The sequence below is a fragment of the Triticum aestivum genome, chromosome 1D (assembly GCF_018294505.1).
Source record: "Triticum aestivum cultivar Chinese Spring chromosome 1D, IWGSC CS RefSeq v2.1, whole genome shotgun sequence".
In the NCBI taxonomy this organism is placed as follows: domain Eukaryota; kingdom Viridiplantae; phylum Streptophyta; class Magnoliopsida; order Poales; family Poaceae; genus Triticum; species Triticum aestivum.
The window spans coordinates 341,504,356-341,576,444 of NC_057796.1; the positions used below are offsets into that span (position 1 = coordinate 341,504,356).

At 46.3% G+C, this 72,089-nt stretch overlaps 1 pseudogene; it reads left to right on the plus strand.

Moving 5' to 3' along the window:
* Window positions 1-23,595: 23,595 nt before the first annotated feature.
* Window positions 23,596-32,658, plus strand: LOC123181916 (protein ALTERED PHOSPHATE STARVATION RESPONSE 1-like; annotated as a pseudogene).
* The last annotated feature ends 39,431 nt before the right edge of the window (window positions 32,659-72,089 follow it).

Below are 72,089 nucleotides of genomic sequence, written 5' to 3' on the forward strand. Positions count from 1 at the left end.
ATGCTATAATTGTGTTATCCGGAAATCGTAATACACGTGTGAATATATAGACCACAACGTGTCCCTAGTAAGCCTCTAGTTGACTAGCTCGTTGATCAACAGATAGTCATGGTTTCCTGACTATGGACATTGGATGTCATTGATAACGGGATCACATCATTAGGAGAATGATGTGATGGACAAGACCCAATCCTAAGCATAGCATAAAAGATCGTGTAGTTCGTTTGCTAGAGCTTTTCCAATGTCAAGTATCTTTTCCTTAGACCATGAGATCGTGTAACTCCCGGATACCGTAGGAGTGCTTTGGGTGTGCCAAACGTCACAACGTAACTGGGTGACTATAAAGGTACACTACGGGTATCTCTGAAAGTGTCTGTTGGGTTGACACGGATCGAGACTGGGATTTGTCACTCCGTATGACGGAGAGGTATCTCTGGGCCCACTCGGTAATGCATCATCATAATGAGCTCAATGTGACTAAGGAGTTAGCCACGGGATCATGCATTACGGTACGAGTAAAGAGACTTGCCGGTAACGAGATTGAACAAGGTATTGGGATACCGACGATCGAATCTCGGGCAAGTAACATACCGATTGACAAAGGGAATTGTATACGGGATTGATTGAATCCTCGACATCGTGGTTCATCCGATGAGATCATCGTGGAACATGTGGGAGCCAACATGGGTATCCAGATCCCGCTGTTGGTTATTGACCGGAGAGGCGTCTCGGTCATGTCTGCATGTCTCCCGAACCCGTAGGGTCTACACACTTAAGGTTCGGTGACGCTAGGGTTGTAGAGATATTAGTATGCGGAAACCCGAAAGTTGTTTGGAGTCCCAGATGAGATCCCGGACGTCACGAGGAGTTCCGGAATGGTCCGGAGGTGAAGAATTATATATAGGAAGTCCAGTTTCGGCCACCGGGAAAGTTTCGGGGGTTATCGGTATTGCATCGGGGCCACCGGAAGGGTCCCGGGGGTCCACCGGGTGGGGCCACCTATCCCGGAGGGCCCCATGGGCTGAAGTGGGAAGGGAACCAGCCCTTAGTAGGCTGGGGCGCCCCCCTTGGGCCTCCCCCTGCGCCTAGGGTTGGAAACCCTAGGGGTGGGGGCGCCCCACTTGGCTTGGGGGGGAAGCCACCCCCCCTTCCCCCGTGGCCGCCGCCCTCCCTTGGAGATCTGATCTCCCAGGGCCGTCGCCCCCCCAGGGGGCCTGTATATAGTGGGGGGAGGGAGGGCAGCAGCACCACAGCCCCTGGCGCCTCCCTCTCCCCCTGCAACACCTCTCCCTCTCGCAGAAGCTTGGCGAAGCCCTGCCGAGATCCCCGCTACTTCCACCACCACGCCGTCGTGCTGCTGGATCTCCATCAACCTCTCCTTCCCCCTTGCTGGATCAAGAAGGATGAGATGTCGCTGCTCCGTACGTGTGTTGAACGTGGAGGTGTCGTCCGTTCGGCACTCGGTCATCGGTGATTTGGATCACGGCGAGTACGACTCCATCAACCCCGTTCATTGGAACGCTTCCGCTCGCGATCTACAAGGTTATGTAGATGCACTCCTTTCCCCTCGTTGCTAGTATACTCCATAGATGGATCTTGGTGATGCGTAGGAAATTTTAAAATTCTGCTACGATCCCCAACAGTGGCATCATGAGCCAGGCCTATGCGTAGTTACTATGCACGAGTAGAACACAAAGCAGTTGTGGGCGTAGATGTTGCCAATTCTTCTTGCCGCTACTAGTCTTATCTTGTTTCGGAGGTATTGTGGGATGAAGCGGCCCGGACCGACCTTACACGTACGCTTACGTGAGACAGGTTCCACCGACTGACATGCACTAGTTGCATAAGGTGGCTAGCGGGTGTCTGTCTCTCCCACTTTAGTCGGAACGGATTCGATGAAAAGGGTCCTTATGAAGGGTAAATAGAAATTGGCATATCACGTTGTGGTTTTACGTAGGTAAGAAACGTTCTTGCTAGAAACCTATACAAGCCACGTAAAACTTGCAACAACAATTAGAGGACGTCTAACTTGTTTTTGCAGCATGTGCCTTGTGATGTGATATGGCCAGAGGATGTGATGAATGATATATGTGATGTATGAGATTGATCATATTCTTGTAATAGGAATCACGACTTGCATGTCGATGAGTATGACAACCGGCAGGAGCCATAGGAGTTGTCTTTATTTTTTGTATGACCTGCGTGTCATTGAATAACGCGATGTAAATTACTTTACTTTATTGCTAAACGCATTAGCCATGGAAGTAGAAGTAATCGTTGGCGTGACAACTTCATGAAGACACAATGATGGAGATCATGATGATGGAGATCATGGTGTCATGCCGGTGACGAAGATGATCATGGTGCCCCGAAGATGGAGATCAAAGGAGCAAAATGATATTGGCCATATCATGTCACTATTTGATTGCATGTGATGTTTATCATGTTTTGCATCTTGTTTGCTTAGAACGACGGTAGTAAGTAAGATGATCCCTTATAATAATTTCAAGAAAGTGTTCCCCCTAACTGTGCACCGTTGCGAAGGTTCGTTGTTTCGAAGCACCACGTGATGATCGGGTGTGATAGATTCTAACGTTCGCATACAACGGGTGTTGACGAGCCTAGCATGTACAGACATGGCCTCGGAACACACGCAATGCACTTAGGTTGACTTGACGAGCCTAGCATGCACAGACATGGCCTCGGAACATGGAGGACCGAAAGGTCGAGCATGAGTCGTATAGAAGATACGATCAACATGGAGATGTTCACCGATCTTGACTAGTCCGTCTCACGTGATGATCGAACACGGCCTAGTTAACTCGGATCATGTTTCACTTAGATGACTAGAGGGATGTCTATCTGAGTGGGAGTTCATTGAATAATTTGATTAGATGAACTTAATTATCATGAACTTAGTCTAAAATCTTTACAATATGTCTTGTAGATCAAATGGCCCACGTTGTCCTCAACTTCAACGCGTTCCTAGAGAAAACCAAGCTGAAAGATGATGGCAGCAACTATACGGACTGGGTCCGGAACCTGAGGATCATCCTCATAGCTGCCAAGAAAGATTATGTCCTAGAAGCACCGCTAGGTGAAGCACCAATCCCAGAGAACCAAGACATTATGAACGCTTGGCAATCACGTGCTGATGATTACTCCCTCGTTCAGTGCGGCATGCTTTACAGCTTAGAACCGGGGCTCCAAAAGCGTTTTGAGAAGCATGGAGCATATGAGATGTTCGAAGAGCTGAAAATGGTTTTCCAAGCTCATGCCCAGGTCGAGAGATATGAAGTCTCCGACAAGTTCTTCAGCTGTAAAATGGAGGAAAATAGTTCTGTTAGTGAGCACATACTCAGAATGTCTGGGTTACACAACCGCTTGTCTCAACTGGGAGTTAATCTCCCGGATGACGCGGTCATTGACAGAATCCTTCAGTCGCTTCCACCGAGCTACAAGAGCTTTGTGATGAACTTCAATATGCAGGGGATGGAAAAGACCATTCCTGAGGTATATTCAATGCTGAAATCAGCGGAGGTGGAGATCAGAAAGGAACATCAAGTGTTGATGGTGAATAAAACCACTAAGTTCAAGAAAGGCAAGGGTAAGAAGAACTTCAAAAAGGACGGCAAGGGAGTTGCCGCGCCCGGTAAGCCAGTTGCCGGGAAGAAGTCGAAGAATGGACCCAAGCCTGAAACTGAGTGCTTTTATTGCAAGGGAAGTGGTCACTGGAAGCGGAACTGCCCCAAATACTTAGCGGACAAGAAGGCCGGCAACACCAAAGGTATATGTGATATACATGTAATTGATGTGTACCTTACCAGTACTCGTAGTAGCTCCTGGGTATTTGATACCGGTGCGGTTGCTCATATTTGTAACTCAAAACAGGAGCTGCGGAATAAGCGGAGACTGGCGAAGGACGAGGTGACGATGCGCGTCGGGAATGGTTCCAAGGTCGATGTGATCGCCGTCGGCACGCTACCTCTGCATTTACCTACGGGATTAGTTTTGAACCTCAATAATTGTTATTTAGTGCCAGCTTTGAGCATGAACATTGTATCTGGATCTCGTTTAATTCGAGATGGCTACTCATTTAAATCCGAGAATAATGGTTGTTCTATTTATATGAGAGATATGTTTTATGGTCATGCCCCGCTGGTCAATGGTTTATTCTTGATGAATCTCGAACGTGATGTTACACATATTCATAGTGTGAATACCAAAAGATGTAAAGTTGATAACGATAGTCCCACATACTTGTGGCACTACCGCCTTGGTCACATTGGTGTCAAGCGCATGAAGAAGCTCCATGCAGATGGACTTTTGGAATCTCTTGATTACGAATCATTTGACACGTGCGAACCATGCCTCATGGGTAAGATGACCAAGACTCCGTTCTCCGGAACAATGGAGCGAGCAACCAACTTATTGGAAATCATACATACCGATGTGTGCGGTCCAATGAGTGTTGAGGCTCGCGGAGGATATCGTTATGTTCTCACTCTCACTGATGACTTAAGTAGATATGGGTATGTCTACCTAATGAAACACAAGTCTGAAACCTTTGAAAAGTTCAAGGAATTTCAGAGTGAGGTTGAGAATCAACGTGACAGGAAAATAAAGTTCTTACGATCAGATCGTGGTGGAGAATATTTAAGTCATGAATTTGGTACGCACTTAAGGAAATGTGGAATCGTTTCACAACTCACGCCGCCTGGAACACCTCAGCGAAACGGTGTGTCCGAACGTCGTAATCGCACTCTATTGGATATGGTGCGATCTATGATGTCTCTTACCGATCTACCACTCTCATTTTGGGGCTATGCTTTAGAGACTGCCGCATTCACTTTAAATAGGGCTCCGTCGAAATCCGTTGAGACGACACCGTATGAATTATGGTTTGGGAAGAAACCTAAGATGTCGTTTCTAAAAGTTTGGGGATGCGATGCTTATGTCAAGAAACTTCAACCTGAAAAGCTCGAACCCAAGTCGGAAAAATGCGTCTTCATAGGATACCCTAAGGAAACCATTGGGTATACCTTCTACCTCAGATCCGAAGGCAAGATCTTTGTTGCCAAGAATGGGTCCTTTCTGGAGAAAGAGTTTCTCTCGAAAGAATTGAGTGGGAGGAAAGTGGAACTTGATGAGGTGATAGTCACCCCTTCCGAACCGGAAAGTAGCGCAGCGCGGGAAGATGTTCCTGTGGTGCCTACACCGACTGGGGAGGAAGTTAATGATAATGATCATGAAGCTACGGATCAAGTTACTACTAAACTTCGTAGGTCCACAAGGACACGTTCCGCACCAGAGTGGTACGGCAACCCTGTCCTGGAAATCATGTTGTTAGACAACGGTGAACCTTCGAACTATGAAGAAGCGATGGCGGGCCCGGATTCCGACAAATGGCTAGAAGCCATGAAATCCGAGATAGGATCCATGTATGAAAAGAAGTATGGACTTTTACTGACTTGCCCGATGATCGGCGAGCCATAGAAAACAAATGGATCTTTAAGAAGAAGACAGGCGCGGATGGTAATGTGACCATCTATAAGGCTCGACTTGTCGCTAAGGGTTATCGACAAGTTCAAGGGGTTGACTACGATGAGACTTTCTCACCCGTAGCGAAGCTGAAGTCCGTCCGAATCATGTTAGCAATTGCCGCATTCTATGATTATGGGATATGGCAAATGGACGTCAAAACGGCATTCCTTAACGGTTTTCTTAAGGAAGAATTGTATATGATGCAGCCGGAAGGTTTTGTCGATCCTAAGAATGCTAACAAGGTATGCAAGCTCGAGCGCTCCATCTATGGACTGGTGCAAGCATCTCGGAGTTGGAACATTCGTTTTGATGAGATGATCAAAGCGTTTGGGTTTACACAGACTTATGGAGAAGCCTGTGTTTACAAGAAAGTGAGTGGGAGCTCTGTAGCATTTCTCTTATTATATGTGGATGACATACTATTGATGGGAAATGATGTAGAATTCTTGGAAAGTATAAAGGCCTATTTGAATAAGTGTTTTTCAATGAAGGACCTTGGAGAAGCTGCTTATATATTAGGCATCAAGATCTATAGAGATAGATCAAGGCGCCTCGTTGGTCTTTCATAGAGTACGTACCTTGACAAGATATTGAAGAAGTTCAATATGGATCAGTCCAAGAAGGGGTTCTTGCCTGTATTGCAAGGTGTGCAATTGAGCACGGCTCAATGCCCGACCACGACAGAAGATAGAGAAAAGATGAGGGTCATCCCCTATGCCTCGGCCATAGGGTCTATTATGTATGCCATGCTGTGTACCAGACCTGATGTAAACCTTGCCGTAAGTTTGGTAGGGAGGTACCAAAGTAATCCCGGCATGGAACACTGGACAGCGGTCAAGAATATCCTGAAGTACCTGAAGAGGACTAAGGATATGTTTCTCGTTTATGGAGGTGACGAAGAGCTCGTCGTAAAGGGTTACGTCGACGCTAGCTTCGACACAGATCTGGATGACTCGAAGTCACAAACCGGATACGTGTATATTTTGAATGGAGGAGCAGTAAGCTGGTGCAGTTGCAAGCAAAGCGTCGTGGCGGGATCTACATGTGAAGCAGAGTACATGGCAGCCTCAGAGGCAGCGCAAGAAGCAATCTGGATGAAGGAGTTCATTACCGACCTAGGGGTGATTCCCAATGCGTCGGCCCCGATGACTCTCTTCTATGACAACACTGGAGCTATTGCCCTTGCCAAGGAGCCCAGGTTTCACAGGAAGACCAGGCATATCAAGCGTCGCTTCAACTCCATTCGTGAAAGTGTTCAAAATGGAGACATAGATATTTGTAAAGTACATACGGACCTGAATGTAGCAGATCCGTTGACTAAACCTCTCCCTAGAGCAAAACATGATCAACACCAGAACGCTATGGGTGTTCGATTCATCACAATGTAACTAGATTATTGACTCTAGTGCAAGTGGGAGACTGTTGGAAATATGCCCTAGAGGCAATAATAAATGGTTATTATTATATTTCTTTGTTCATGATAATTGTCTATTGTTCATGCTATAATTGTGTTATCCGGAAATCGTAATACACGTGTGAATATATAGACCACAACGTGTCCCTAGTAAGCGTCTAGTTGACTAGCTCGTTGATCAACAGATAGTCATGGTTTCCTGACTATGGACATTGGATGTCATTGATAACGGGATCACATCATTAGGAGAATGATGTGATGGACAAGACCCAATCCTAAGCATAGCATAAAAGAACGTGTAGTTCGTTTGCTAGAGCTTTTCCAATGTCAAGTATCTTTTCCTTAGACCATGAGATCGTGTAACTCCCGGATACCGTAGGAGTGCTTTGGGTGTGCCAAACGTCACAACGTAACTGGGTGACTATAAAGGTACACTACGGGTATCTCTGAAAGTGTCTGTTGGGTTGACACGGATCGAGACTGGGATTTGTCACTCCGTATGACGGAGAGGTATCTCTGGGCCCACTCGGTAATGCATCATCATAATGAGCTCAATGTGACTAAGGAGTTAGCCACGGGATCATGCATTACGGTACGAGTAAAGAGACTTGCCGGTAACGAGATTGAACAAGGTATTGGGATACCGACGATCGAATCTCGGGCAACTAACATACCGATTGACAAAGGGAATTGTATACGGGATTGATTGAATCCTCGACATCGTGGTTCATCCGATGAGATCATCGTGGAACATGTGGGAGCCAACATGGGTATCCAGATCCCGCTGTTGGTTATTGACCGGAGAGGCGTCTCGGTCATGTCTGCATGTCTCCCGAACCCGTAGGGTCTACACACTTAAGGTTCGGTGACGCTAGGGTTGTAGAGATATTAGTATGCGGAAACCCGAAAGTTGTTCGGAGTCCCGGATGAGATCCCAGACGTCACGAGGAGTTCCGGAATGGTCCGGAGGTGAAGAATTATATATAGGAAGTCCAGTTTCGGCCACCGGGAAAGTTTCGGGGGTTATCGGTATTGTACCGGGACCACCGGAAGGGTCCCGGGGGTCCACCGGGTGGGGCCACCTATCCCGGAGGGCCCCATGGGCTGAAGTGGGAAGGGAACCAGCCCTTAGTGGGCTGGGGCGCCCCCCTTGGGCCTCCCCCTGCGCCTAGGGTTGGAAACCCTAGGGGTGGGGGCGCCCCACTTGGCTTGGGGGGGAAGCCACCCCCCTTCCCCCTTGGCCGCCGCCCCCCTTGGAGATCTGATCTCCCAGGGCCGGCGCCCCCCCCAGGGGGCCTATATATAGTGGGGGGAGGGAGGGTAGCAGCACCACAGCCCCTGGTGCCTCCCTCTCCCCCTGCAACACCTCTCCCTCTCGCAGAAGCTTGGCGAAGCCCTGCCGAGATCCCCGCTACTTCCACCACCACGCCGTCGTGCTGCTGGATCTCCATCAACCTCTCCTTCCCCCTTGCTGGATCAAGAAGGAGGAGACGTCGCTGCTCCGTACGTGTGTTGAACGCGGAGGTGTCGTCCGTTCGGCACTTGGTCATCGGTTATTTGGATCACGGCGAGTACGACTCCATCAACCCCGTTCATTGGAACGCTTCCGCCCGCGATCTACAAGGGTATGTAGATGCACTCCTTTCCCCTCGTTGCTAGTATACTCCATAGATGGATCTTGGTGATGCGTAGGAAATTTTAAAATTCTGCTACGATCCCCAACACCGAGTCACCGAAACACTTAACCCGGCTTAAATTCATCTCCTTAGCCATTCGAAGACCATGGAGTAGAGCTTCATACTCAGCTGCATTGTTAGTACAAGGGAACATTAAACGGAGAACATAACAAAACTTATCACCTCGTGGGGAAGTTAATACGACTCCAGCCCCCGAGCCCTCCAATTGCCTGGACCCATCAAAATGAATAGTCCAATAAGTATGATCCGGCTTCTCTTCTGGCGCTTGTAACTCTGTCCAGTCATTGATGAAATCCACCAACGCTTGGGACTTGATTACCGTCCGAGGCATATATTTTAACCCATGAGGTCCAAGCTCAATGGCCCACTTGGCAACCCGGCCAGTTGCTTCCCTGTTTTGGATTATATCCCCCAAAGGAGCAGAACTGATCACAGTGATGGGATGACCCAGAAAATATTCCTTAAGCTTCCGGCTCGCCATAAAAACTCCATACACCAGCTTCTGCCAATGTGGGTACCTCTGCTTGGACTCAATAAGCACCTCACTGATATAATAAACCGGACGTTGAACCGGATACTCATTTCCGGCCTCCTTGCGCTCCACCACAATAGCCACGCTAACAGCCCGGGCGTTAGCAGCCACATATAACAACAAGGGCTCCTTGTCAACCGGAGCAGCAAGGACATGCGGCTCAGCTAGTTGTCGCTTTAGATCTTCAAATGCTTCATTGGCGGCATCACTCCAAATGAAGTCATCCGTCTTTTTCAGCATCTGATATAAAGGGATGGCCTTCTCTCCAAGGCGACTGATGAACCGGCTTAAGGCTGCAATCCGGCCTGCCAGGCGTTGAACATCATTGATACACCTTGGTTTAGCTAAAGAAGTTATAGCCTTGATTTTCTCCGGATTAGTTTCAATGCCCCTGTTAGACACCAAAAAGCCCAAGAGCTTGCCTGCCGACACCCCAAAGACACATTTGGCCGAATTAAGCATCATTTTATAAACCCGGAGGTTATCAAAGGTCTCCTTCAAGTCATCTATCAATGTCTCCTCCTTCCTGAATTTCACCACAATATCATCCACATAGGCATGAACATTGCGGCCGATCTGATTATGAAGACAATTCTGCACACACGCTGATAAGTCGCCTGGGCACTCTTGAGCCCAAAAGGCATAGACACATCACAGAAGGCTCCAAAGGGAGTTATGAAAGCTGTCTTCTCCTGGTCCTTAACTGCCATTTTGATCTGATGGTAACCAGAATAAGCATCCAGAAAACTCAAATGCTCGCAACCCTCCGTAGCATCAATGATTTGATCAATATGAGGGAGGGCAAAAGGATCCGCTGGACAAGCCTCGTTTAAATCTGTGTAGTCCACACACATACGCCAAGTGCCGTTCTTCTTAAGTACCAGCACCGGATTAGCCAACCACTCAGGATGAAATACTTCAATGATAAACCCAGCTGCCAAGAACCTGGCTACCTCCTCACCAATAGCCTTGCGTCTTTCTTCATTGAACCGGCGGAGAAACTGTTTGACCGGTTTAAATTAACTTGGGATCAACATTAAGAGTGTGCTCAGCGAGTTCCCTCGGTACACCTGGCATGTCAGAAGGCTTCCACGCAAAGATGTCCCGGTTCTCACGGATGAACTTGATGAGCGCGCTTTCCTATTTCGGATCCAAGTTAGCGCTGATGCTAAACTGCTAGGATGAATCGCCAGGAACAAAATCAACCAGCTTAGTCTCATCAGCCGATTTAAACTTCAAGGCCGGATCATGCTCTGTAGTTGGCTTCTTCAAGGAAGTCATATCTGCCGGATCAACATTGTCTTTATAGAACTTCAACTCCTCTGTTGCACAAACCGACTCAGCATAAGCTGCATCACCATCTTCACATTCCAAAGTGATCTTATGACTCCCATGTACCGTGATGGTCCCCTTATGACCTGGCATCTTGAGCTGCATATAGACATAACAGGGCCTAGCCATGAACTTAGCATAAGCCGGCCGACCAAATAGGGCATGATACGGGCTCTTGATTTTCACCACTTCAAAAGTCAATATCTCTGATCTTGAATCATGCTCATCTCCAAAAGCAACCTCCAGAGCTATCTTACCAACTGGATACGCCGATTTACCAGGCACCACACCATGAAGACCGTGTTGGACGGTTTAAGATTTTTATCTATTAACCCCATGCGACGGAAGGTTTCATAATAAAGGATATTGATACTACTCCCTCCATCCATGAGTAATTTGGTGAACTTATAGCCTCCAACCTGTGGTGCCACCACCAATGCCAGATGACCCGGATTATCAACCCGGGGCGGATGATCCTCTCGACTCCACACGATGGGTTGTTCAGACCAGCGCAAGTAACGGGGCACCGCCGGTTCAACGGAGTTCACTACCCTTTTGTGTAGCTTCTGATCACGTTTGCATAGGCTCGTGGTGAAGACATGGTACTGCCCGCTATTCAGTTGCTTCGGGTTGCTCTGGTAACCCGACTGCTGCTGCTGTTGCTGATTTCCCTGATGATTATAACCACCTTGGTTGCCCTGACTGCCTTGATTGCCATGTCCGCCTTGACTACCTTGAAATCCTGAACCGGAACTACCTCCACCATAACCCGGCCCATGATATCCGGGGCCTGAACCGCCGGCCGGTCCATGATCATACCAAAAAAATCTGAATTTTTGAACTCCCGCATAATATAACAATCCTTCCACAGGTGCGTGGCCGGTTTGTCCCGACCCGTGCTTTGGGCAAGGTTGGTTTAACAGGTAAGACAGTCGCTCGGGATTGGGACTCGATGCTCCACCACGCGGGGGCGGTTTACCCTTACGACGCTGACCGTTATCCTGCGTGTTGGTATTAGCCACAAAATCTAAACTATTAGCCGCTTTACGCTTACCGCTGTTTCCATGACCTGCCGGGTTATGCTGCTGCCCTTTCGTGTTGCCGCTCTTCTTTCCCTTCCCTGTCTTGTCATCATCAAACTCGGGGTCCTTGGAACTATGCTTGCTAATTATACTTTTAAGGATGGAGTATGATACGTCTCCAATGTATCTATAAATTTTGATTGTTCCATGTTGTTATATTATCAATCTGGGATGTTTTATAATCATTTTATAGTCATTTTTTGGTACTAACCTATTGACATAGTGCCAAGTGCAAGTTGATGTTTTCTGCATGTTTTTTACATCGCAGGAAACCAATACCAAATGGAGTCCAAACACAGCAAAACTTTTTGGAGATTTTTTTGGACCAGAAGACATCCAGTGGGCCGAAGAAGCACCTGGGGGTGCTCCGAGGGGAGCACAACCCACCAGAGCGCGCCTGGGGGCCCAGGCGCGCCCAGGTGGGTTGTGCCCACCTCGGGTGCCCCCCGAACCGCCTCTTTGCTCTATAAATACCCCAATATTCCACAAACCCTAGGGGAGTCGACGAAAATCAATTCCAGCCGCCGCAGAGTCCAGAACCACCAGATCCAATCTAGACACCAACACGGAGGGGTTCGGCACTTCCATTGATGCCTCTCCGATGATGCGTGAGTAGTTCTTTGTAGACCTACGGATCCATAGTTAGTAGCTAGATGGCTTCCTCTCTCTCTTTTGATTATCAATACAATAGTCTCTTGGAGATCCATATGATGTAACTCTTTTTGCGGTGTGTTTGTTCGGATCAGATGAACTTTGAGTTTATGATCAGATCTATCTTTTTATCCATGAAAGTTATTTGAGTCTTCTTTGATCTATTATATGCATGATTTCTTATAGCCTCGTATTTCTTCTCCGATATTTGGGTTTTGTTTGGCCAACTAGATCTATTTATCTTGCAATGGGAAGAGGTGCTTTGTAGTGGGTTCGATCTTATGGTGCTTGATCGCAGTGACAGAAGGGGATCCGACACGTATGTATCATTGCTACTAAGGATAAAACGATGGGGTATATTTCTACATAAATAGATCTTGTCTACATCATGTCATCGTTCTTATTGCATTACTCCATTTCTCCATGAACTTAATACACTAGATGCATGCTGGATAGCGGTCGATGTGTGGAGTAATAGTAGTAGATGCAGGCAGGAGTTGGTCTACTAATCTTGGACGTGATGCCTATATAATGATCATTGCCTGTATATCGTCATGATTATTTAAAGTTCTATCAATTGCCCAACAGTAATTTGTTCACCCACCGTTGTTATTTTTCTCGAGAGAAGCCACCAGTGAAACCTACGGCCCCCGGGTCTCTTCTTTAATATATTTGCCTTTGCGATCTATTTTCCTTTGCTTTTATTTTTATATCTATTAAACCAAAAATACAAAAATACCTTGCTGCACTTTATTTTATTTGGCGTTCGATCTATCAATATTTATTACTCTCTCACGTCCGTTTGCCTATCTCTAGGCGCCGTTACCCGAAAGGGATTGACAACCCCTTTTACACGTCGGGTTGCGAGTATTTGTTATTTGTGTGCAGGTGTTGTTTACATTGTGTTGCTTGGTTTTCCTACTGGTTCGATAACCTTGGTCTCATCACTAAGTGTCGTGGTTTTGTCATGGCAGATGTCCTAGTGAGAGGACTTAGTCATGGATCCATCGCGACGGGTTAGCTTAAAGGGGTTAAAGCGGACAAAGGACGCAGAGAGTTTTATACTGGTTCGGCCCCTTGCGGTGAAGGTAAAGGCCTAATCCAGTTGTTGTGGAATTGCTAGGGTTTTGACGACCAAGGAGCGAACCCGCTATGCCTGGCTCTCAAGTTGTTGTTTCTTGTCCCTAAATCGCCGCCGGGTCGTCCCTTTATATACACAGGTTGACGCCCGGCGGTTTACAGAATCCCGAGCCGGCTCATAAACGTGTCCGGCTCGGTTTCTACCTTTCTTATCTTACAACACAAGTTACATATGATATGGCGGTTTATGTCTACAGGCCATAACCCGCCTCTGGGCCCTGGGCCTTTGTAAAGCGCCACACTCCTTGTCTTCATGGGCTTCAAATATAAATAACTCATTATGGGGATAACCCGGCCTCTCCTGGCCAGTTTATACCCAGTAGTAATATCCCCAACACTAAGGGAAATGCCTACCGCTGTTGTGATGCATCATCCCTTCCTCTTTGGGGAAATACCGACGTAGCTTCAAGCCGCATCAGAGTACCTAAAAAACTTGGAGATCCGGGAATACCAACTATACCTTGCTCCATCACAAAGAACTGTGTGAAACTGCTTTATGTGATTTAGGAGTTGATGCTAGTGTTATGCCTTTCTCTTTATATAAAAGACTTGATTTGAATAAAATCACACCTACTGAAATATCTTTGCAAATGGTTGACAAATCAACTGACATACCTATCGGTATTTGTGAGGATGTGCCCGTTGTTGTTGCTAATGTTACTATTTTGACTGACTTTGTTATACTTGAGATGCCCGAGGACGACAACATGTCGATTATCCTTAGTAGACCCTTCTTGAACACTGCAGGGGCTATTATTGATTGCAATAAAAGCAAGGTCACTTTTCATATCAATGGTAATGAGCATACGGTGCACTTTCCGAAGAAACAATTCAAAGTGAATGGTATTATTGTTATTGAAAAATCTTCGACAATCACTATTGCAAGTTTTCACCTACCTCTACCTACTGTCAAAAAGAAATATGAAATGCTTATTGTCGGGGACATTCATATCCCCGTTGAGGTAACTTAGTGATTTACGAAAGTTCTTCGGTTTCATGCTAATCAAAAGTGGTTGTTAATAAGACTTGATCAACCTTATTAATGGATCATTTTTGAGAGGTATGAAGTTGATGAATTTAGTAAGCACTACCTTCTGTTCCTACCTTTTGTTTACTGTTTTTATTAGTTAAATAAAATAAAATGCCATGTTTTGTCTGTTTCCTGAATTTCCCGTGCAATAAAAATGACCAAAAAATAAAAGTTCTCAGAATGCTCTGAAAATTTAATACAATTTTTTCTGAATATTTAAGAATTTCTAGTGCAAATAATATCAGAGGGAGGTGCACCAGGTGGGCACAACCCACCTGGGCGCGCCAGGACCCCCAGGCGCGCCCTGGTGGGTTGTGGTCCCCACGTGGCCCCCCTCACTTATCCCTTTACACCACATCATCAGCTACCTCCAGAAAAAATTCACCTTTGCTCTCTCTCTCTCTCTCTCTCTCTCTCGTGTTCTTGCTCTCAAACCCGCGGATTTTGATCTCTTTGCTCGAAGCCCCGTTTCAGAAACTGTTTTGGGGGATTGTTGCTTGGTATGTGACCCCACCGTTTGTCCAATTATTTTTGTTTTAGTGGTTTATATTTTGAATAATTAGCTACTCTTGGTGCTGTCGTAGATGAGCTTGCATGTTGAATTCTTAGAGTCCTAAGTAGTTTGAATGCTTGCTATGGCCTCTATGCATCCCTATGAGTAGTTGCTATCAATCTTGTGAAGTTTTGTTAAGAAAAAATTGTGGACTAAAAAATTTCAGAATCTTTGTTCATAGGAAAGGATGAATATCTTTAGGAAATTTTCTTCCAAGAAGAACTCCAAGGGAGTTATTGGGGAGTCATCTGATAGTGATCTCCACCCCCGGAGATTGGCGGAGGTACGGCCATGCGAATGGCCGCATACCCCGTTCATGGAAGAGGCTGGAATCCTTCAAGAGTTTGCACAATATGCTACTAATGCCGGCCTCACCGACTTCATCGCAGCTGAAGTGAACAGTATCATCTCCTCACAAACATCTTTGTTCAAAGTTTTAATTACCTTCCTGGGAATAATCCCCCTGAAGTGCAGTTTAATTTATATGCTGAACCCCATCAGATGCCACTTACTGAATTTTGTGAAATATGCTTGCTTCCTTCTGATGGTAGTTTAGCAGAGCCAAGACCCGCAGAGTTTGAAAGCTTTTATTGTACTCGGACAGTGGGTGATGAGAGAGGGGTGTTGAGTATAACTGCCGCTGGCTTGCATTTCCCCGCCGTTCATTATTTTGCTCTTTTCATTTCACAATGCTTGCTCGCTAGAGAGAAGGTGGGTGCACTGAGTTCACCAGACCTTACTGTTTTACGTCATGCACTAGAGGGCGACAACACTTATAGCTTGGGAGCTATTGTGGCACGTCGCCTCCACATTAATAAGTCCAAGGGTAAAATACATGGTGGTATTTTCGCTACTCGCTTGGCGGCTCGCTTTAATGTTGAGATACGCCTTCGTGATTATCCTTTGACCAAGGTCTACCTTGATCGCGCAGCTATGGAACACCACCATTTTATTGCACGAGATTTCCCTAACATTCCTATTCCGTATAACTTGGTTTTTAGTGTGAGAGCACTCGTGATATTATCCCATTGCCTGCACCTGCTTTGTTTGATCCTGTTGCCAGGGGCGGATATAGGATTATGCCTGCAGATACCATCGCCTACCGGAACGACCAGGCTGCAGCAGAGGAGGAGCCTCAGCAGTGGGATCCATGGATGCCCGCTCCTCAGCACCCCGACTACTATCCAGGCTACTGATCGATTACCAAGTTAGGCCAAAAGCCTAAGCTTGGGGGGGGGGGTACGTGTTTCTCACCGACATTACATTCATGTCCACAAATTCCATTCCAGTTGTCGGTGTCCATACTTTTTCATTATATTATCTATGCTTTTATTTTCTCGCTTTCTTCTTGTGTCTTTGAAAAACCTTAGAAAAACTAAAAAATTTAGTTGTAGTTAGTTTACTTTCGATGCATGCTTAGTTGTAATATTAAGAAGAAAACCCAAAAAGATCTCCTTGTTCTTCTTTTGCTTGTTGGGAGCTTTCCTGTGTAAATAGTTTTTCTCGTTTTTGCTTTCCCTTTATTTGCTTGTTCTAGAAAACCAAAAACTCCAAAAATATTTCGGTGTGTTTCTCTTAGTGTCTTTTTTTATTCGAGTCGTACCAAGGAGAAGACCACAATGAAAATGTTGAGTGGCTCTCATTTGCATAATTGTTGATCTAACAAAGAGCCCATTTTACCTTGTCTTCTCCTGTTCAATAAATTGTTTACAGATTCCAGCTTAGTCCACGAGACTCTTGCATTATTATTATTTTCATATCGTTCGGTCATGCAAGTGAAAGGCAATAATGACGATATTCGATGAACTGGCCGTGGCAGAGAGAAACGAGTAGGAACTCGACTTGTTCTGTTTTTGTAAATATGTTTAACCTAGTATCCATGATTCAGCCCATTATGATTAAACATGTTTGCAGTGACAATTAGAGATTATAGTCTCTCATGCCATGCATAAGTAGCTAGGAGTGGATAATGATTTATCTTGGATATCAACATTGCGTTAAAATGATTGTGATGTAGTATGATGATATGGTATCCTCCTCTGAATGTTCGAGTGGCTTGACTTGCACATGTTCATGCATGTAGTTGAATCAAAACCAACATAGCCTCTATGATATTTATGTTCATGGTGTTCATATCCTACTCATGCTAGTGTCCAATGTTACTTATGCATAATGCATGTTCATGACCGTTGTTGCTCTCTAGCTGGCCGCTTCTCAACCTATTTGCTACCCTTCGCCTGTACTAAGTGGGAATTCTGCTTGTACATCCCAAACCTTGAACCAAGTTATTCCAGATGAGTCCACCATACCTACCTACATGCAGTATTACCCTGCCGTCCTAAGTAAATTTGCATGTGCCACCTATAAAAAATTCAAATAAATATCCTTTTTGTGTGCCTGGATCGTTCATGGAACGACAGGAGGTGGTCGGTATCTTCCATGCTAAGCGGGTTATTCTCAGGTCGAGTGTTTATTCACTTGCCATCGCACGAGAAAAGGGAGGTATATGGATTCCCAGTCCCAAACTCAAAAATGCAAATAATTAAACAAAACTCCCCGGGACTGTTGTTGGTATATATGGACGGCACCCGTTGTTTTGGACAAGCCGTGGAGTGTGATTGATGGTGGAGGGGGAGTAAACCTTTACTTTTATTGCTTGGGAACCGCCACTAGCGTTCTTAGCATGGGAGATATTGATAACTGATAGTCGTGAAGTAAATGAGAAGGGTGCATGTCTCAAAATATTATTTACCACTGTTTTAAAAACTTGAGCTCTTGCACCTCTGCAAATCACTGCTTCCCTCTGTGAAGGGACTATCTATTTACTTTTATGTTGTGTCATCACCCTTTAAAATAGGCGCCAGAACCTGAGAGCACTGCTGTCATGCTGATGCATTGTGTGTAGCTAATGTTGGGTGCATCATGACTGGATCTTTTCTACCATGAATTACAATGTTTAGTCGCTGCTTGAACTTTGGAGGTGCTCTGCATTTATGTTTTGCGGTCTAAGAAAGGGCTAGCGAGATACTACTATTGTCATACTATATCATGGTTGTTTTGATAATGTGTTGCCGTTTGAGATATCTTATTATTGCTCGCCAGCTGATTACGTCATTGATATGAGTTAATATAATCTTTAAGAGTTATTGTCGGTATGGTTAGTTATAATGTTGGCTGAAAATCTGGGTGTCGTTTAAGCTTATTTATGCAAACAAGAGCAAACGAGTTCATAAAAGTTTTTCTTTTTCACTTTCAGTTTATCAACTAAATTGCTTGAGGACAAGCAAAGGTTTAAGCTTGGGGGAGTTGATACGTCTCCAACGTATCTACTTTTCCTAACGCTTTTCCTCTTGTTTTGGACTCTAATTTGCATGATTTGAATGAAACTAACCCCGTACTGGCGCTGTTTTCAGCAGAACTACCATGGTGTTGTTTTTGTGCAGAAATAAAAGTTCTCGGAATGGAACGAAACTTTGCGAGGATTTTTTATACAATAAAAGAGAATTTCTGGAGCCAAGAGCCACCGGAGGGGGGCACCTAGGTGGGCACAACCCACCAGGGCGCGCCAGCCCTCCCAGGCGCGCCCAGGTGGGTTGTCCCCACCTGGTGGCCCCACAGACCCTCAAACCGACGCTAAATATCCTATTTTTCTAGAAAAAAATCAGGGAGAAAGAATTATCGCGATCCATGAGACGGAGCCGCCATCACCTCATGTTCTTCATCAGGAGGCCAGATCTGGAGTCTGTTTGGGGCTCCGGAGAGGGGGGTCTTCGTTCTTCGTCATCACCAACCCTTCTCCATCGCCAATTCCATGATGCTCCCCACTGAGAGTGAGTAATTCCTTCGTAGGCTCGCTGGTCGGTGTGGAGTTGGATGAGATTCATCATGTAATCGAGTTAGTTTTGTTAGGGCTTGATCCCTAGTATCCACTATGTTCTGAGATTGATGTTGCTATGACTTTGCCATGCTTAATGCTTGTCACTTTGAGCCCGGGTGCCATGATTTCATATCTGAACCGTTTATGTTATCACCATTATATCCATGTTCTAGATCCGATCTTGCAGGTTATAGTCACCTACTACGTGATCCTGCAACCCCGGAGTGACAATAGTCGGGACCACTCCCGGTGATGAACGTAGTTTGAGGAGTTCATGTATTCACCGTGTGTCAATGATTTGTTCCGGTTCTCTATTAAAAGGAGGCCTTAATATCCCTTAGTTTCCAATATGGACCCCGCTGCCACGGAAGGGCAGGACAAAAGATGTCATGCAAGTTCTTTCCATAAGCATGTATGACTATTTACGAAATACATGCCTATATTGTATTTATGAACTGGGGCTAGTGTCGTATCGCCCTAGGTTATGACTATCACATGATGAATATCATCGAACAAATTACTGATCCAATGCCTACGAATTTATCTTATATTGTTTTTGCTAAGTTACTACTGCTGCTGTCACTGTTGCACTTGCTACAAAATTACTGCTATCACTGTTACCGTTACCATTACTGTTGTCACTATTATCAAATCTATCAAACTACTTTGCTACTGATCACTTTGATGCAGATAATTAATCTTCAGGTGTGGTTGAATTGACAACTCTGTTGCTAATACTTACAAATATTCTTTGGCTCCCCTTTTGTCGAATCTATAAATTTGGTTTGAATACTCTACCCTCGAAAACTATTGTGATCCCCTATACTTGTGGGTTATCAGTTATAACATAGGGTGACACAGAACTAGCTCCAGTTCATCAATATAATGCAGGCATGTATTTCGAATATAGTCACACGTGCTTATGGAAAAGAACTTGCATGACATCTTTTGTCCTACCCTCCTGTGGCAGCGGGGTCCTATTGGAAACTAAGGGATATTAAGGCCTCCTTTTAATAGAGTACCGGACCAAAGCATTAGCACTTAGTGAATACATGAACTCCTCAAACTACGATCATCACCGGGAGTGGTCCCGACTATTGTCACTCCGGGGTTGCCGGATCATAACACGTAGTAGGTGACTATTGACTTGCAAGATAGGATCAAGAACACAAATATATTCATGAAAACATAATAGGTTCAGATCTGAAATCATGGCACACGGGCCCTAGTGACAAGCATTAAGCATAGCAAAGTCATAGCAACATCAATCTTAGAACATAGTGGATACTAGGGATCAAACCCTAACAAAACTAACTCGATTACATGGTAAATCTCATCCAACCCATCACGGTCCAGCAAGCCTACGATGGGATTACTCACGCACGGCGGTGAGCATCATGAAATTGGTGATGGAGGATGGTTGATGATGACGATGGCGACGGATTTCCCTCTCCGGAGCCCCGAACGGTCCCCAGATCTGCCCTCCCAAGGAAGAACAGGGCTTGGCGGCGGCTCCGTATCGTAAAACGCGATGAATCCTTCTCTCTGATTTTTTTTCTCCCCGAACGTGAATATATGGAGTTGGAGTTGAGGTCGGTGGAGGTCCAGGGGGCCCACAAAGTCGGAATGCGCGCCCCCACCCTTGTGGCCAGGGTGTGGGCCCCTTTCTGTTGATTCTTTCGCCAATATTTTTTATATTTTCCAGAAATAATCTCCGTTGATTTTCAGGTCATTCCGAGAACTTTTATTTCTGCACAAAAATAACACCATGTCAATTCTGCTGAAAACAGCGTCAGTCCGGGTTAGTTCCATTCAAATCATACAAGTTAGAGTCCAAAACAAGGGCAAAAGAGTTTGGAAAAGTAGATACGATGGAGACGTATCATCGGTACTCTGGCGGAGATCCTCCATCCCCCACTGGAGCCCTCGCCGCGTCGCCGGCCATCCACGTGAAAAATCGACGACAAATCTGGGTGGGATCCAGATCCACGGCCGCTGCCATGCCCACCATCGCGAGCAGCACCAACCATGGGGTCGTCTGTTGCTGCCGCACGGCCAGGGAGCCCCCTAGCTAGCCTACGATGTTGACCGCGAGTAGTATTTAGGAGCGTGAGGATATCGACCATGGAATTAGGGTTCAGTTGCAGCCAAAGCAATCACGAGCACAACTCCAAAGAAATTTGGTCGCGACACATTGAAATAGTGCGGCGCACCACAAAGAGCGCAACAGTCGTTGCTCCGACTGTGACATTTTTAAAGGTTTATAGACGAAGGCAAACGGTCAACGACGCCTGCCAAAGGGAGATACAAACTCTAGGAGGAACCCGAGAGGCCCAAAGAGCCTTGGCGAACCTGACCTTAGCCCACATACCAGTTTTGTGTAAGTAGATTTCGCCGTAAATTTGCCCAGTGGCTCCAACACCCAGATGATCGAGTACTAGTTCGAAGAGAGAGAAACTTATTGTAAGGACACATGAAGAGAATTGAAATCACTTTGTTCCTCGGGTGGGTGAAAGAGATCGAAGAAAACCCACTAGCTACCCCTGTAGCAAAAATGTTGCATGCCATAGCCTCAGGATGAGCCACAATGTCAAACAAGCTCGGATGTAATGCGCAAAGAGGTTTGTTCGCATTCCACACGGAGAGCCTAAATTGGTGTCCTTACCGTCTCCGATAGAGAATTTCACGCCCAGATTGAAACTTGCTTTACATTTTTGGATCCCATTCCAAATTTGCGAGCCTTTGTTACCAAATGGATTTAGAAAATCTCCCAAAAGGACGATGCTATGCCACAAAGCATTGTCTACGAGTAGAAGAAAGATATGCCTCATGAACTTCCATGACTTCATGCAATGTAGTAGCAGATGCCATGCCATCACAAAGCTCTGTCCACACACTATGATACACCTGCTAAGAAAGAAGCAAGTTCAAGTTGAGACAGTCATAGTTTCTTACAATGAAATGAGTCAAACCCATCTCAACTCACTCGGTCCATGACATATTGATGAAATGCATCGACAAAATGCTGGAGCTTCTGCCTTACTATTAAGTGTTCTTTAAAATTATGCGTCGTGCTGCCTCTGCCTTGCCAAAGAAAAGGGTTGATACATCAGAGTGAAGCTCACACGCCGACAAGATAGAGCAGATCCAACTATCCAACATTAAACACTACGGGGATTGCAAAAAATATGTAGCACGAGATGATTTGATGCCAGCTTACCTTCGACATCCACTTTCGGGTTTCTTACTTTGCACGCTTGACTATCAGTAAGAATCACATGACCTGGTCCAACAAAATGACGCAAACTTTAGCTTGCACATGATTTGCTTGCCAGTGTGATCCACCTAACCAAGGAAAGAAAGCACAAACTCATTATACAGATGGACTAACAAGAAAATAGCATGTAAGTATAACTTTTTGGACATACCTGTTTCTTTGTACATTTAGAAAGCTGTTTCTTTGTACATTTAGAAAGTCATTCTTGTATAATACCCACCGGATGAAGGGGTTTTTTCAAACACGTGCTCTGCATAAACTTTAGAACTCTTGATGCGAGTGTACTATCTTTCTGACAAAGGTAAAATCTCCGACAACAGGGCCTTTTTCTGAAGGGCAATGGGGTTATAGCCTCATAGCTAATGCAAAAACATGAAGGACGAAAATGATACTTCTGAAGCAACTCTTACATTTGCACAAGAAAGAAGAGTTGGAAATGCATAGAAGTTCCTCAAGGGTCCTTGTATCATCCTCTTGGCGAATATTTTCCAAATCATCAAACCAAGAACCGAACTTAAAATCAGTCCCACCTACTCTGGAAAAAGATTGTCAGGTTGCGTATCGCCACAGGTGCTAGTTCCAGCAGATTGGCGATCGGCATATATAGCTCTCCGCATGTTATAATCATTCAGTGGAGGAAGGTCAAAAGTTGTAGAGATATTCAAATCGCTCCAAGAATTTGGATTCTTCCGCAGCACATCTCCGCAAAAGCACTGATGGCTGGATTTTTCATAGCAAAATTGGACTGAAAGGCATTTCTACTGCATCGGAAGATACATGTTGCAGGTACCCACGAACAAATATTGGGTCCTTCGTAACATCATCTCCGCGGCCCGGATTTGTACCCTCCGGTTGTGGATGCTATCACACCGTGGTTTCCTCCAATCGTTGGTCGTGCTGCTGAGCGCAACAGACCGGCCCAAGGAAACCTGGCGGGCGACCGTCGCAGGGGCTGCACCACGACAGTACTGTCCTCGCTGGTCGACGGCCACCCACCGGTCCACGCATTCAGTCTGCCGGCCGCACCGCACTGTCCATCCCGGCGAGCCGTTGGAGTCGTTGGACCTTCCCAACCCTCCTCTCCGCTCTCTCCCGCCTGCTTTCTCAAAGATATAAAAAAGAGCGCGCGAAACTTCACACGTGCCCCGCCGACGTGTGGGCCAAGAAGGTACGCGCCCCACGTGGTAGCCCCCGCCCCCGCCCCCGCGCCCCGCAGAAGCCAGCCAGAGAGAGGGAGGGAGCCCCAAACCCCAACGTCTCGAGTCCCTCCCATGAGTGACGCGCCGGGCCCACCCCGGGACAGCGCCCCGAAAAGCAGCGGAACAAACGAAAAGTTAGAAAAGCAGGTGACTCGGCACGGTGGAAAAAGCCCACCCCATCCCCCGAAGTTTCCAGGTATTTACGTTTCACCTTACCGCCTATGGCCAGGCCGGGCCGCGCCCCATGCCGGAGAGGACAAACACAAACACGGCACGCGCGGGGCAGGGCCGGCGCAGGGCACGCACCACTGACAACGGTCCACACCCCCCCATGAGGCCATCCATCGCCCGTCCGTGTCCACCAACCCACTGACGTGCGGGGCAGGGGTCAAGCGTGGATCGGCGTGTCAGCGGGCCGGAGCGCGCGGGTGGTGGTGGACCGGACGTTAAACCCCCACCGGCACCGAGCCCCTCGCCCGCTCCGCTCGCTCGCTGCCGCGCCTCGGGCCGGGCACCAACACCGCAACCAACAAACTACACCAGTATTCCTAGATCCACTCGCCCTGCCGCGCCTGCCTGCTGCTGGCAATGCGGTGAGGAGTGAGGAGTGGAGACCGGGGACGACGACGAGATGGGGTGCGCGCAGTCGCGGATCGAGAACGAGGAGGCGGTGGCGCGATGCAAGGAGCGCCGCCAGCACATGAAGGCGGCCGTGGCGGCGCGCAACGCCTTCGCCGCCGCGCACTCCGCCTACGCCTTCTCGCTGCGGGACACGGGCGCCGCGCTCTCCGAGTTCGCGCACGGGGAGGGGGTGCCGCCGCCGCCGCCCCCGCCCGCCGCGGAGCTGTCCAAGGCAGGCAGGCTCTCGGCAGGCGGGACCGGCGCGCCCAAGTCGGGGGTCGCGGCCGCGACTTCCGCGGACACGGCGGTGGAGGAGGTAATGCCGCCGCCGCCGCCCCTCGACTCGCTGCCCCCGCCCCCGCCGCCGCTGCCGGAGTTCTCGCCCTCCCCGGCGAAGATCCACCGCTCGATGAGCATGCCCATGGCGCCCAAGGCCGTGGCGGGGGGGAGGGGCCCCGCCATGCTCCACAGCGACTCCATTAGGGAGGAGGACGATGAGGCGGACATGGAGGAGGAGGAAGACGAGGAGGACGATGCCCGTCTCGATGACCGCCGCCGGAGGCTGCGCCATCGCCAGCAGGCGCCGCCCGTATCGCCGCCGCCTCCGGAGACGCCGGTGACCCCCCAGCCACCGCCGCCGCCTCCCCCGCCGCCGCCCCCGCCCCCTCTTGACCCCAAGACCGGGGTTGACACGTGGGATTACTTCTTCTCCATGGAAGAGGGGATGGCGTCTATTGCCACCGAGGACGAGGAGATCATCCCGGAGCCGGAGGACGAGAAGTACGTTCCTGCCTCGCCACCGCGCCCTCCCTCCTCGCCCCCTCCACAAGCGGTTGTGCCGCCACGGGAGGAGTATGAGGAGGAGGAGCCGCGCACGCCGGAGATGGTCACACCGCCTCCGTCGCTTCCGCCAAAGGCTCCTGGACAGTCCAAGAAGAAGAAGGGCAAGGGCAAGGGGAAGGGGAAGAATAAGTCTGTGCACCACCAGCACACTGAGTCCGCGCCGCCGGTCACGGTGGTCGGTGGCTGGGGGAAGGCGGGGAAGGTTGTCCCCGCCGAGGTGCCACGCGTAGACCTGCTGCAGGTGCTTGCGGAGATCGATGATAGGTTCTTGAAGGCGTCAGAGAGCGCCGGGGAGGTTTCCAAGGCGCTGGAGGCGAACAGGATGCACTACCATTCCAATTTCGCCGACACTAGAGGTCAGTAGCTTGATTCTCCTCCCTAGTTGCAATTTTGGATGTTTTAGACTTAAGTGGTTGGCTTTGTGCTGCTTGTTGTTTGATCATATTTTGTGAAGGCGATAGTGATGTGATAGGATTCTTTGATGGTGAGAGAGGTCCAAAACAGGTGCTGGTTGTGGGGTTGCTAGAGAAGTAGAATGAGCTGTCCTTGTCCACATGCCGATGCACGGGATGTTCTTGTAGCTGCTAGCAAGCTATTGGTATAAGAGTTCATTTTGAAATGGAAAACGTGGTTCTCGGGTTCAATTATTGGTTTGCATGGCATGATTGTTTGCTTTGACTATAAGTGAACAGATATATTGATAGAACATTGCTACGCATAAGACAATTGGTGTACATTTTGGTACGACACCCCAAATTGCATCGTCTACACAGGAGGCCAAATTGGCAACCGTGGCCGGACCGTACAACAAAATGTCGTATGTGAAACACTTTTGTGTCTTTATGAATCATGCTTATGTGTCTCTAATGCGCGCATTGGATCACATTTCTATTTCATATGAGAATTAGCATCTACTTCCTCTGTTCCTTGAACTGCCAAAATGTCTTATAATATTTAGGAACGGAGGGAGTAAGTGCTATTCTTGGAACCTGTTCAATTTAAAATTTGAAGTGTTATGAATATAAATGTTGCATTTTTGGTTAGTATCAGATGTGTATCTTATGGAAAATGTGCTGACAGTAACAAAAATGGTATATGGTCAAGTGAAGAAATTGACAACAGAGGAGCCAACGAGAGTGATGTATGGGATCTGAAACTTTTTCTTGTTCAATGCTCAGGAGAGTCTTGTCTTTGTCTTGTCTTGATCTAACTTCAGTTCATATCCAGCAGACCAGCACCATCTATGTTTGAAATAATGAATATGAGGTGAAAAATTGCAGATTCATTATCATGGAAGAATCTACGGCATTACAACCATAAAAGTAAAAGTAGGGACAAAGTTATCATCTAGTTTTATGCTTGACAACTCAAATTTATATGGACTTGCTATTTTAATCGAGCATGGTAAAAATTTATTACACACCCTGTTAGCAATTTAGCAGGCAATCATTCAGAATTAAGCACTATTGGTTTGAACTTGACATTCCAAATGCACATGTTATTATGTTAATGTTGTATATTTCCTTACGAATCAAGTTAGGTCCCCAATGTTTGATAGGCACCAGTAGGTTTGCCCTCTTTTGGCTTCAAAGAGTTGGGCAGACGAATTTTTTCTCTTTGAGGTCCTGTTGATGCTACTCCCTCCGTTCCAGAATATAAGTTGCATCAATTTTCGTGAAAGTTAACATATTTACGTTTGGCGAAGATTATATAATAAAATATCAACATCTACAATACAAAATAAATAAAATATGGAAAAACTTTTCATGATGTTGATACAAATTTGGTATTGTAGATATTGATACTTTTTTCTGAAAACTTGGTCAATCATGCACAGGCTTGACTTTTGAAAAAACTAATACACCTTATATTCTGGAACGGAGAGAGCATTATCTTACCAATTCTGCCTTCTGTTACATTAGGAACACAACATTGGTTCATGTTAGTTCCTTATTCCCCCCTTTACATCTAAACTTACATCAGCTTGTATATGAGAGATCCTAACCTAGCTGTTACTTATTGTATGTTTTGTTGTAAGAGGTTGTCTTTGTGTATCCTCCTGTTCAATTGTTCATGCATTCCCAGGCCAAAACTATATATGTAAACAAACATGAAAATTCTTAAAAGAGCTAGAGATTGTGGATACACTAGCTGGATGCTCATGTATTGCTAAGGTAAATAATATCATTTGGGTTAGCCTTTTCCTCCGTGCTCAATAGGGCTCTGCCCCAGCCCGCGTCGTGCCCTTGCTGCCACACTCAACCAGACTTACTGTCCTGACATACAAATTGTGTCCCATTGGACTGTGTTGGACTTACTCGAGAGCGACAAACAGAATTGGCCTGGTTGTCTGCTGCTGCCTGCTGCCTTGTACGATGGTGGTGATTGGTGGAAAGTGAGAGGCTGTGGAAGGGGAGAGAATTCCTTATTTGACCCTTTCTTAAAATATACTTCCCTTTTTGGCCCTACAAAATTATTTCTTCCCTTTTTGACACCTAAACTTCATTTTATTCCCTTAATGACATTTCCATCACTTTTGGCCACTAACACAGTCAGGTGCAACCCAAAAAGTCTTTCTTACCCCTGCTTTAGCTCACAGGCAAGAAGAAGAAGAAACCACATGACCGAACTTCTCTCCCTATTTCCCACCCCGGGTCGATGCTGCTGCTGCTCATGGCGGGCCGGAGGGTGACGGATCGTCGACCTCGGCATCCATGGAACGGCGTGTGCCCATGAGCGCGTTCCAGTGCTGCTCGCCGGCCGCGGTCGTTTTTGTTGGTGTTAAACATGACAGTAGCATCCCATACATGTGCGTGTATGTATGTGTCCGTATAGGACTGGTGTCACTACATCACGGTAGCTAAAAGAAGGCATAGGAGTTGTGTAGTGTGCAACTCGCCGGGCTACGTAGCTAGCTGTGCTAGCTTTGATCGATCAAAACGGATGGAGCCAGCCAGGCTTAGGTAAGTGTGACTGCTGCGACGCCAGTGGTTGGCAGCCGTGGCGTTGGCATCTGCAGCCGTGACTCCCGGCCGCTCTCGTCGTCCTCGTTTGCGTGCCATGCGCGTGGTGTATAGCCTACTTGTTTGGAGGATTTGTTATGTGTACTGTAGTTTTAAAAGTGTGTTAGTTAGAAGATTTAGGAGTATGTGTCAGAGTACTTTGAACGTGATAAATTGTACTTATCATAGATATGATAATGTAAGTCGTGCAGATGTTTTCTACATCTTTTGTACGCACGGATCAGTTTAGCTAAGGGAATTTTTTTATTGAAGTGCATATATGCAAAACGTTAGTGAACATATTTCATAAAATCAGTGATTGCTTTTTTACTTACATATCCTGGACAGTCACATAGTGCACTAGGGGCAAAAAGGTCTTTTCACCTCACACTTCACGTTGTTAGTGGCTAAAGGAGACGGAAATGTCATTGAGGGAACAAAATAAAGTTTAAGTGTCAAAAAGGTAAGGAAATTTAATTTTGGGCCAAAAAGGGAAGCATATTTAAGAAAGGGCCAAATAAGGAATTCTCTCGTGGAAGGGACATGGGGATCCATGTAAAACAATTCGTGGGAGGGGTGCCGAGGAGTTGCTGACCTTAGAATAAAGATTAGTCAAAGTTAATCGATTGGTTGGAGAGGTGGTTTTTGATCTGCTTCGAGGAGAGACATTCAAGCACTCACCAGATGAGTTCACCAAAATTTTGAATGTAATTTGGCCAAAGCGAAGAGAACAAAGAGGAAAAAGAGCCAAAATAGAGCACTACTGTCGCTAGACTAGACTAGATGGCAATGTTATGTAAGTTTCAAAATATTACTGGTTAGTATCATGGGCCAAGCACTCGTTTCTGTAACACGCTGATTAATTTCTGAAGTGCAAGTGATGAGACTAGTTAAACCATTTCAATGTCATGCAGAGAATTTCGTCAGTTGATTACTTGATTAGTAATAACACTATTAGCCCCGTCCAGTCTTGGTACATCATGTGCTTGGTTACTTTGGCCATTGGAAGTCATTTTAATGTGACATAGTTTTCTGCAATATCTAGTCTGCAGTTCTTTAAGGAGGTGAGTGTAAAATAACTATTTCTTCAACTTTCTTTTAATCAAGACTACTATGTTTGACAGGGCATATTGATCATTCTGCGAGAGTTATGAAAATAATAACATGGAATAGATCCTTCAGAAGCATGCAAAATGGTGATGATGGGAAGGATGAATTTGAAAATGATGAAGAGGAGACGCTGGCAACTGTCATAGACAAAATTTTAGCCTGGGAGAAAAAGCTGTATGACGAAGTGAAGGTGACGTTTTTTTGATTATTACTAATTTGAACTTCTATGTTCTGAAGTAGTTTTTAATTAAGTTTATGATGATTTACTGAAACAACCAATGTTGGCTAAGATGATTCTTCTAGCCTTCTTTCTGAAGTACAAAAGAGTTGTAGAGACAAAAAATCTGCCAGCTTATACATCAAATAATACCTATCAATCCACATCAACCACATGCAGAATTCTGTCTGGTCACGTCCCCAGAAGTATTCGGTAATTTTTCTTGAGGAAAGCTATTCTGATTTGTATGCTCTTTATTAGGGTAGAAAAGATATTGATGGGTGGCATATGCCTCAAATGTCATATATTTATTCTACGTGCTCCCACTTACATGGTGATTGCGATGGCACCGAGCATGCTGCATCTCTTCCATTCTCCACCCCCTCGCCCCATGCTGTGTCATGCCATGCATCCCCTCCCCGGTTTCTTTATCATGGTGGTGGTAGAGCTCGAAGCCATTTCCAAGACGTGGCCCCTCCAAATAAGACACCATATCTGTGATTGTTGTCGATGAATAAGATGTGCGCGAGCGAAGCAGATATCCAGAACCTGGACTTGGACATTTTGTGGATGGAGAATTGTGTTTTCTGTAGTGCAACTGGTCATTTCACCAGATCATTCATTTTGCCTCTGTAAGGTCGCTAGCTTCCAAGTTTGAGGCCCACCAGTAAGAGAGGTTTTTTGATGATGAATCGATGAGAGGAGTATAGAAGACAAGCCCTAACTGTGGAGCCAGATTCTCATTTCACATATCTGTGGGACCCACATGCGGGTTCTGTTAGGGACAACACAGTGAAATAGGCCTTGATGCAATGTGCATAATTTCAGGTTCAACCTGGTGTTAAGTGGGTATTGTTGCAAATCCGGGTGTAATGCAACACACATGGCGTTCCCCCTAGTCCCCTAGTGTTACATGCATATTTTTTTTGCTGCAATGGTTATTTTGTTAGGACAAGCCTATATTTTTTGAAACATATTGTTGTGATTAGCCGAGTTTTTTTTTGTATTAACTGTGTTTGATTACGACATGGAGCAGGCGAAGTTGATGGATATACCTAGTTTTTTCTGTCATGGAGCTTTTGTTTGAACTAGCATAGAAGCACCTCACAACTGTGGTAGGAGTAGTTAGTCTACATGTTTTAAGACAATAAAGCTGGCAATATCCAGCAGTTGGTATGTCCTGTGAGAAATCTTTTCTGAATGAAAACAAGCCTGAACTGCGAAGTCAGCTAAAGATCAATAGCATACTGCACCAGTTCATGTTGTCCGTTTAGTTCTCAATTTTCACCTGCTACCCTCTAATACAGCTTATATGTCTCAATTGCACAGGCTGGTGAGATTATGAAGCTTGAGTATCAGCGGAAGGTTGCTTTGTTAAATAGACAAAAGAGAAACAATGCTGCTGTTGAGGTTCTGGAGAAAACTAAAGCTGCTGTTACCCATTTGCATACAAGATACATAGTTGATATGCAATCAATGGATTCAACTGTCTCAGAGATTCAGCATCTCCGTGATAATCAACTTTATCCAAAACTTCTGGACCTTGCTGATAGGTAATTTAGATGCATAATGCTTTTTTTTTGTCGTGCATCAGATTGCCACTGCTTTTCTCATTAACTTGCCTTTAGATTTAATTCATTTCTGGTCAGTGTGCATGATGAGACTAGGACATATGGTGAAAACGACGGAGTAGCATAAACATAGTTACGGATATTTGAAATATTATCATTTAAGCATGTAATAGTTATTCTTTGTCAGTTGTATGGCAAAAATGAAATTATACTCCTCAAATCGATTTGTTATTAGGCTGCTGTTCGTGTGCATCTCGCTTTTCCTTTTGTAACTATATGCATGTTATTATACTTTTGTCATGGGTGCGTGGCTTCGGATTTATTGGCAATGCAAAGTAGCAAATTTAACTAAAATATGTAATGGTTTCCTTGGTTTTCCGTATGGTGAAAGAGAGACTTATATTTGTCAGACCAATTTGTGATTAACATTTTGCGTGCATTATGTTCCTGCATGATTCGATTACAATAATAACTCATCAGGCTGGTACTGGCTGTTCCTCTCCCAATTAACCTCTTGTTTTACCTTCCGTCTGCCAATGACATGCTCATGCATCCCAGTACGCCTAGTGGCCTTTTCCTGGATCAGTTTCTTTAGAGACATGACACATGTAAGTGAGTTGTGTACAAATAATGTGCTGGAAACTGGTCGGACTCCTACATCGGGGCAGGACATGATCGACCAACATAAATCTGAACGGTTTGTATTGCCTTTGTTCAACGGATTAGATTTACTTAATCATGGTGGCTCGAAAGGACCCTCTAGTTAGTATATATAGATAGCCTTTTCCAGTTCAGTAGCTACAGTCAGTTACGTATAATTGAGCTTTGGCCAGTGCATCAACAATATTTTCCAATTTAGCATGGTTATAATATTTTTCATCGCAACTACTTCTGTTTAGTTTAATTACTTGTAATAAGCCAAATAACATGGCTGCTAAACTTTACAAGCTTCATTTGGTGCTCTCTTTTCAGGCTGGCAAAAATGTGGGAAGATATGCACATGCATCATGCAAACCAGCTGAAAACTGTGTTGGATCTCAAGTCGGTTGACATTTCTGATTCCAGCATTGAAACAAGTGCGCATCACCACAGCCACACGCGTCAGCTGCATGATATTGTAGACAAGTGGAACACAAACTTCAGTGATCTCATGAGCTATCAGAAGGAGTACATAAATGCTCTCTACAGCTGGTTGAAATTGAACCTTATACCTATAGAGAGCAGCTTAAAGGAGAAAGTAGCATCGCCACCAAGGGTGCAGCAACCTCCTGTGAAGGCTCTCCTCCAAGCATGGAATGAGCAACTAGCCAAGCTGCCGGATGATCTTGCCAGGCATGCCATCGTTAGCTTCCGGGCGGTCCTGGAAACCATACTAGGTGTTCAAGACGAGGAGCTGAAGAAGAAAGAGGCTTGTGAACAAATCCACAAGGAATACGTGAACAAATCCACAAGGAATACAAGCATGGGCAGCGCAGGACATTTGATGACCCGGAGAGCGGCGAGGGGACAAGCCAGAAGGATGCGATCTCGGAGAAGAGATTCGCCGTGGAAAGCTTGAAAAGCAAGCTGGATAACGAGGTCGAGGCCCATAACAAGCTGTCGAAGCAAGTGCGGGAGAAATCCCTTTCGATCCTGAGAGCGCACCTGCCGGAGCTGTTCCGTGCCCTGACCGACTTCTCCCATGCTACTGCCGATATGCACTCGAAGCTGAGACTGAATGCACTCATGCAGGACCAAGGTAGTGGTAACAACTAGATCAAGAACATGTACAGGAGTTGTTAGGGTGCTAGCTAGAACCCCCGTCAGAATATTGTAATGCTTGTATTGTCTCTAGCCTTTTTTGCGGTATGTGTAGTAGTATGTCTTGAGATGTGGACAGTTAGGCACTGTAGCCGTTTTGTTATTCATTTGGATCCTCGTGGGAAATTATGAAAGAAGTCCACATAACCCCCCGGGGTTTCATGAACTGGCCAGTTTACCCCCTAAACTAAAAAACAGGGTACTTAACCCCCTCATCTTTCTAAAACCAGATAAAGCACCCCCTAACCTTGATTAAAGTGGTTTTACAGGCGGTTTTGCTTATGTGGCCAGGCTGGGGAAAGGAATACGAACTGAGGTGCATGTCCCTCCCTGACGCACGAGCAAGAAGGCGCCATCCTTGTCGTCGCTGTCTTCGTTGGCCTGCTGGGCAGGGGCCGGCCGGCCTATGGAGGAAGGAGAAGACGAAGCCGGATCCAGGGCACAGCGTGGAGTAGACGGAGTTGGCCTCGGCGTGATGCGGCCGAGGTGGAGGCGCTCAGCGACGGCTTTGTGCAGTCTGGATACCGATGCGATCAATGACGATGAGCGCCGAGTCCGCCACCCGCACGGCAGCGGAGACCTTGGAGCATTTTTTTTTTAAAGAAAAGGTGCCGGCCGAGCCCGAGAAGAGCTTGAACCTAGTCCGACTTTGAATTAACAAATCCATCAACCGGCCAGAATATAAGGGCACCACATTACAAAAGGAATGAATGCAAAGCAAAGCGGAAAGAAGATACAAGGTGCTAGGCAGAACAACACAATGGCAACAACCGGAGCCAAGCACACAGCACCGTTGCCGACGACCAGCACTACGCCTACACCAACTAGCCAACTGGGAGCCCGAGAGGAGGGACACCCCGTGCAAGCATCGAGCACCGGCTGCATCCACGACCAAACTTGGGCAACACTTGAGATGTCTCCATCATCGCAAAGGGCCACTACCCTTTCACCCAGGTTCGATGGGTGCCGCACCGGCGACCGGCAGAGTGGCTACCACAAAACCCATCTCAAGGTGACCGAGCTGCCATAGGAGAAGCAGACAACGCTAACCACGAGCAACGGAAGCCCATCCAGACGAGAACCAGAGCCGGCAGAGGCAGCACGAAGCACAGGACGCGAGCTGTCAGACGAAGACGCGCCACCATGAAGAAGACCGAAGAAGGTTCACCACGCAAGGGCGAGCCCGAGCAGGATGAAGTAGGAATATCAGGCCGCCGTGCTTCGGAACCGGGACACCGGCCACTCCACCACCAAGAGCCAATCCCGACCGCCACCTTCAAGAAGGAGCACGCTACCGAGGTGCCGTTGACGCCCAGACCAGGGGAGAGCCGGCTTTCGCCGGAGCTCAAGAGCTCAAGGGGTAGGCGGGAGGGGGAGGGTCCACCCCAAAGCCTCCAGGGAGGGGATCGGCGCCAAAGACGTCGACTTTGGGGCAGCCGCCGCGCCGGCCAGGGGTTTCCCCCGGAACCACACCCAAACGCCAGATCCGGCCGCCCGGCAGCACAAGGCGACGGACTCCGCCGCCAGGGGCCACCGCCGGCGCAGATCGGAGCAGATCGGGCCGGGACCGAAGCTTCTTCAAGGGACCCGACAGACTGCGAGGAGCCGCCGCTGCGCCGTCGACCGCGCCCTCCATGCTGCCCGCGCAGCCGTGGGAAGCCACCCACCAGCACCCGTCGGCCCTCCATCCGAGGAGGAGGCGCTGAATCCCCGCCGCCACCGTCATCAGGGCCACGCGCCGGCGCCGAGCGCCCCTCTGGTAGCGGCGGAGAGGAGGAGGGAGGGGGAGAGCTCGGAGGCGGCGCTAGGGTTGCCCCCGAGTCGCCTCAGAGGAGACGACGCGGGAGGGGGGGGGGAGGGGCTTGGAGCATATGTCTATCCAGCTCCAGGCCATGGAGCACGACCGCTGCCGCGTCTAGTGGCCGGCGTGACAGACACGAACACACTCCATGCATCACCCGTTGTCTATGCACGCGTGCTCTAATTTTCACTCGATGGATAGGATGCACGCGTCCATGCACGCACGTACAGAAGAATAAATAAGTTAGCTCCCTACTACTAGCACCATCAACAGATAAAGACGCAAGCACGTAATGAATGCCATGTCGCCGATTCAAGGAGCTTCATCTGCTACCCGGGGGTGATTTGGCCGGTTTCACAAAGTTTGGGGGGCTAGACACCCGGTATTATAGTTGAGGGGGTTAAGTAATCGATTGTTGAAAACCCAGGGGGGCATGTGGACTTCTTTCGGGAAATTATTCTTTAGATCGGAAGGGCATCGCCTGGGGGTTGTTTTATTTGCTGAACAAATCCAAGAATGGCAGAGGGCTGGCGGGAAGACACGTCCGGCAGCTCGTCGACGCCCCACCAAACCAAAGCCCTATCCGATTGTACTGACCGGAGCGAAACCCCGGGGCTCCCCGATCCTTCCGTTGCCGCGGTGGCAGACGGAGAGAGCCCCCAGGCTTGCTGTCCGACACCGGAAGAGAAACGACGGCCTCCTTCGCCTCGCTGAGGGGTTCCAATCTTTTACTCCCTAATATAAGAGCGTGCGTTTTTGACACCTCTTATATTATGGAATGGGGGGAAATTTTTGACACTACTTCCTCCGTCCGCAAATAGTACATCTAGTTTTTATCTTAAGTTAAAATTTTAAAACTTTGACCACCTTTCTAGGAAAAAGTAAAAGCATTTATGGCACCAAATTAGTATCACTAGATTCGCCTTGAAATGTACTTTGGTACTATATCAATTTGATGTCATATATGTTACTACTATTTTCTATAAGGTTGGTCAAAATTTTAAAAATTTGACTTGGAACAAAAGCTAGATGTACACTTATTCGCGGACGGAGGGAGTAGTTTAGTGTCAAAAACGCTCTTATATTATGGGACGGAGGGAATAGCTGCCTGGCAAGTCCGCTACCAGCTAGGTGGAGTATCTTCCAGTCAAGTCCACCCTGATGAGAAAGTTCTCGCGGCGTCCCCGCGGGCGTCCGAGGAGAGCCCATGCCGCCGGTACTGAACCCACCTCCTTCTTCCTTCTCCCTTGCCGCCGCCGACGCGAGCTGACGGGCAAAGCCCGGCCGGCCAGGGCGGCGGCGGGGATTCTTCTCCCTCCTAGTCAGAGGCTGGCGGTGCGGGCCACGGCGGCGTGGCACGGCGTGTTGGCGGCGCGGGCCACGGCGGCGTGGCACGGCGTGTTGGCGGCGAGGGCTGCTGGGCACGACGTCCGTGAGGAGGTTGCGAGGTGGGGTGGTCGGTGTGCCCGTGCTGGTGACAGCCGCCTTCTGAGGCCAGCGAGCGCGGGCGGCGCGTCCTGGCTCAGGCGTACAGGTGGACTTGGCGAGCGCGTTGGGGCTGCTGGCCGGCGGGCTGCCCTTGTCTCGCCGGTGTGCAGGGGCTTGGCGGTGGTTGCCGTGGTTCATGCCGACCCCCCCCCCCCTCCCGATCTGGATCTGGATCTGGGTGGGTTGGTGGAGGTCAGCCCATGGCTGCGGTCGGGCGGCGTGGGGGCTTGCTACTGATCTGGGTGGGTTGGTGGAGGTCAGCCCATGGCTGCGGTCGGGCGGCGTGGGGGCTTGCTACTGTGATAATATAGGTGGCGGTCCTCGTGCTCCTCACGCATCACGGCAACATCCTGCATGATCGGTCCTCCTTGATCTGGTCATTGACGTGTTCCGGAACTGCTGTTGGAGATATTGCCCAAGATATCTGGATCGGATAGAATTCGGTAGTGCACGTCCATTTCAACCTACGATGTTTCATATGGGCGTGACGCGAAGCTCTGTTGTTTGTTGACACCATGGGACATGTCGGCTTCTCGATTTCTATGGTGTAGATAGCTGTGGAGAAGGTCATGGTGGCTGAGATCGGAGGATCAGTTAGACGGCTGGGGCCTTCGAGGCGATGGAGTCAGCTAGGTGTATGATAACTCTCAGGAGCAACAATGTCAAGTGGGCGCGGCAGCAGCACTGGAGGAATTCATTTTTGCGGGTGCTCCTTGGGTACCGAGTCGGGACTTTCAGGGTGAAAACCTAAGGTCTGGCTGAAAGAACATGTGGTGCCTCCATGTTTGGTTTTGGTAATTGACGACAATCTCTATGGACTAATGGTTGCCTTGAGTTATATTTGAAGGTTTTGTCCATAGGCTTTTCTTGGAGTACATGTGTTGGTTTCAAGGAGAGTTTGTGTTGACCAAGGTGCTATTAAGGAATTATCCAAAGATTGGTCATGTGAAAGTTGAGCTTATTGCAAGCATGTCTTGAAGAAGAAGATTGTGTGACCATTCATGTTTACCTTCAAGACATCATCCAAATGAAGAGAGTTGGAAAGATTCTAGGTTGATCAAGACTAAGTCAAGAGTGAATCAAGTTGATCAACTCACAAAGCGTAGAAGATGTACCGAGAGGGATCAAGTGATCCCATGGTATGGTAAGCATTGTCCATTGTGCTTTCTGTACTAACCCATGGTCTATGTGAGAGTTCTATGTGGGGTTAGGTACGTGTTCATGGGCTTGCGTCAAGAGGAAGATATCACTCAACCCATGGAGAGGATGACATCAAGTGGTGATCGTCATCAAGATTGCCGTGTGCAAGTTCAAGTGGAGCATCACGAAGAGATCAAGTGCTTGAAGCTTGCCGTCCATTGTGGTGACAATGGACTTGTGAAGATGTGCTGAAGAGTGGCTCACCCATAGTGGACTATGGGGGAGTAATCATCTAGTCTTCATCGAGCCAACACAATCAAGAAAGATGGTCCAACTTGAGGGTGTCAAGATCGTCATCATCTAGCTCAAGTGGACCATGTGCAAGGCAAAGGTTTGCCCTTGATAGGTTTTCTATTTTACCGGTCTCATGGTGGTAGTTGGGAGACCGGGTTATAGGATCGATAGCCATATCAAGGGGGGCTCTCAAGTGAGTAGCTTGATCGTATCGTTCGTCGAGAGCTCAAACCATTGCATCCTTGCATCATGTTTCTTGGTTCTTGTTTGGTTCTCTTTGTGAGTCTTAGATCTTATGGTCATCTTGATGACAAGCTTGAGTTCATCGAAAACGGAGTTTGCATGTGTCTTCTAAATGTTTTCGATGTTGGAGGTTTTACCGGTCTTATCCGAGGAAGGGTTCTCACCATTTTCTTTTGGACCTTTTCTCATTTGCTTCTTATTGGTATTTCTATCAAGATTGTGTTAGCCCCTGTCGCTAGCTTTCCAACAAACTTGGTTTCGTCGAATTCGGAGTCCGTTTGCAGAAGTTGTGTCAGTTTTGGTGTCCTTTAAAGGGGCTGCTGTGGATGTAATTTTTTAGTACCGCTCTTGGGAGCGGTACTACCGCGGCTCCTGAGCGGTAGTACCGCTCCAGAGCTGTACTACCGCGGCTCCTGAGCGGTAGTACCGCTCCGGACCAAAATCTCGTGTTTTGCTCAACGGAAGTAGGCACGGAAGTATTTTTTTTTGTACCGCTCACAAGCAGTAGTACCGCTACCACTTGCGGTAGTACCGTGAGGTCGAGCGGTAGTACCGTGGGGACGAGCGGTAGTACCACTCCGGCGGTTCTACTGGCCTTTTGCCTCCTCGCTGTTGTTTTTCAAAGGGGTACTACCGCCCTAGTGGTAGTACCGCTCCTTGGAGCGGTAGTACCGCTCTATGCGGGCTATGAGCATAACAGTTGGATTTTTCCACACCTATAAAAGGGGGTCTTCTTCCCCACTGAACCTTATCCTTTGAGCTCGTGTTCTTCCCCCATTGTTGACCTTCTTCGAGCTTGCTAACTCTCAATCCCTCCATTGATTCTTGCTAGTTTTTGAGGGAAAAGAGAGAGGAGGTCTAGATCCACATTTCCACCAATCACTTTCTCCTCTATGTGAGGGGAACCCCTTGGATCTAGATCTTGGAGTTCTTGGTGTTCTCCTTCTTGTTCTTCCTCTCATTTTCCTCCCTAGCATTAGTTGCTTCGCTGGGATTTGAGAGAGAAGGACTTGGGCACTCCGTGTGCCCTTGCCATTGCATTTGGTGCATCGGTTTGAGTTCTCCACGGTGATACGTGGAAGTTACAAGTTGAGAAGCTTATTACTCTTGGGTGCTTGGTACCCTTGAGCTTGTTCCTCTTGGGTGCTTGGGTGCCCTAGACGGTTGCTGGTGTTCGGAGCTCAATCATTGTGGTGTAAAGCTCCGGGCAAGCGTCGGGGTCTCCAATTAGGTTGTGGAGATCGCCCCGAGCAATTTGACGGGTTCCGGTGACCGCCCCCAAGGGTTGCCAAAGTGTACGGGTTCGGTGACCGCCCCCAAGGGTTGCCATTTGTACGGGTTCGGTGACCGCCCTCAAGGGTCCCTTAGTGGAATCACGGCATCTTGCATTGTGCGAGGGCGTGAGGAGATTACGGTGGCCCTAGTGGCTTCTTGGGGAGCATTGTGCCTCCACACCGCTCCAAACGGAGATTAGCATCCGCAAGGGTGTGAACTTCGGGATACATCGTCGTCTCCGCGTGCCTCGGTTATCTCTTACCCGAGCCCTTTACTTATGCACTTTACTTTGTGATAGTCATATTGTTTCTTGTCATATATCTTGCTATCACCTAAATAGTTTTTCTTGCTTAGCATAAGTTGTTGGTGCACATAGGTGAGCCTAGTTGTTGTAGGTTTTGTGCTTGACAAATTAACCGCTAGGTTTATTCCGCATTTGTTCAAGCCTCAACCGTAATTATTTTAAAGCGCCTATTCACCCCCCTCTAGGCGACATCCACGATCTTTCACTGGCTTTTATTGGTTGTGCCTGGCAATTGCCTTGCTGAATGGACTTCTCCAGGGTGAGAATCTAAGATCTTGGATCGGGCAATGACGGTGCTTGTGCACTGTTTTCTTCTTGGAGGCGTTGCTTTTGGAGACCTTTGATGTTTTCCGGGTGTTGTATTTGGTGGTGGTTTGTGTGCGGCTGCTTAGAGGAGTCGATATAGCGGGACCTTCTTTTTCTTTTTGTCTTTGGCTGTGTGCATCCTGGATGTCTTTGCGACATCTTGTAAGTGCAGAGGTTGGGTGTAATTGGTATCTTTGTGACATTAATATATTCCTTTAAAAAAAAGTCCACCCTAATTTTTTTCGTTTAGTTTCCCCTCTTCATACCACCAGAGAAAGACAAGTAGACTTATTCTCTTTTGCGATGAAAAGACGTAGGCTTGATCGCGAAAGCAGTCATTATAGATAGCATGTGACAGATGAAAACATGGTAAAAGCATCTCCAGTAGGGTTGGGCATATAACCCGAAAACCGATCTACCGAACCGAAATAACCGACACCGAAGCCGAATGCACCGAAACCAAAAACTTCGGTGCTATGATCGGTTTGGAGTTAAATACACTAGGGGTGCCTCAACTTGTTTTGCATGGTCAGTTTGGTGCCTAAAGTTGTAAAATATATGAAATTGGTGCTTGAACTTGTCCGGCTGTGCAAATACGGTGCCTCTTTCTGTATCTGGGCGTATGCCCTGCCCGTGGCGTGACAACCCCACATGTCAGTGGCAGAGAGGGGGGAAGGTGCTGGGTGGCCTGCGCTTGAGATTGTTTTTGCAGGAAGCTCCTCATATTTAATTTAATCACGTAGGAAAAACTATGTCAGTATAAGCATATGACAGACAAAAACTAAATAAAATGTGTGAGTCCACCACGGCAAACTCTGCTGAATAGACAATCATGAAGTCGAACTGTACATATTGCGTTGTTATGCAAAAGGTAATTCTTCTATAAAAATATACTGGGGGCACTTGCCTCTCTGGTCTCGCCTTTTTTGTAACTTTGCAGCACGGGCATATTGTGCCCGTCTTTTGAACTTCAAAGAAACGGACTTTTACAGCGCAAGAAATTCCAACTTTTTTATATGTGCACATATAGAAGTGTAATATATCGTGTGAATTTTCATCAAAATCTGTGCTTGTATGTGAGAGATACGAAAAAGACAAATACATACAAAAATCAGCTCTTTTTTTCGCCGGATTTTTGTCTTTATTGTAGGGTATAATATAACATCATTTCAGACGAAATTTGACAGTCACTTATAGCACATGCATATGTTTTTTTGTCAATAAATAAATAAATGGTAACTTTTAAGTGACGGTTTTTACCCTTTAAAAAAAGTGCTCAGTGGCCACCATGCTCCAAAAATCCGTTGTGGTCGCTATGTACCTCTTCAAGCGATTTTGTTTCTATATGGCGCTCCTATGGGTCTGCACAAGTTTTATTTTTACTTCTTCAAGTTCGTGTTTATAGTTTTTTTAATATTTGAAAAAATAAATGTTAGAATTTTTTTACAAACAATTTAGAAGAAAGTTCTAGTGCATTTGAAAAATGTTCAACATGTTTTGGGAAAATGTTTCACGTGTATTAACAAATTTATGTGTTTGAAAAATCTTTGTCATGCATTAAAAATGACAATGTGTATTTTGCAAAAGGCTCAACATGTTTTTAGAAAATGTTCAATGCTTATTAAAATTGTTTTAAATATCCTTATATTTCTACAAACATGGTTGACATGTTTGGATACATTTTTTAGAATTTAATAATATTAGAAAATAATTTTTAATACATGTTGAATAGTTTACAAAATACAAAGTTGTCAATTTTTTAATAATTGGGTATTCTACAAATAGAGTGAAGATACACAATAATTGTGTGTGCTTCTCGTGCAGAATGAAGATATATGAATTTACACAATAGTATTGAATATGGGTTGAACTATTTAAATCGACATAAAATTTTGAAAAAGTTCGGTTTACCTCTTCAAAGTACACGATAACAAAAGAAGAAGAAATATTTGAAAATACAAAGTATTTAATATTGGTAATTATTGTATTTTTATATGGGAAATTTTGTGTGTCATAAAACTAAACATGAACTTGGAAAAAAGAAAAAAGAAAAAATGATAAAAAATAAAAAATAAATGATGGATAAACGTGTCAATTAGTCTACAATAGCTTTCTTGCTAACATTCTTATGGAAAGCAAAGTTCAGCTGCATGGCTGGATCGTGCCGATAGTTGACCAGGAGGCGCCTCGTTCGAAACTCCTCTGTGTTTTTTTTCATTTTATTTCTATCTAGCTTACCCTATACTTCAGGACTTTCCTACTCCCTCCGTTTCTTTTTAGTCTGCATATAAGGTTTGGTCAAAGTCAAGCTTGATAAAGTTTGACTAATTTTAAATTAAAAAATATCAACATTCACGATGCGAAATCAATATTTTCAGATGCACCATGAAATGTATTTTCATATTATATAGTTTTAGTATTGTAGATGTTCATATTTTTTAATATAAATTTGGTCAAACTATGTGTAGTCTGGCTTTGATCAAAATTTATACGCGGAGTAAAAAGAAACGGAGGGAATACATGATTAAATAAAACTCAAGGTTGGTTTCTGTAAAATAATTTCTCACGAGCGGGCACATGGGCCTCTGCCGCGCTAGCCCGCCACGCGGACAATGCGCACGTTGGAATACGGATGAAGGCACCGTATTTGCACGATCGGACAAGTTTAAGCATCAGTTTCGTGTATTTTACAACTTTAAACACCAAACTGACCGCACAGGACAAGTTTAAAAACCTTTGATGTATTTAACTCATCGGTTTGCATCTCCAGATAACCGAAACTAGTCCAATAAATTTGGGTTTATCCCTCGGGAAACCGAACTGACCGAACACCGAGTAAAACAAAGGCCACACATGCATGCGCTCGATTTCCTCGGTCCCATCTTTAGACTATCCACAATGAGAGTAATATAGGTCGTAACATCACATGTATCTACATAAAATAGATGATGTGATAAGTAATAAATGAAGAAATTGAGGTATGTGATAACATAGCTAGTTGCTATTAGTATGAGTAACATGACATATATGAAGGCAAGATGAGTCTATAACCTAATAAATAAAATGTTGCATGTTACCATACATATGTTACTCCCCATTTAGTAATCATAAAGTAATAATAGGGACATATTACTACTCTATATTACTACCCATTGTGGCTAGTCTTAATTGGCGCTAGTACCCCACAGCCACAGCCGCATTTCACATCCCGAGCATGGACATCGGAATAAAGTAGTGCTTCATCCTGTTTACCTCGTGAAGAGGGTCAATCAAGTAGTAGTACTCTCCGCTGTAGTTCCAGGCACCGTACCTTTTCAGGATATAAAGTACTCCGTATTAAATATACGTCGGTGTTATTCGGTCAGAACTCACGACCGAACCGAAATCTCGGTGCGTAGAATCCTCGGTTAGCTAGCTTTCCATTGACCGATCGGTCCGTATTTTCACAGGACCAAAATTTTATGAAATCAATAACTCCCGAACGTGCTGATTTTTCGATTCTCATCCCGAACGCTGAATCCACCCTCCGTTTCTCGCGCAAGAATCTTGGAAAAGAATTCTGCCACGTCACTTTTCTCGATCGTTCGGGTTCCATATACTAGCGACCGAACGACGCGGCCGCTCCCCCTCCCCTCGCCCCACACCTTATCCACTCACTCCGAGACGAGACGAGACGCGAGCGCACTAGAGAGGAGGTGCGGCGGTAGCTCGCTGACGGCGGCCCGGACGGCGACCTGCAGGTGGCCAAGCGGCGGCGTTAAGGAGCTCCTCCCCCGCAGGAGCTCTGGCGTGGAGGCAGGCACCTGCGGCTCCACCCAATCTCCTCGCTGCGGGACATGGGCGAGAAGCGACCAAGCGTCGGCGACGAGGCGGGCTCCTCTGGCCTCGCTGGAGTCGCGGCGCGGCGGAGATGAGGCGGGCGGCGGCGGGGAGGATCTCCTCCGGGACCCAGTATTGGGACGTGGCGCGTCGGCGACGAGGCGGGCTGCTCTGTCCTCGCCGGAGTCGCGGCGCGGCGAAGATGAGGCGGGCGGCGGCGGGGTGAAGTTCCAGCGATGGTGCAGGGGCAGGATGTGGCCGAAATCGGGCCGAAGGCGGAGGCTCGCCGGACGAGCTCGGTGTCAGCAGCAACACGCTCGTCGGGGAGTGCGGCGGGAAGCAGTAGGCTCGATGGAGAAGGGCAGCGTGCAGGGGAGATGCGGAGGCTCGCCACCAGCTTCTCGCCGGGGAGTTCGGCGAGCAGCAGCCCACCACCAGCAGGCTCGCTGGATGGCGCTGCGAATCCTGCGTTGGGGCGGCGTGGCCTCCTCCACCTCATCCCAGCCGTAGGAGGACGCGACGCTCAAGTCTCCATGGCAACTTCTTGTTGTACTACACTGCGAGGCCGCTAACCCCGCGTCCTTTTTCTTTGCTGCATCTACTTTTCCTTTCAAGTCTATTTCTCATTGATGTTATGAATTAGGAATAGCCATTTTTTTATTAAATGATTGATGAATGGTTGCATTTGCTCACTACGCAGCTACACCAATCAATTTTCATTCAAATGGAGCACAGAACTTGTAAAACCGATGGCAAATTATGATGCGTTCTCCATGGTGACTTTAGTTTCGATGTGTGCAAATTATGATATGTTACGCACGGCAATAAATTTTTTAGTACACTTTGCCATGTTGCTTTTCATATAGTTGCCACTATATAACTACCAACAGTTCTAATTCTGCCTTCTAAACCATTGCATTTTGCCGCAATAATTCTTTAAATTGTCAAAACAACACAAAATGGCAAATATTGCCATGGCAAGTTTTACTACTAATTATTTGACCTTTATTAACATGGCGAATTTAGCAAAATACCGATGGCAATTTTTAATATTTATTGGCATGGCAAGTTTTACTATTTATTTGCCATGGCAAATTTACCTTTATTAACATGGCAAATTTACCTAAATCCCCATGGCAATATTTATCTTTTTTCTTTTCCTGGCAAGTTCTACTTTTTATCTGCCAGAGCTACTATACCTTTATTAACATGGAAAATTTACCTAAAATCACATGGCAATATTTAACTTTTATTGCCATGGCAAGTTTTACATTTTATTTGCCGATGGCAAATTGACCCTTATTAACATGGCAAATTTACCTAAATCCTTATGGCAATATTTAACTTTTACTTTTATGGCAGGTTTTACTTTTTATTTGCCATGGCTAATTTACCTTTATTAACACGGCAATCTTATCTAAATCCCATGGCAATTTTCAACTTTTATTGCCATGGCAAGTTTTACTATTTATTTGAATTTATTAAAATGGCAGATTTTTCTTTTTTTGCCATGTTAAATATATGCAAATTTTAATATGATTTTGGTTTTGGCATTTTTCTTGTTCATTATTATTTATTTTTTCAACCTTTTGTGTTTTTTTTACACTAAGGCATTTTTTGCGTACACTATATGTAAATTTAAGTAAAAATACCATGATATTTTTTGCTATGAATCTACCATTTAATGATTAAGTTTTGTTTGTACGGTGGAAATTGCCATGGTTTTTATTCTTTTTTGGGTTATTGCTAAAATATATTCTTCTTCACCCATGGCAATTTTCTGCGTTTGAAAGTTGATGGCATGTTTTTCACTTAACAAAGCAAAATACTGGCCTTTTTTGCCACAGAAAAAAAAGGAAAATTCTGGGCTTTTTTCTTCTATTTTTCGTTTCTGGGCTTTTTTCGCTCATTTTTTTGGCGAACTTTTGTTTTCTGTTAGCGATCAGTTTTTGTCTAAAAAATGCTAGCGACCAGTTTGTCTACGTGGAGAGTTCGGGCTGATGGTCTACTTTTAGCGAACGACTTTGTTCGTGTTGGGAAACCGGTGCCACCACGATGGTGGCGGCGGCTAGCGCACGAATCGCTAGGGATAGCCCTTCCCGTTTCCCCTCTCTAAGTTAAGTGGTACTTATCCCTTAATCCCTAGTCCCTATATAAAGCAACGAGTAGCCATCATTGTAATCTCTGATCATTGATTAATAAAGCTGGTCTCCTCCATATCTCTTTGTGTCATTTACCTTCGCGTGTTCGACTACTTCGACTACTTTGTCTACGACGCTCGCCCTCGCTCCGCAACCTCGGACCGGACTCGCCGGCGGAGTTGCGGAACACGTTATCAGCACGCTTCGTTCCACCAACTCTCCGTCAAGCCTGCATCAAGCTTTCGTCGATCCCACGGAGGTATAAGATCCGATCCCCACTCTTTGCAAAAATGGATTCATCTCAGCCCAGCGATTCCGTTTTTGTGATTAGTTTATTTTTTGGATAAATCAACCTATGGTGTGGATTTCTCTCTCAAAAACTGAGCGGACGAATACGTCGCCGACCAATGTCGATGTTTTTGGATCACGAGAGACTTGTTGACTACACTATACGGGAGTCGGTACAGATCGTGATCCAGATGATCACGGTACCGCCGCAACGCACCCGCTGTGCCACGCGTCGTCGATGTTCCCGATGAACACGATGATGTTTTTCTTGAGATCCCGACGCCGGCGTCGCCGTCCCAAGCAGCATGGCCATACCCGTGCCCGATGCACGTTCATGCCGCCGCGGGCCCTGCTGGTCCCAGCTGCTGGCCGCCTCCGCGTGCGCCTGAGGTAGCCGCGCCCGGCGGGCTGGCTGGCTTGGCACTTGTCGCCGCTCGGGCCTGTTGAGGCCGCCGCCGCTCGGGCGCTAGGAAACCCTAGCGACCCTGAGCTGGCGAGCAGGCCGGCCCAGCGGGCTGCTGTGGACCGGGCCCCTTTTTCCTTTCCCTCCATAAAAAAAGGGGGGAGGGCGGTGGGGCTGGCTACACGGGCCGACGGCCCATTTCGGCCTGCGAGCGCACTGGACCAGGCCAGAGAGCACACGCGCGCGCAATTCTTTGCATTTGAGCCCCTGTAGTTTCCAGATTTTACGCATGTTTTATTCCTGCTGTAATATTTCACGTAGAAGCCCCTGGAACTGTCTGTTTTCGCTGAAAGCGCGTATATGGGCTTAAAAATGCTTCGGGAATTCAATTTTTGGACTAGTTTTCACATACTAGATGCGCTTAACATGCTATCTTTTGTAACATGATATTATAGTATGATTTTACTGCTGTAGATTAATTGTTTAGCACTCTTAATCATTTAGTAAGTCATATAATAGCATGTTTTAAATATTGGAACGTCATTTTATTGAATAAGTTTATCAACATCGCTTTGTGCAAAAGATTACCTGCTGTAATCTCATGATTTTTGCATAAATCGCAGATGGCCGGAATTGTCAACAAGGAGTTTCCTGAGTTGGCCCAGACATGGCTGAACTACCTGTCATGGTCCTCGGACTGCGAGATCTTTCTCCAGGGCAAAACCCTCCTGAGGGCGATCGGTAAGGGGGCCCAGCTGGCCGTCACTGATCCCAAGTTCGAAACTGAGAATGCGCAGGCTCTGCACTTTCTCCGTCATCACCTGTCACCTACTCTGAAAGATGAGTATATGGCTGAGCGCAGTGCTTCTGGCCTTTGGACCGCTCTTAAGCAGCGGTTTGAGCGGCTGAAGTACGCTGTGAAGCCACGTGCAGAGGCAGAGTGGATCCGTCTGAGGTTTGCGGACTTCAAGACGGTTGGGGAGTACAATTCGGCTCTGCACCGGATTTGTACGACTCTTCGGTTGTGTGGTACTGAGATTACTGACTCCCAGAAGATTGAGAAAACCCTATCCACTTTCCACCCCGACGCGGTCCAGTCCTCACGGAACTACCGCCAGGGGAACTACACGAGGTATTTAGAGTTGATTGACGTCCTCCAGGTGGCGGAGGCGCAGGACGAGGTTCTCAAAAAGAACTTTGTCGCGCAACCACTTGGGGGGAGTTCTCGCCAGGAGGTGAACGCTCTCAAAGTCCGTAAGCCTCAACAGAAGAAGAGGGGCCGGAAGGGCAAGAAGAAGGGCCCTCACCCCCCCGCCCCGGCTAAGCAGAACAAGCCGGGCAAGGGAGGGCAAAGGCCTCAGGACTGCTTCCGTTGTGGCTCGGTGGAGCATTTCTCCCGCCAGTGCCGCGCACCACAGGAGGTCGTTGATGCATATAAGGCTCGGAAGGCGCGTGAGACGCACCTCGCCTTGGTTCAGGAGGGAGCTCCACCGGCGCCCATGGCGGCACCCGTGATGATCGCTACTCCCCCTGCTGCGCCCATAGAGGCGACCCCCGTGGTGCCCATCGCGGCAGCTTTGGCGGTCTCTACCGACGCCCACGTCGCCATGGAGGTTGACCACATGGCCGCCTCGGCGGCGCCGCCACTAGACATTGATGCTGCCTCCAAGATGATTTCTAAGGAGGATCAACTCACTAGTATGGAGATTGCGGCGGAAGTGAATGGCTTCTTCACCGAGTCCACTTAGCATACCTCTTTGGTTATCATGATTCCGTGATTTCATACAATAAAATTGAATAAATTCGATTTGGTTGTAAGCTCTATGAGAGCATAAACTTATTTTTTACTTTGGCGATTGGATGACATTCATTCATTTATTACATTATTTATACATGATAGCATGTTATGTTCTGAGATGTGTGCATTTATTTTTAATGTATTTTCTTCCTCATTACATTAATTAGATGTCTTATTTTAGAACGCGTGTGGCGCCCGAATGGAGGAAACGTGCCTTGCCGATAGCGCCACCACTCATACCATTTTACGAGAAACTAAGTACTTTGAGTCCATTAAAAAATCTCCGGGAAGTATTATGACAATCGCCGGCTGCGGTTCTCACATAGTTGGCTCCGGACGAGCCACTATTATACTCCCCATGGGAACAACTTTGATCATTAATGATGCGTTGTTGTACCCGGAGTCGACTCGTACTCTTTTGAGCTTTAGAGACATCCGCGCTAATGGTTTCCATGCTGAGACCGATGATGAAAACGGCAAGGAGTGTCTACTCATCACAAAGCGGGATGCAGGTGGTAAACATGTTATCGAAAGGCTTCCTTCGTTTGACACAGGGCTATACTACACTAAGATAGTAGCACCGCCCATGTACACTACCCTCAAGACCGTCTTTAGAAGCTCTGAACTCTTCTGCCTCTGGCGCGATAGGTTAGGCCACCCCGGACTTAGGATGATGAGAAATATAATTAACAACTCGCATGGCCATAATGTTAACGTGAAGAACTTCCCGAATCCCGATGATTTCGTGTGCTCCGCATGCGCTCAGGGGAAGTTAGTCATTAGGCCATCGCCCCTCAAGGTGAGGGATGAAATCCCCGCGTTCTTGGAACGTATCCAAGGGGACATATGCGGTCCAATTCAGCCCCTCACGGGGCCGTTTCGGTACTTCATGGTGCTCATTGATGCTTCCTCTAAATGGTCCAATGTTTGCCTGCTGTCAACAAGGAACCATGCCTTTGCAAAATTGATCTCACAGATCATACAAATGAGGAATAATTTCCCGGATTATCGTATAAAGTCTATTTGAATGGACAACGCCGGAGAATTTACTTCAAAGGCGTTCGATGATTATTGCATGGCAACGGGAATCAAAGTTGAGCACTCGGTACCACATGTTCATACACAAAATGGACTTGCCGAGGCATTGATTAAAAGAATTAAATTCATTGCCCGACCGCTCCTTCAGGGTTGTAATTTACCAACTACATGTTGGGGCCACGCGGTGTTACACGCGGCTAATCTCATCAATTTTCGACCGTCGGCCTACAACATCCACTCTCCTGTTCAACTTGCGCAAGGGTCGACACCAAAAATTTCCCACCTTCGTAGGTTCGGTTGCCAGGTATATGTACCAATACCACCCCCTCAGCGATCGGCGATGGGCCCGCTCCGTAAGTCGGGGATATACGTTGGTTATGAGACTGTGTCCATAATCAGGTATCTGGACCCCATGACAGGTGACTGTCACACAGCTCGTTTTGCTGATTGCATTTTTGACGAGGATCTTTTCCCGACTTTAGGGGGAGAGAATCAACCCCTTGATGCTAAAAGTCGAGAAATCACGTGGCAAGCCACGGGGATCCACGCTCATGACCCGCGCACTGCTGAGACTGAGAGAGAAGTCCAAAAGATAATAGATTTGCAGTCTTTAGCAAATCAACTGCCCGACCACTTTAGTGACTTAAAGACTGTGACAAAATCGCATGTGCACGCGCGCAATGCACCGGAAAGGGTTGAAATACCGAAGAAAAATGATGGTATGCCCGCTCCCGTCCAAAGGCCTAAAAGGACGAGAAATCCGGCTTCTCAAATCCCAAGTATTCGGGGACGCCCGACGAAAAAGGATAAGAGAGATTTATCACAGCCTGTCGCCAAAGTACCCCAAATTGAAACGGGGAGCCAGTCGAGACCTGGCACAAGTACAGAAAATTCAGTGCACGAAATTCCGGACTTAAACTTTCCCATAGGGGAAACACCCAGCGGAGATGTGAGCGCACACATCGGCGCGGGAAATCTAAAGGACCTTGCTCCCATAATGGGAAATTTGGTAGAGCAAGTGTTTGCGCCAGATGCGCTCCATGACGAAATGGCCATAAATTATATTTATACGGGGGAGTCCCTGAACCGAGCAACGGTGATTGTCGACATCAACTTTGCTACGAAAATTGCCTCAATCATAGATCTTGACCCTGAGCCTAACACGCTCGCTGATTGCAAGAAAAGGTCGGATTGGAAAGATTGGCAGTAGGCAATTACTGCCGAATTATTATCTCTCAACAAAAGGAAGGTGTTCGGACCAGTTTGTCGAACTCCTCCCCACATTCGCCCTGTTGGCCATAGGTGGGTTTTTGTTCGAAAGAGAGATGAAAATAATGAGGTAGTACGGTACAAAGCAAGGCTCGTTGCTCAAGGGTTCACTCAACGACCAGGTGTCGATTTTGAGGAGACTTATTCCCCAGTCATGGATGGAGTTACCTTTAGATACTTGATCTCGATGGCAATAAACATGGGCTTGAAAATGAAACTAATGGATGTTGTCACTGCTTACCTATATGGTAACTTGGATTCGAACATATACATGAAGGTTCCAGAAGGTATCCCTGTTCCGAACCATGATAGAGCAAATAGGGGTCTATACAGTGTTCAACTTCAAAAGGCACTGTACGGACTCAGACAGTCTGGTAGAATGTGGTACACTCGCTTAAGTGATTTCCTTCATGAGAAGGGCTACACGAGCAATAAAGATTGCCCATGTGTTTTTATACGGCGATCCCAAGATGGATTCTGTATAATCTCGGTGTACGTGGACGATTTAAACATAATCGGTACACCTGAGGATATTGAGGAAGCGAGTTCCTACCTGATGTCGGAATTCGAGATGAAGGATTTGGGTAAAACCAAGTTCTGTCTAGGTCTTCAACTTGAACATTCCCCTGATGGGATTCTAGTGCACCAGTCGGCCTACACCCAGAAGGTGTTGGAAAGATTTGGATTTGATAAGGCATATCCTTCTAAGACCCCGATGGTCGGAAGATCTTTACAGCCAGACAAGGACCCGTTCAGGCCAAAGGAAGAGGGGGAGGAAACTCTGGGACCAGAGGTTCCTTACCTGAGTGCAGTTGGAGCACTCATGTACCTCGCAAATTGTATACAGCCAGACATTGCGTTCGTCGTCAGTTTGCTTGCTCGGTACAGTTCTGAACCTACCAAGAGGCATTGGAAAGGTGTCAAGGACGTCTTCCGTTACCTGCAAGGGACCAAAGATCTTGGCCTGTTTTATAAAAGAAATCAAGACCTATCTATTATAGGCTATGCCGATGCTGGGTACCTATCGGACCCGCATGATTGCAAATCGCAGACTGGATATGTTTTCCTTTGTGGTGGAACTGCGTTTTCCTGGAAATCGTCCAAGCAAACACTTGTGTCGACTTCCACGAACCACTCGGAAATCATGGCACTATTCGAAGCGTCAAAAGAGTGTGTATCGCTTCGGCGGATGATCGGCCACATTCAACAGACATGTGGGCTGAACACCATACAAACCCCTACCATTATCTATGAAGATAATGTTGCTTGTGTTGCACAAGTCCAGATGGATTATGTGAAGAGTAACCTCACAAAGCATATTAGTCCCAAGTTCTTCTATGCACATGAGCTGCAACAGTTGAACGAGGTGAGAGTTATGCATACTAAGTCCTGTGACAATTTTGTTGATATGTTCACTAAATCATTACCGGCATCAACCTTAGAGAGGTGTGTGCGTGGAATCGGTATGATGAGACTTAGAGAGATGCAAGGTTCAGGGGGGGGGGGACTTCACAAGCTCGCCGCTAAAATCTCAATCCTGATGATCGAGTACTCAACTTGATGGTTGAGTGGATTGTACTCTTTTTCCCTTGAGTGAGTTTTCCTGATGTTTCTCACATGAGGTTTTTGACGAGGCAATTCGTGCAATACAACAACGTATACTGTGTGCTCTTTCTCCACATTTTTTCCCACTGGGTTTTTCGGAGTTTTGAGGCATGGATATACGGATAATTACCCAAGGGGGAGTGTTGGGAAACCGGGGCCACCGCGATGGTGGCGGCGGCTAGCGCACGAGTCGCTAGGGATAGCCCCTCCCGTTTCCCCTCTTTACGTTAAGTGGGTACTTATCCCTTGACCCCTAGTCCCTATATAAAGCAACGAGGAGCCATCATTGTAATCTCTGATCATTGATTAATAAAGCTGGTCTCCTCCATATCTCTCTGTGTCATTTACCTTCGCGTGTTCGACTACTTCGACTACTTCGTCTACAACGCTCGCCCTCGCTCCGCAACCTCGGACCGGACTCGCCGGCGGAGTTGCGGAACAGTTCGGACGATCGATCCTGCCAGCCCGAACGAATCGTTCGGTGGGAGGTTCCTTGAAATCTGTCGTTCGGCAGTTATCGGGGTCCTCTTACGGAATCAATAACAAATTTTAATTAGACTGAAGCACCGACCCGATCGTTCGGGGAACCGAACGCCCCAGGCCTCACCGACCCCTCAAGTTGGTTCTTATATGTCCGAACTGACAACCCGGACAAAAAGGCCTCTTCAAACTAGGCCTCAAATCACAAACCGTGAAATGCAGCCCATATGTGGGGATAAATTGAGGATGTGAGAGCATGTTCTAGCAGTTTGTCACATCGGACCTCATCCATTTTTTCTTCCTTTCTTTTAACTTTCTCTACGACTACACCTCTCAATTTCCATCAATCATATGCATGTGTTCAGGCAATTTAGCGATAAACTCTAGGACATTGTTGTGTACCCGTACAAATGGGGGAGAGGAGCGGACACTCACGTACACTGTCCGAACGTGTCCGCGAAGAAATGGGGGAAGGGAGGGAGGAGTGGGGGGAGTGCTGAATAACCTAGTCCAATTGGAGATTCTGGAAATAGCTTTGATTTGTTGTTATATCTCCAATTCACTAGTAAACCTTCAGGTGTGCTATTGTTGGATATGAATCGAACTTCCAAGTCCAGTTAGAGGAACAGAAAGTCATACACCTCATTACTTGCAATTGCAGGTGAACTTACTTTTGTCAAACAAAAGAAGTTGCAAGTGTATACCCGCCGTGTATGTATACTTGCAGTGTAAAACAAACATTAGTGCATGTGCTGGGCCGTGTTGTTGGGCGGTGTGGCGACTGTGGCAAGAACGACATTGCACCCATCACGCTCCGAGCGACAATTCTTGATGACATAGTGGAGTCCTTTGCTTTTCTCCTTCTCTGTCCCCTTGGAGGCATCGTAGTCTTACTCAGTGGCAGTGGCACTGGCAGGAAAGAGCATGAACCTCTTCCAGGAAATGCACGAGCACAATGAGGAGAGTGCAAGTCATGATTATGATCCCCATGTACTTACGCTCCTTATCGGTGGGGTACCACGATGATGTAACGAAGAGAAGGTGTGTGAGCCCAGCGTCCACATTGCCACCGACACCATGTTCTACTAGATAGGGGGCGCGGCTTGCCGCGCGTTGCCCACCGAACGGCAGACCAAATAAGCAGGACATTGAGATTGTAATGGACATGATCTCGGCATCTTGTAAACATATATCAAAACAATGATTGTTTAGATGATAGTAAAGTTTGCATGTAATATAGTAGTTGGTTTATCTGGCATACATAAGGAGGTTGGCATGATCATAAGATAAACATGGAGCCAACTATAAGTCTTGTGGAGCTACAAAAGTCAAGGATCCTAAATCCAAGAAACTTCGATGCAGAGCAGTAAGGTAAATAAAGAAACTTTGATGCAGAGCGGTAAGGCGAATAAGGGGCACGGCTCGCCACACATTGCTTGCCAAACAGTAAGCCACAAGAAATGATAAACGGTTAGAAAAAACAGATGACTTCGGTGTGTTGCGATTTTGTCTAGTTATATGCAAGACAGGTCACCACACTGTTTAAATCTCATCTATTTGCAAATTTGGTTTTTCATTGTGCCCGGCAAGTGCAATTTACAGGATAAAAAAGAAACAAGCACAGTAACCTCCAAGTAGGAAAGCGCGGCTTACGACACGTTGCCGGTAGAAGCGATGGGCAAATCAAAATGAATAACAATCTTAAAAGGAATGAATATATAGATAAGTAAGTATGCATGCATGTGTTCATATATAAGCATGTCGATATTATGTCGATAATAAATTGCACGTTCATAGGAGATTTAGCTTAACATAGGTACCTGTAAATCTACATATATAAGTAGATCAGAGTGTATAAGCTTGATAGAGCCAGTTTCAAGACCACCACGATAATGCCACAGGCAAGATACAAGCACGCACAGAGTCTGGACACCCAATCCATGTCATAGAGCGGATAGTTGAACGCATTCCATCTGAGAAGAACAACAAGAAATATTATAACTACATTTGATCGGTAGATTAGACGATTATACAATCTACATCAGTCTCAGCATGTTGCTTTATACTGGGCAATTTCTATTCGGAGCACAGATCGAATGCTAAAATAATACTTGGAAAGCAACATGGCGCTAGATAGTACAACATAACCACTGCCTTCCATGACCCCCTGCTGTATAGTTTACTTTATCGTACATAAATTACTGCAGTTAAAGTGCCACATCCATGACCTTTTTTAGTAGTCCATAAAGAGAAAACTTGTGCTTGAAGCTGTTCTGTGGTATTGATGTAACCAAAAGGGATAGAGAGATATGTTTAACAGTATTCCCTAGAAAAGTAAATCTTGCTTGAGAGTTAACTCAACACATTTGTGGCAACTACTTCTATGGCATCTAGTACAAGGTTCAGGAATTGATCTACGGATCACAAGGAAAGGCAATTTGAGCTCATGTACTTGGGGTTGAGCACCCCCTCTCTCCTCTGCTCATCGGCACCCATATCACCGCCCGCCTGTATACAGAGTGATGGAGTGCCTAACTGTTGTTTTTCTCCTTCTATCAATGCAAGGATACGCGCCTAGCGTATTTGCAAAAAAAGAAGGAAAGCCAATTTCATGGAGCACTTTTTTAGATAATGGATGTGGGTATTTACAATTAATGCATTTGAATGTTTTGTCGAGTAATTGATATATTCTAAGAGAGATAGCAAAGTAGCCCAAAGGGTACTAAAACGTCAGGGAATTCGTAAGATACATGGGTTTTTAGATACTGGTAAGAAAATTAGCAAGATAATGGGTCGAAAATGGAAGGGGCAGTTGGGGGAAGGCAATTAGCGTGAGACGTACCAAAGGGACAACGACGACGACGACAAACAGGAGGCGGCAAAGCGACCTGGAGATCATTACATATGAATCATAATAGGATAATGCACAAGGAGCACACAACGACATCACACATTGATCATAGGCCGGAGCAGGGATATTGACATGGATGAGGTTCATGAGTACATGAGATGATAGACTACAGAGCACGAACGCGTAGATGTCAACATATTGCAAAGCTCGTTTACATATATACAAAGCACCGAAGCTTATGACCCTCTACACACGGATATCACCTTGACCGAAACTGAAACACAAGGGGCAAAAGTGCAGGTCAGCAGATCGGCTTACTCATTTCACCTCTAGGCACCAAGTCCAGGATATACACTTGGAAGGTGTGCACCTACAACACACATGCAATGGGTAGAGGTCAGTGTAAAAAAATATGAGTATTGGAATTAAGAAATGGAGTGATGGGAAGGGAATCCAAGTATGTTTAAACCTTACTAAAAGACAGTCTGTCCCAAGTAGCCTGAGAGTCCAGATGGAGAGTGACATGGTTGTGATAACAGGCACCGACGCTCTGAAGCAACCAAGTGATTTGGCAATAAGTGCCCGCGAGCCGGAGCTCAAGCAGAGGAATCGCCAGTACATCCATACTTATAAAAGACCGTCCATTTACAATACTTGTTTCTGAAAGGCTTAGGTTACCAAAATACGTCATTGTTCCTGAAATGATGCAAGAATCGATGAAAAATGATATGGTGCAATGTGGAATGATAACAAAGGCCCAAGAAGAGAAGATAAATTAGAAAATAGGAAAGGAAGGCAAACGGACAAGGTAAAGACCTAGTACATGGTTCTACTTCTTCCAACCTTTCTTGCCCACAGTCGTTGGGGCAATAGTAGGCACGGATGGCTCGAACCTGAAAACAAAGGACATGACAAGCAGGAATAGCATTAGGAATGGAACAGTTATGCAGTTGTCTTTCTCAATGATGATATCAGACTGATGAATTTGGCGTTTGGGAGCGATCACCTTGTCGGTTGAACCCAACGTCCCACCAGCCTGTAGGAGCAAACATAAGCACGATTTTCAAATTAGCATTTTGAAGCATGCAACATAAAAGGGGAAAATAAAATATGTGTCGAAGGATAATGGAAAGTAAAACCAATAGTATGTGTTGAAGGATTAAGGAAAATAATGGTAAACAAATAACAATAAATAAACCTATCTTACATAAGAAACAAAGACCAAATCCTTCAAAATGTCTAATAGCAGAGCATACCTTGAAAAAATAAAACTCCTGTACTTCTGTAACACATTGCAACACCATGTAAATCACAAATCCTATAAGTAGGTACCCAAACAAGAAAACGGTCATGGATATATAAAGTGTGTTCCCACACTTGGTTTAAAGTTTTTACAGTCGGTTGGCAACAACTCCCTTCAGATTGTGAGCCATCCATTATACTCTTGTAGGCATTAGTTACTTCAGATAGACTGTAGTAAATTAAAAGATGTGTGCCATTTTTCCACAAGAATATGAACTTCAGAAAAGAATTAACTTGCGGTCATTTACTTGCTCAATAAAATCTATACCGATTTTATAAAAGAGAGTCAAACAAAAAACTATGAATTAACAGATTCTCAAGCAACTCTGTATATAGACTCATCAGAAGAGTGGACCGGAATAATCCAGAACAACCAAATTCAGCAACAGAAGCCCATAATCAAGCTTGTGAATTATCCGACCCACAAGACTGTATATAGTTTCATCACAACCTTCCATATGACCATGATTAGGGCTAAGCCTAGTCTGAAAGACGGTATGTCATCTTGGATTGACAATGTACTTACTGAACTTTTGTAATTCACTCGGTTGTATCTCTTAAACCATGTACATATCTGACCTCTAATTATAAATAAGAAAATGACAAACGGTAGGGATTTTCCCTACCGTAATTGATCAAAAAAAGATTGTATATAGACTTAAGACTAATAGCATGCCATGACCACAAAAACTGCTCTAGCTGACCCCAAAGACGATCGACTAAGCAACCCTGCTAGTAGTGGACAACACAAAATGCCACCAATCTTCTTTACATCAAAACTGGATGACCACATCATTAACTTATGGACCAAATAGCAAAGGGAGCAGCCAATAGCGCACAGAGCAGCAAGGCGACCACCGAACTGGTTATGAACCTAAAAATACAAAGCAAACAGAATGTAAAGCCAGAGAAAAAAACACATACACATGAACATCAGAAATATGAAATTGTCAACTGCCATAGAAAAGCACAAGGAGGCATTATATACAGACCCAGAGAAGGAAGAACAGGAACCCCAAACATGTGTGTAGGCATTTCAAAGAGCTAACCCAAGGGCTCATAGATCCAATTTAGAGAGCTCAACAACGAAGCCGAATAAAATATAATCGACCGACTATGCAAAGATGATATCTAAATCCCAATCTCATTGAACCACGCAAACTAAAGGAGCCTTGAAGAAAGCATCGACAACCTAAAGCTGCAAGGGGACACTATCCAAATGAACAGAAAACACAATATACCACACCCAACCAGCGACCCAAACTAACACCAGATTGATCCACTCATCAGACCATAAATCAAATGACCCACACCAAGTATTAAGAACCGAGAAGCACGCCGCAACATGAAAATCAAGCCAACTCCAAGATAACTGAATCTATTTTAACCCTCTTCTCTCATCAGATCTATATATTCCAACTCAAAGATCACCAAATCTATTTTAGCCTTCATCCCTCACAAGATCAAAAGAAACCAGCTCTTAGCAAATCCATATACCTAAGCAACAAAGCACCTCCTAGGCAGGCCCTCACTACCAGCTCTCACCAGATCCATATACTACAACTCCAAGATAGCTGAATTTAGTCTAGCCTTTAACTCTCAGAAGAGTCATCTATTCAATTTCAACCAGAGCACCAACCCAAAAGAGGCAAACTAATGCAGCAAAGCACCTCTTGGGCAAGACTAATCATTATATGACCTCAAGAAACATGTCAGACCTACCCCACTGGTCAACAACAAAGCCATACCACCCTAAGAATACAGCTAGGTCCAATGACCCCCTGGACATTGTAGCACACACAAAACCAACCAGACAGATGTAAGAAATCCACTCCTCTATTTTAGTCTCTACCCCTAAGCAGTCCCATTTATCCATAGAAAACCAGCAATTAAGAAAGGCACACTAAAAACTGAAGCATCTCATGTGGTAACTCTCATTATCATACAACCCTAAGAAACCTGACAACCCTAACCTGACCCTCTCCTCGACAACAAAGCCACATCACACCAAATATGCAGATACATCCAAATATTCAATGTTTGGCTGGGCAAGAAGACACCAATAGAACAAGACACATCTAAAAAGCTCCTTCCTTGGAACCTAGCTAGATCGAAAAAACAAAAGCACACCAACACAGGAAGATAACAAAGGAATCCCCCGATCTGCCACTGTACGCACCCACCCCAACGACAACCATATCACAGCGGCACATGAACACACCCCAGCGACAGGCTTATCACACCGAGCCGAACAACAATCAACCAAAATACAGAAAGAACCAAAAAACAACGAAAAGGGAAAAGAGAGTCAACCTGCATATCCTTGGAGCAAGACGTGAATATCAGCACGGGCCCGACGACGAACAAGAGAGGAGAGACCAAGCAGGAGAAGCTACAAAGAACAGAAGAGGACACAGATGTCAAGATCACACCTTGGCTGAAGCGGACGACAGAAATTGGGATAAAACGAAGATTTACCTGCAGATCGACGAGGGACGCAACAGACCCAGGGCCAGCGAGGAGGAGAAGAACGAATCTTCAAGCAATAGACACCCAAGATCCAAAACTGGTCAGCCATGACAAATCAAACGCAAAAATGAGGAAAGAACCGAGAGGAGAACCACCTTAGCCGACTTCACCCCAGCGCGCCGCCATCGGAGCCCCTCGGCAACCAACCCAGCGACGACTCATGGACCAGGGAGCAGGACTACGGAGAGGATTGAGCATCGAAACGAAACGAGGAGGGGAGGAGAAGAGGCAGACGACCCACGCCCCATGCCCTACGCCGTCCGGGTGCCTCTCCCCACGCACGGGCAGCGCGCCTCGACCCCGACGCTGGATCCGGCACCGCCATGAGCCGCTCGTCGGGGCAGGGGCTGGAACTGGACGGCGGCGGGGCAGGGAGGCGCGGGCGGGGCTAGGGTTTGGAGGGAGGGAGAGAGGCGAGGCGACAGAGAGAGGAGAGGGGCGCGGCGCGACTGCGGGTCTGCGGGGAGAGCGACGACCAGGCGACGACCAGGCGCTCACACCTGCCGCTATGGGATATTTTTTCAGTCATGCGAAATGACGGAAATGCCCCTGGCGGGGCACCGGAATTGCACGCGGTGGCACGCGTTTTTGACTACTATTCATTGTAGCAATGTCCACGGGTCGATCCGACGGCGGATATCGATCAGGAGCGAGATCAAACGGTCCACAACGCATCAAGTAAACGATCTGACGGTCGACATTCACTGAGCTCTGAGAACGCTCATGTTCTCCCAACTAACATAGTTCTGGATGCTCATCGTGTATATGCCCACTGTTTTGATGATTCGGTCCATGTGAACCACGAAAATTGCCTACTGTGTTTGTAGCCCGCTTACAATGCCAATTTTGCCTATGTGAATGTAAGAGACATGAAAAGATAATTAAAAGGAGTAGGTCTTGGCTTTGGCATCTTTCTTCATGAACAACGTGATGGGGTGCACAACCTTGTTGTGGAGCCGAAGCTTTTGTGGGACGCTCGATGGGGATCCAATCCAGCAATTCCCATGTCATGGGAGGGCGGTTGCAGCGGCAGTCATTAGAAGGTGAAAGTGCTTCCTACCACATGTATCGACTCAAGGAGGAGGATAGACGACTGCTGAAATTTGAGCAGTTTGTGTTGTGTTTGAAGAGTGACTCCTCAAAATTTGGGGAATTAAATATTTAAGGGGAAGGACTAGCTCTAATTAGTCTGAAAAGGCAAGCTTTAAGAGTTAAACATTTTTAGAAAATGTTAGAGACACTTTTATATAGCTATATGATGGGTCTATTATTAGCCATTGTTATTTGAGTACACCCTAGAATGTCCTATTACTGGCTTGACCGCCAGTTAGCTATAGATACCAAAGCATCACTAAGGAAAAATATTTGAGCCACAATATGTCCACGGACACGCTACATACATCTCCATTTTTGTCTGCCAATCCAAAGACATTCCCCAATTGTCCTCCCCGTCTGTTGCATTTTGTCAACCATCTGATGTGTGTGGCTCAACGTGATGACACTGATGCGGCCTTGTGCTCAAACACCTGCATAGCTCGCACCCGACGATGCCTCGGCTCACCACCGACACAAGCATACACACCAGCACCCGCAAAAAGAAGACAAACGAGCCCACAAGGCGCAAGCACGCACAACAACACCCAAGCAACTGGTCACAAGCTCTCTTCCCGGGTTCGCTGACAGCCACCAACGCAGCGGCGGTAGGACGGCCAGGTGGCATCGCGGGGCATCCCAGTGAGCTCCAACGTCCCTGCACACGACACACACACATCGACGACCTCACAAACGACACACACACACACCCCACCCAACACAAACACGCACACCACACCATGCGAATGCCGCGTCAAGAAGATATGGAGGGCATGTACCGACCATGAGTAAGAGCATATGTGGCATGCTCTCGTGGTGCCTCACTCCTTCGCTGACTTGGGTAGCAGCGAGTTCGGGGCAGGGCGGGTGTGGGAGGGATCCGACTCACATGACAGGCATATAAGGACATCTCCACATGTCCCTCAATGTGGACTGGGTTTCGAGAGTCTAAGACAGTTCCAACATACCCCCTCCGGTCCTTATTAGTAGCACACATAGAGTCTAACAACAATACCAATGCATGAGTTGGCTTTGTATTATGGATCAAAACAACCCTACATGCAAGTTTGTCTCACGCCCATGTGCGCGCTCTGTTATGGCATCCATCATCCTACCCAAGGGTTAACTCTTCTAAAGTTGCATGTGCGCACTGCACTGTGAAATTTTGCCAAAAAACTAACACGCACTACGAAAGGGAATTGAGGGAGTATGGAACAATTTTGAGAAAGCTCGTTGGATTTTTTTATCCAAACAAATGAGGGAGGTTTGAGAAATGCCCTTGAAGATGCTCTAATCATCACCATGTCTCCATCTGATGCCTGGTTCACCGATGTGCCCCACTCTCATCACTGGGCACTCTCATCTCCTCCCGGTGACGGTGCTCCACAAGTAAAGAAAAATAAATAGAAGATGTTCATGGCAGGCCCATATCCATGACCCAATGTTAGCGTGCGATACCTCGCGGTAGCGGGCGCTACTATGCGACGCCTGAAGCAAGGTGTGCAAACCCTATTTGGCGCCTTATGCGTCCGTTAAAAGCATTTTTCCCAATCGGCGCACATCCCCACTCCAAGCTGGGCCAACCCATTACCTTTTTTTCTTCTGTTTTAAACCAAAAAATGGTGCACGCGACAGGATCAAACTCGCGATCACTACAGTCAAAGAGAAGCGACCAAACCACTAAGACATCGCAACACTTGTACCTAGTTTTGTTTTTCTATTTATTCTTTCCCCAGTTCACGGAAGCCCCGCTTTTGGGAAGCTTCCAGGCGGGTTTCTTTTCTTTTTTTTGTTGCAATTTATTTCCTGGACCGGCTTATGTGTAATTTTTTGTTTCTTTTCTTTAATCTTTTCCTTTTTCTTTTGTATTGCTTTTCCTTGTTAAAGCACATTTTTTTTGAAATTGATGAACTTTTCTTAAATTAAATATTTATTGTTCAAAATTGATGAACTTTATTCAAATTGAATTTTTTTCCAAATTCCATGATTTTTTTCAAATTAGATGTTTTTTTTTCAAAATCAATGAACTTTTTCTCAAATTCCATGAACTTTTTTCAAGTTTGTTGAACCTTTTTTTAAATTCAATGAGTTTTTTTTAAATTCAATGGACCTTTTCAAATTCGTTGAACTTATTAAAATTTGGTGAACTTTTTTTCAATTTCGATGATCCTTCTTTACAAAATCGATGACTTTTTCCTATTTTATGATTTTTTTAACTTTTTGATGATTTTATTTTCAAATGAATGATTTTTTTAAATTCGATGAACTTTTTTCAATATTGACGATTTTCTTTTTCATGTTTGATGATTTTTTTTCATGTTTTGTGAACTTCCTTTCAAATTCGATGAACTTTTTAAAAAATCATTGATTCTTTTCTCAAATTCGTGAACTTTGTTTTGAAATACGTGAATTTTTTTATTTTTGTGAATTTTTATTTTTATTTTTTACAAGTCAACATGTGACCAGCAAACTGGTCAGCCGCGACTGGTCTATTGTGATCGAGTGACCAAGGCGGAAATTAGGGAGATGAGATCAATTGATCTTCTACATGATCCGGCATATGACCATGTGCGTGTGAGCGCCAGTATCGGCAACTGGCGCTTGCACCATCGATTAGGAGCTCCGAGCAAGTTGGAAGTCAGCCTTACTACAGGGAGCTGGTGCTGGGCCAACCAGTAGGGACGTGGGTTATCATGCTTTCCTTAATTTTTCCAAAAGCTGCGATTATAAAAATGGTAACATAGTATATTTTTTTGCCATAATTAAAGAAATATTTATAGCTTTCAAAAACATGTTCGTGACAATAAAAAATTGTTTCTGTGATTCAAAAAAGTATATGAAAACTTTTTGAAAAATGTGTATATTATGTAAAAAAATGGTTTTCATAGATATCAAAAGTTTCATGCCATTAAAAAATTATAGGTGATATTTTAAATAAATATTTACCCATCGCTAAAGAATTTTTGTGACATTTAAAAATATTTATTTAAGGTAATAAAATGTTCTCATAGTTTTAAAATGTTTATTCCAAAAAATGTTTCCCATGTGTTAAAAAAAAGGTGTTCAACACCTGTATTAAAATAAAATGTATTTGAGAAATCTTCAATGTGTATCAATAATTCTTTTTACGTGTACACTAAAAAATATATATTGTGAACGTAAAGCAATTGTGTAATTAAAACCGACAAAAAGAAAAAAATATAAGAACCAAAGAAACAGAAAAAACCGACATATAACAAAGAAAAAACCAATTAAAAAAAGAAAACAAAACTATAACGGAACAACTAAAGAAAACCGTGAAGAAATTAAAAAAAAGAAATAAAGGGAACAAAAAAAAATCAAGAAAAGCCAACCCGAAGAATGAAAACAGGAGAACGGACCCACATAGATAAGACTGGGCCAAAACAGTGAGAAACCAAATAAAAAGATTAAAATGCACTAAGTGCTACAGTAGTGGGCTGGGGTGGTCACGCCGCGCCTGAGGTTTGTGGAGCATACATCTCGACCTAGCTCCGATGCGCGGGAGCTCCTATTGGACACTCATTGCGTCCAATAGCACGTGGCCCACAGGGGACCGTAACTGGGTCGCCCATTGGGAGGACCGAAGCCAGTTGTGTTGTAGCGCACAGTGCGACTTAAAATATCCCCCAAAGCGGGGAACTTGCAAGGAATCAAACTCAAGACCTCCCATCACTGATCGTCAAACTGATGGCGGCCGATGTGTGCTAAGTAACGCAAAGATCTAAGAACTTACTGTAGTAGCATATCTCAAAATTTTCCCCAAAATTTTCATTTTCATTTTTAAAATTGTGAACAATTTTGAAATTACAAAGATTTTTTCAATAATACAAATAAATTGTGCAATATCCAAATATTTTCTAAAATGTGAACAATTTTCGAAATCCCAATATTTTTTATCAAAATAAACAAATTGTGATTTTTTTTAAAAACAAGATCATTTTTTGAACACGCGACAATTTTTAAAATCCTGTTTTCTATAAGTGACAAATTTTAAAAACACATGAACAATCCTTGAAACCCCAAACATTTTTTTGAAAAATCGATCATATTTCGAAATTCCAAACGGTTACCAAACTTTTTGATGATTTTTTTGAAAAAAAATAATTTATTTTGAATTTGTGAAGAATTTTAAAAAATGAAAATATTTTTTTGGAAATTTTGAACTTCGTACAAAACTTGTAAGAAAACATAGAAAAGAAAGAAAAATGCGGAACAAAACTAGGGAAAAAAGTAGGAAGAGAAACCGGGAAAAAAAATGGACCTTAACCAGATCGGAATCTTCTGGAAAGTTCCCAAAATTTGGAACAAACCTACCATACAAACCTTTCGAACTACGCTAAAATGGGCAGGCCGACCTGCTTCGTTGCATGTGCAAAATGGCAACTATTTGACGCAACGCACGACAAATGGGAAATTCGATCCCTCGTGTTGTAAGGTGACGACCTTGCGTTGAAAGAACTTTAAAAAAATAATTTTTAAAAGTGATTTTTCAAATTTTCAGAATTTGAAAGAAGTTCATGAATTTTAAAAAATATTCGCTATTTTTATAAAATTTATAAATTTGGAAAATTCACGATTCCAAATTGGGAAAAGTTTTCGGATTTGAAATATGTTCACAAATTTGGAAAAAGTTAAAAATATTTAAAAAATAGAAAAACAAATGTTCCTAAAAAATGTACACGAAAAGTTTATTTTTTTAAATTACTACATTATTCAAAAACTATGAATTAAAAAAACTCCAGAGAACTTTAAAATGTATGCAACTTGAGGAAATTTTTATTTTTTAAAAAAGTTCACACATTTGATCTTTTTGAAATTAAACCTAAAAAGAAAAAAGAAAAAAGAAAAAAGAAAAACAAATAGGAATTCAATTGAGTGGTTCTGTCCGTAGAAATAGTATGACCGTAAAAGCGGTTCTTTTTTGCTTGGTAATACATGTTTCATTCATATAATTAAGATCAAGTTACAATCCACATAAACATCGACCTGACAAAACTGAAATGACAATTGAACTCTAGGCTTTATCCAAATAACCACCAGTCAAGAAAGCAAAATACAATCAACACCGAAGAATCCCCTAAGCTTGACGCCAACACCCAAGAAGACATCGGGAATATACAGATGTAGTACAAACATTTTTGTTGTTGTGAATATATAGACGTTCTTTTTATTGCAAATACACAGACGTACATACATAACGCACTCGCCTCGCTTGATCTTACCGTGCACCCTGCATGTGATATGTGAATACAAATAATTCCTGAAGGTACATACAGTAGTACTTATTTTGTAAAATACAATAATACTGCCTTTCTTTCTTCTATATATAATGGCCCCACGTATTGTGCATGGCCTGCCGAGCTCCATATACACATCTTAAGTAAAGGGAGACATATCTCTCCATGCACCATGCATGTATATTATCAGGGCTAATTGTAGCTTGTGGCCGTGCTCTTCTTCCACAGCTCCTTCAACCACGTACCATCGAAGTTTCTACTACTACACAGCAACCGAGGAAGAAGTTCGATCGTTCGACGACCCTCTTCCTCCTAGCCAGTCTTCATCGTCTTCGTTCTTCATCCTGACCTGCAGCTTATGCAAAGATGAAAATGGTTAATAGTAATAATAAAGTTGCATGCATGCAGTAGCAATCAAATCACTTTATTTTTTCTCGACAAGCTTCACATCAGTTGTTAAGTTTTCACGTGATCGATCGGGTTAATGTTCCTGTCAACTCAACTTTTTTATTTCCACAGAAAAACTCAACTTTTCATATGATTGGTCTGCGGAGTGTAGCTAGTGTTGAGTATGTGTTTTGTATTGCACGTGTATTGGAGTTGTGGCCCACCTCCTAGTCTTGTATAGTTGAGGTAGAGGCCTTCCCTTGTATTATATATACGTGCACCAGCACCTCATCAATACAACGATTATTGTATTGCAAACTTTCCCGTCTACATGGTATCATCTAGAAGGTCCTGACCTATGGCAAGCCGCCGCCGCCGCCGCGCCGCACCTCCTCGTGCGCGCCGCCGCCGCTCCCCGCCGCCGCCGCGCAGCGCTTCCTCGCGCGCGCCGCCGCTCCCCACCGCCGCCGCGCCGCGCCTCCCCGCGCACGCCGCCGCCGCCGCGTCCTCCTCTGACGCCGCCGCCGCCCCGTGACGCCGCGCCGCTTCCGCTCCCACCCGTTGCGCTGACTTACTGCCGCCGCCGCGCGCCCCCTGCCGCGCCGCTGCCGCCCCGTCGCGCCGCAACCCTAACCCGACGCGCCGCCGCCGCGCGCTCCCGCGTGCCGCCGCCGCCGGCTCTGACGCCTTCCATGGACTCTCCAGGCTACTTCACCATCTGCGGTGGAACCGCTTCCCCGGCCGCGCCAATCCAGTCGCGTCCTTCTCTACAGCACCCGCAAGGGAGCGGGGGCCGACGCAACCGGCGTGGCGGCGGTCGCCGCCGCCTGCAACAGCCGCAGGCCCAGGACGCCGGGGGGGCGCCACACTATCAGCAGGCTCTCCCCGCTGGCCACCAGGCGTTCATCGGCGCGCCCTTCCAGCCGACTGGCGCCCTCCCCGCGCTGCCGCCCCTCGGTGGTTATGGACCGCCCGTCCCGGCGCCGCCCCACGGGGGCCTTCCGCCGCCGCCGGTATCTGTGCCATGGGACCCCACCCTCCTCGCCGCCCAGAACTCCGCACCGTTGTCGAGTAGCTCTGTCGGTGGAGGCGACTGGTACATGGACTCAGGTGCTACTGCGCACATGGCAGCTCATCCCGGTAACCTAACCTCCTCCACTCCCGTTCACACACCCACTCGTATCACCGTCGGCAACGGCTCCTCCTTACCTATTACTCATATCGGTAGCACTAGCTTTCCCTCCACTTCCACACCCATCACTATGTCTAATGCTCTTGTTTCACCTGATTTAGTCACAAACCTAGTTTCCGTTCGTCGTCTTACTCGTGAGAACCCACTTACTGTTGAATTTAACGGTGTCGGCTTTTCTGTGAAAGAAGCCCGTACCCGGATGGTCCTTCACCGATGTGACAGTCCCGATGAGCTCTACCCCGTGCACGCCGGCGCCTCCACCTCCACACCTGTTGCTCTTGCCACCGGCGTTGACCTTTGGCACGCTCGCTTGGGTCACCCCAACCACACCGTCTTACGTCAAATCCTTAGGAGTTTCTCTTTCTCATGTGATAAGCTCGACGAGCACTCTTGTGAGGCTTGTCGCTTAGGCAAGCACGTTCGTCTTCCCTTTAGTGCGCCTTCTTCAGTTTTCACTTTTCCGTTTCAATTACTTTATAGTGATGTTTGGACATCTCCCGTTACGAGTAACACGGGCTATCTATACTACTTGGTGATTTTAGATGATTACTCTCATTATGTGTGGAATTTTCCCCTTTGTCGTAAATCCGATGCTTTAGCCACACTCACCGCCTTTTATTCCTATGTCACCACCCAGTTCGGTTGCCCCATACTCGCACTCCAAGCCGATAACGGAAAAGAGTTTGACAACGTCGCTCTTCGCACACTTCTCGCCTCTCACGGCACCATCTTCCATCTGACTTGCCCCTACACTTCCCATTAGAACGGCCGCGCCGAGCGCATTCTCCGCACTCTTAATGACTGTGTTCGCACGTTACTCTTTCACTCTAACGTGCCCGCTCGGTTTTGGCCCGATGCCCTCGCTACCGCCACTCTCTTAGTTAACATTCGTCTGTGTCGCCCTCGGTGGAACTACGCCCCTCACCACCTTCTCTTCGGCACACCACCGTCCTATGATGGTCTCCGCATCTTCGGGTGTCTCTGTTATCCTAGCACCGCGTCCACCACGCCACACAAGCTCGCACCACGATCCGTCCCATGCGTCTTCCTTGGCTACCCTCCTAATACCAAAGGTTACCGGTGCTATGATCCTGTCACTCATCGTGTGTACACCTCGAGGCATGTGTACTTTGTCGAGACGGTGTTCCCTTTTTTTCAGGTTCCTTCGGCTTCGGCCCCTTCGGCGTCGGCCCCCGCGCCCCTTTCGTGGAGCGATGCGCGGCGGCAGCCCCCGGCAGCGCCCCCGGCACGGCACCCTATGCCGCCACCACCTGGCTTCGTGACTCCCTCCCCCGAGGTCGAGTCCGCGTGGGTCCCCGGGTCCCCGTCTCCCTCATACGAGGTTGCGCCCGGCACCCCGCCCGCCACGCCTGCAACGGGCTCGACGTCAACCTCGCCCGTCGCCTCTTCCGCCACCGGATCGGCCGCCGCTGCTGCCGCCGCTGTCGCTGCGGCCCCCGCCGCCGCCGCGGCCCCCGCCGCCGCACCGGGTGCCCCCGCCGCCGTGGCCCCTACCGCCGCGGCACCCGCCGGCCCTGCTGCCCCGTCACTTGGCGTGACTACCCGTGCCCGAGCAGGAGTGCTTCGGCCCAGTATGCGCTACTCCGCCGACGAGTATGTGTGCACCGCCTCGACGTCGACGCCATTACCCGTCCCCACCTCCGCTCGTGCTGCCCTTCGGGATCCCCACTGGCTAGCTGCGATGTAGGAGGAGTTCGATGCCTTACAGCGCAATCGCACGTGGCAGCTTGTTCCGCGACCCCCTCGTGCCAACATCATCTCTGGCAAGTGGGTGTTTCGCCACAAGACTCGCCCAGTCGGTTCTCTCGAGCGCTACAAGGCTCAATGGGTGGTTCCTGGTTTTCGGCAGCGCGCGGGCGTGGACTTCACCGACACTTTCGCCCCGGTTGTGAAACCGGGCACGATCCGCGCCGTCCTTCAGCTGGCCGTCTCGCGCGCCTGGCCTGTGCATCAGTTGGACGTTTCCAACGCCTTCTTGCACGGTCATCTCGCCGAGCAGGTGTTCTGTGAGCAGCCTACTGGTTTCGTCGACGCCGAGCACCCCGACTTCGTGTGCTTGCTCTCCCGCTCTCTGTACGGGTTGAAGCAGGCGCCTGGGCTTGGTACCAGCATATCGCAGCCTACCTGCAGTCTCTGGGCTTTCGGTTCACTCGCTCCGATGCCTCACTTTTTGTGTATCATCAGGGAGCTGACACTGCATATCTGCTGCTCTACATCGACGACATCATCCTCACGGCGTCCACCCCCGATCTCCTTCAGTGGCTGACTGCTCATCTTCGTGATGAGTTCACCCTCAAGGACTTGGGGCCCCTGCACTACTTTCTCGGCATCGAGGTGATCCGCCGGGCTGACGGTTTCTTTCTGCATCAGCAGAAGTACGCCCACGAGCTCCTCGAGCGTGCCGGTATGCTTAACTGCAAGCCGGCGCCCACCCCCGTCGACACGAAGGCAAAGGTCTCTGCTCTAGAGGGGTCTCTCGCGTCCGATGGAGCATTTTATCGCTCTATTGTCGGTGCTTTACAGTACTTGACCCTGACTCGCCCCGACCTGCAGTATGCTGTTCAGCAGGTGTGCCTCCATATGCACGCCCCACGTGAATCTCACTGGACTCTGGTGAAGCGTATTCTCCGTTACATACGCGGCACCATGTCCTTGGGACTCACCCTGACGGCCTCCGCCTCCACCGACCTCGTGGCCTACTCGGATGCTGACTGGGCTGGCTGCCCCGACACGCGACGCTCTATGTCAGGCTACTGCGTCTACCTTGGGCCCTCTGTAACACCCACGATGCGGCTATATCTCCCACGTGTCGAGGCACGTGGGAGATATAGCCGCATCGTGGGTGTTACAAGTTGGTAATCAGAGCCATCCCCGACTTAGGAGCCCCCTGCTTGATCGAATCGCTATCATTGTTGAGTCTAGAACAAAAATGTTTTGAGTCTTAGGATTATATATATCGGAGAGTAGGAATTTTTTTACTCCTCAGTCCCTTCGTCGCTCTGGTGAGGTCTCCTGACGTAGAAGTTTTGACTCTTCTCTCCTCAAATTTCACTATTTTTTTTAGGATCACGCGGGTATCTTAGAATCGTTCCGATGGTTTTGTGACGAGAACATTGTTCTTGGTGCCTCCTGACATTTAGGGGTTGTGGCGGTGTCCCGGGGAGTTGAGCTCCGAGGTGTTGTCGTCACAATTTTATCGTTGCAGTTTTGGAATACCCGAGTTTCGCTGACATCGAAATCTCTTTTATGCAGTTGTTGGTGAGATCACCTCGACGCCACCCAGTACTGGGGCGGGAGTTCGGGAGTATTTCCATAACTCGTATAACGGATGCTTTTCGAAGGTTGAGGTAAACGATTTCCGGAGTTTTCTTGGTTATGTGTTGAAGGATGGATACAGCTGGATCTAGGTATTGTTAGTTTGGGTGATATATTTTGTGTCCCCTGTATCCCCAACACCTGATTGCATAACCAGAAAGTTTTGGGAGTTTATAAGTGGGAATTCAAGTAGCTCTTAGGATATCTTTCCGACAGACGCATGATATGAGATTGAGGTTCGACGTCTAGTGGTCCCCCTGTACACGGTTGGTTTTACAGTGGTCTCGTAGTGTCTTAAAGAGTCCTTGGCTATGCCGACTCGGGGACGCTTCGTATGTCATGTGCACTGCCTTGTACATGATGGTGTTGTACGATCGAGCCCGTGTGGGCCCCACCACGAAAACTTCGAACGAAATCTCTATCATATGTTTGTTCCGGCTTATTCCGCAAGCCAAATCCTTTGTTTTGTTTTATTTGTGGTATTCGAGTTGCTTCAATGACAAGTGTTGATTCCATACCTTATTCTAAGTGGTGTTCTCATATTTCTATGTGGATGATAATCCTTCTTGATCATCGAGGTCGTCATGTTAATTCCTTCCAACCGGTGTGCTTCTCTTCAAGTGGATCCGATCATTTCAACATTCGCGAGATCAATTCTTAGTTCTTTGCAACGGTGTTTGCTTCATCCGTCCCAAGTTGCCTTTGTTTTTCCCGCCCTCCCACCCTTTTTCTTCAAGGACTCAGATGTCTTAATCAAGTATCCATTCTATTCATGTGAAGCCCCTTCATTCTTTTCAATCAATGTGCTTACCCGGTGGTTCTCATGAAGTTGTTCTTCAAGTTTATTATTCTTCGTTCTTTTTCTTCTCCGGTGAATTCAATTCAAGCTTTCAGTGTTGATCGTATTCTTTTCCTCGTTCCAAATGCTTTCTCATGCCGGTATACCTCTTAATCATCCACCTCTCGTTTTCCATTTGTTCCGGTGTGCTGAAGATATCTCGGAAAATTCGGGTTTTCATTCCTAATTTGTTCAAGATATCTCGAGGTTGTTATCTCTTTTGAGCCATTTAATTCAACCGGTGCAATCTCCTTTTCAAGTAATCTTTTCAACGGTGTATCTTTTGAGTGGGCCCTAACCCACAGGTATTTTCCCAGGATCTTACCTGACTCTTCTAATTTTTCCGGAGTTATTCTCAAATTCATTGCAAAGTTTGACATAAGAATGAATTATCATCAGTCAAATGTCTTTCTCCAAGATCTTTCAAATTCTTTTCATTGTTGATTCAACCTTTTTATTATCCATTGTTCCGGAGTGCCTCAATAATTCTTGATGGTGTTTCTCATCGTCATTCTCAACGTTTGAAGACCGAAGAAGAATTTCTCCTAAATCTTGGTCCGTTCTCTTGAAGATTCATAGTTCTAGCTTATGCCATCCTCTCATAATTGTTTTTGATTGTGAGAATTCTTTTCTTACCCATCCGGAGCATTTCATGAGTTGTTTTCATTTCTTGATCATCCAAAGGCCATCATGTCATAATTATTCATTCTAGCTTTCAGCTCTCGTTCTCCAAACCTTACCGGTGCATCATTCAAATATCCTCTAATCAGTTCATGATCTCTTCGTTCTCATGTATCTAAATTCTGTCAAGTATCTTTATTCGTTTTCTAATTCTTCCCGGTGAATTGTGCCTTTGTTACTTTCATTCTCAATTCTCGCGGTGGTTCGTTCAAGATTTCTCTTCCTTCGTTATCATATCAATTTATTCGTTGTTTCAATCCTACCGGTGGTTCGTGGAAGACCTTCCCAAGTTTGCGCCATATCTATCTTAATCCTTTCTACGAGAATAAGTAGTATGAAAAATCCATTGCTTGTCATCAATTAATTGGTGGAGGATGAGCATAATGTAATTCTTATTCTTGTTTCATCGAGTAAATTCAATTCCTTATTCCGGAGGTTC